This window comes from Aotus nancymaae, unplaced genomic scaffold (assembly GCF_030222135.1).
Source record: "Aotus nancymaae isolate 86718 unplaced genomic scaffold, 86718_ANA_hifiasm-v0.15.2.pri h1tg000027l, whole genome shotgun sequence".
Lineage (NCBI taxonomy): Eukaryota > Metazoa > Chordata > Mammalia > Primates > Aotidae > Aotus > Aotus nancymaae.
This window is the reverse complement of record NW_026988440.1, coordinates 1,953,381-2,019,530: the sequence shown is the minus strand read 5'-3', so window position 1 is coordinate 2,019,530 and position 66,150 is coordinate 1,953,381. Positions and strand designations below refer to the sequence as shown.

Below are 66,150 nucleotides of genomic sequence, written 5' to 3'. Positions count from 1 at the left end.
GACCTTGACTTCCAGTGTGACCTTGAGGTAAGTATTTACCATTTTTGGATCTCTGTATACACAAACAAGAATAATTTGGGCCATGAGTTTTCTTGGGAGACAAAAGAAGCTAGAGGAGTTAAAGACAATGTTCCAAGATATTCAAGGACTAGAGGGAAAGGATAGAATGTATTACAGACCTCTAGAGCTGGAAAAAGAATGGTGGCTGAGATCCTCCAGCCTAGCTTTGGCTCTGGAGTCAAAAAGACTCAGATTTGGGCCAAGCATTGTGGCACTTGCTTGTAACCTCACCACACTGGGAGGCTGTGGCAGAAGAATTGCTTGAGGCCAGAAGTTTGAGACTAGCCTAAGTAACATGGTGAGAGCCTATCCGGCTGTGGCAGAAGAATTGCTTGAGGCCAGAAGTTTGAGACTAGCCTAAGTAACATGGTGAGAGCCTATCATCTCTACCAAAAAAAAAAAAAGAAAGAAAGAAAAAGAAAATTGGCCAGGCACGGTGGCTCACGCCTGTAATTCCAACACTTTGGGAGGCTGAGGCTGGGTTATCATCTGGGGTCAGGAGTTTGAGACCAGCCTGGCCAACATAGTGAAACCCTGTCTCAGCCAAAAATTATCTGGGCGTGGTGGTGGGCACCTGTAACCCCAGCTACTTGGGAGGCTGAGGCAGGAGAATGGTTTGAACCTAGAAGGTGGAGGTTGCAGTGAGCCGAGATCGCATCATTGCACTCCAGCCTGGGCAATGGGGTGATACTCTGTTTCAAAAAAAAAAAAAAAAGAAAAGAAAATTACCAGGACATGATGGTGCCTGAGCCCCAGCTATTTGGGAGATGAGGTGGGAGGATGGTTTGAGAGGTTGCATTGAGTTATAATTGTATCCCTGCACTCCAGCCTGGGTGACAGAGTGAGATCTTGTCTCTATAAAACAAATAAACAAACAACTGAGGTCTGAATACCAGATCTGTCATTTGTGTGTATGTGGGGGATGGGGATGAGGAGCAACTCCTCTAACCGTTTCTACCCCTGTAAAGTGGGCATGTTTCAAAATGCCACATCACAGAGCTGCTGTGTGGGCCAAATGAGATGGCTCTGTAATGCGCTGAGAGCAGAGCCTGGCACACAGCAAGGCTTAGGGATCCTAACAGGCTGCTGAGAATTCCACAGGTTTTTTAGCAAAGGACAATAGAAAAGAGAAAGTGGGCTGGGTGCAGTGGCTCACACCTGTAATCCCAGCACTTTGGAAGGCCGAGGTGGGTGGATCTCGAGGTCAGGAATTCGAGACCAGCCTGGGCAACACGGTGAAACCCCGTCTCTACTAAAATACAAAAAATTAGCTGGATGTGGTGTCAGATGTCTGTAATCCTAACTACTTGGGAGGCTGAGGCAGGAGAATCATTTGAACCTGGGAGGCAGAGGTTGCAGTGAGCCGAGATTGTGCTATTGCACTCCAGCCTGGGCAACAGAGTGAGACTCCATCTCCAAAAAAAGAGAAAGTGAAGATTCTAAGATTCTGCCTACAAATGACAATATCTCTGATATGTGCAAATTAGGTTATTGCACCCTAAGCAGCCCCGCGGCTGCCCTAGGCTTCCAGTCAGCCTTTCTGACCTCTCTCTCTGTGGCTTTGGGGTTCTTCCTGCCATTCCCTGCCCAGGCAAGGAAAGCCGCTTTCACTTTCCTTCCACTTTCCAGTAATTGGAGTTGGTCGCCTGTGCAGCAAGCGCCCCCAAGTGCCCTTCCTGTTCACTGCTGGGACCATAAGGCCGAAAGAATACTCCTATAAGTTTACCAAGGTGGGGCTTCCCAGAGAGGCAGGAGTTAACAGTCCAGTCCAGAGTCCCAGCGAGCCTCTACATCCCCCTTTCCCTTTTGGAAGACTGAGATGGAGGAATGCAGGGGAAGTTCTGGGTAGGAAGCAGCCACTTGCCATTAAGTGGCAATTAAATTGCCGTTGCAATTTAAGGTAAATCGCAGCGCCTCTGCGCCTAGTTTTCTTTCCTCTCTGTCTTTTTTTAGTGATAGAGTCTTGCTCCATCACTTAGGCTGGCATGCAGTGGTGTGATCATAGTCACTGTTACCTCGAACTCTGGGGCTCAAGCCATCTTCCTGCCTCAGCCTCTGGGTAGCTGGGATTACAGGTTTTTTTTTTTCTTTCTTTCTTTTTTTTTTGAGATGGAGTTTTGCTCTTGTTGCCCAGGCTGGAGTGCAATGGCATGATTTTGGCTCACCGCAACCTCCGCCTCCCGGTTCAAGCAATTCTCCTGCCTCAGCCTCCTGAGTAGCTGGGACTACAGGCACGTGCCATCATGCCCAGCCAATTATTTTATTTTTAGTAGAGACGGGGTTTCACCATGTTGACCAGGATGGTCTCTATCCCCTGACCTTGTGATCCACCCACCCTGGCCTCCCAAAGTGCTGGGATTACAGGCGTGAGCCACTGCACCCGGCCAGGGTTTTCTTTTTATGAAGAGCCCTGCCCCATTCATGTCAGAGGGCCCCAAGGAGGCAAACACAGGGCGGTTGAAAATACTGGTAAAACACCTAGCATGTGCACTGCTGTCCCAGCTGGAGGCCAGGGGGAAGTACCACGGGACTGCACAGGATAAATCGGGATTAACTCCTCCCTCCCCTCAGCCATTACTCTGAACTCCGTATCCCACATGCTGCTGCCAAAAACAACTTTAACACAAATCTAAACATGTCATTTCCCAGCTCAAAACCCCAAGGTTCTTTCTCCTCACCTTCGGAATAAGCCAAACTACTCAACAATAGGTTCCAAATCTGCCTTTCTGGTTTCACTCATGGGGTGGACCCTTCTTCCAGGCGAGGCTGCATTTGGTCATAGCCACATTCACGACTCCCTGCCTTGGCTCCTCTGCTTCTCCAGCCAGGAATGACCTGACCTCATCTCTGCACATCTTAGCACGACTTAAGGCCCAGTTCAAGCTCCAACTCATCCCTGAGGTCTTCCTAAGTCTTGCCTCCCGAGTAGCTGGGACTACAGGCACGCGCCACCATGTAGGTCCCACTCAGTAGGACCTGGCCTGCTCCCTCCCTGGGTTCCCACAACCCTTTCCAGCTCTGCCTGTAGCACAGTGTTCTGTCTTCTGTGACTACATGCATATACATGCCTAACGCTCTCCAGATTGTAAAGGCCTGGAAGGTGGGGAGCGGGTCCGTTACTGAATGCATCTTTCATAACTCTCCCTATCAGGCCCCTGCCCTATGCAAACTTTTTTTTTTTTTGAGACGGAGTTTCACTCTTGTCGCCTAGGCTGGAGTGCAACGTTACGTTCTCAGCTCACTGCAACCTCTGCCTCTCAGGTTCAAGCGATTCTCCTGCCTTAGCCTCCTGAGTAGCTGGAATTACAGGTGCCTGCCACCGTGCCCAGTTGATTTTTTTGAATTTTTAATAGAGATGGGGTTTTACCACATTGGCCAGGCTGCTCTTGAACTCCTGACCTCATGATCCACCTGCCTTGGCCTCCCAAAGTGCTGGGATTACAGGTATGAGCCACCACACCTGGTGCCTATGCAAACTCTTTTTTTTTTTTTTTTTTTTGAGATGGAGTTTTGCTCTTGTTATCCAGGCTGGAGTGCAATGGTGCCATCTCGGCTCACTGCAACCTCTGTCTCCTGGGTTCAGGCAATTCTCCTGCCTCAGCCTCCTGAGTTGCTGGGATTACAGGCATGCGCCACCATGCCCAGCTAATTTTTTGTATTTTTAGTAGAGACGGGGTTTCACCATGTTGACCAGGATGGTTTTGATCTCTTGACCTCATGATCCACCCGCCTCGGCCTCCCAAAGTGCTGGGGCAAACTCTTAATAACAACTGTTTGTGGAATGACTTGGGAGGTGGCACTCAGAGATCCCAAGTGACACATGAGAAATCCAGAGAGAGATCATGTTCGTGGAGTCTGGATGGTTGATTCCATCAATGGGCCTGTACCTTGCAGATACTGTCTCATTATCTTCCAAACAGACTCTGGGTCAGTGATTATTATCTCTCTCTTATTGGTGTAGACTCAGCCAAGGGAAGCCAGATGGTGAGTTAGAATCTTAACCCTTCCTCTCAGATGCAGAGCCCTGCTTTCTCCCCTCCTGTTTGGTACTCTGCTTCCTCTTGCATGCTGTGAGAGGCCTCATTACTCCTCTTCTCTCCTCCAGCCCCTCCAAGCCTAATTCATCACCTTTGGCTTGGGGATCATAGTTTCCAAACCAAGGATTTCTAAACATTGTCTGACAATGCTATTTTTTTGAGGGGAGGGGCAGGGTCTTGCTCCATTGCCCAGGCTGGAGTACAGCTGTGCAATCAGGGCATACTGCAGACTCAGCCTCCTGCGCTCCGGTGATCCTCCCTCCCAGCCTCCTGGCTGGTACTACCGGTGTGCATCACCACACCCAGCTCATTTTTGTATTTTTTGTAGAGATGGGGTTTTGCCATGTTGCCCAGACTGGTCTCGAACTCCTTGGCTCAAGTGATCTGCCCTACTTGTCCTCCCAAAGTGCTGGGATTATAGGCATGAGCCATCTCAACTGGTGACATTGCCATTGGTCTTTAAGAAATGATGGTTTAGGCTTTGAAATTGGGGTTGTTTGTGAAAACTGAGAGTGTCTTTTGGTCTCAGATACTTCCTATGGCCATTGGTGTAATTGGAGGGAAGCCCTCGCCATATATAATATTTTTCAGGCAGCCAACTAAGAAACTGGGATTCTGGTTCCCTCCAGGGTGCAAAATCCTGGGAGAAGGAGGTGAATTCTCAGGGACTCAGAAGGAGTCTCTGTCCCTCTGCCAGTCAATTCTAATTTCCCTTCTCCCCCTCAAGTCAGCCCCCGCCCCCTGCTTCTGGCTCTTTCTCAGCTCTCCTGGATTTTCCCCCTCTGGAGGGCCTGAGCTCCTGGCCACCACCAGCCAACACCGCTTTCTGCTTCCTCTGCCTCCCTCCATCTCCCTTTGTCTGGGGTTTCTTTGTCTGGGGTCTCCGTTTGGTTCTGTTTCACAGTTCTCAGCCTCCCCTCCCTTTCTCCCCGGTCAGGCTGCTCCCTCCCTCTCTGCGGGGGCCTCAAGGCTTGGTGAGGGGAGCGGGACTTGGTTGCCATGGTCACATCGAAGCCAGCCGCAGCTGGCCCGGGCAGCTGCTCCTGGGCCCGGGGCCCCGGACTCTCGGACAAAGCCAGGCGGCTTTGGCAACCCCAGACCCGAAACCCCAAAGGCCTGAGACTGGGGGGACTTGGATCTAGGAGAATCCTGAGCTGGAGGTGAGAGGGAGGAAGCCAGAGCTGAACTGGGAGGGCAGGAGTGGGTGCTGGAGCTGGGCCCTCCCCTTGTGGGCAGGGACCAGGCTTCCTGGCTGGAGGTGTGGTGGGAGGAGGGGATCTGCCCAGAGCTCGGCAGGGAGGAGGGGAAGGACCGGGAATAGAGTTGGGGGTCATGGTGTGGCAAATGGGCTGAGGGGCTAGGGCTAGGGTGTCCCCAACGGGGGGCTGTTGTCCAGAAACAGATTTGATTCTCTCTTTGGGCCTCATGTCCCCATCTGTCCCGCAGGTGCCTCTTCCTTTCTCAGCCTTTTCTACTTCTCATCTCCCCATGTCCCTTAGCTTCACGCTCTGCGCCCCAGTCTCCTCCTCTTTCCTTCGACTTTGTTTCACTGCAGCCCCTTCTCTCCTCCTGCCCTTGCTTCTTGTCCTCTTGGTCTGTCTGCCCAGCTCCCAGCCTCCTCAGTTCCCTGCCTTCCTCCCTCTGAGACCTGTCTCCCCTCTGTCTCCCCTCTGAGGCCACTTCAGTTCCCTTATCCAGTTCAGCCCTTTTCTTCCCAAACTTTAGTCTCCTCCTCTGAGCCCCTGGGGCTTCCCACCTTTTGCTGTGTGTCCTGTCTCCATCCTCCTTTTTCTCTCTTGGAGCCGGTTTCTCCGCCTTGGCCTCAGTCCATCTCCCGTCTCTCTGGGAGTTCCCTCACCATCATCCCCATCTGACCATCAGCCTCCCCTCCCCCTTTCTTCCCCATCCCCCAGGCTATCCACAGCTGAGCTCTGTTTCATCTCTCTCCCAAAGCTACATCATCTCCATCTCCTCCTTCACTCCCTGGCCTCAGTTTCCAGTTTGTATTCAGTGGCATCAGGTCTGACTCACACCCAAGGCCCTGTCCACTCTTTCACCCTGCCCCCCACCCGTCACTTCTCACTCCCCCCAGCTGCTGACCTAGCCTGCTCCCCAGAGGCAGCTGCAGCTCCGGGAAGGGGACTGCGGTTAGTGTATGTGTGGCGGCCCATCTGGTCTATCATCTTGCTCACTGGTCCTCCTGGGCTTCCCTCCTGTGGCCAGGTGGCCTGCAGGCCTGAAGCTGCCCTCTCCCCTCTCCTACGTGCCTCTCCTCACATTTTTCAGCTATTTCCTGTCCTCTCCTTCCTGGGCAGGAGGATGCCATTGGCTTGAAGGGGAGGGAAGCCCAGAATGGGAGGGCATGGTAGAGGGTCATTCGGGGGTTCTGGAGGACATGGGGGGCCTCTGGGATTGGGAGTGATGCAGGAGATATAGGACGGGCTCTGGGGATCACGGATGGGGGATCAGGCCCTCGTGGTCTTTGGTGCCGCTCTCTGGGCCCCAGGATGGCTGGGATTTCCCTCTCAGGCCCCTGGGAATCTCGGCTCCGAGTCCTGCATTCCAGCTGGCTCCAGCTCCCTTTCTGTTGTCACTTGACTCCACTGGGCCCCAGCCCTGCATCCCTCCCACTCCTCCAGTCTGGAGCTGGGGCGAGGTGGGCATCACCACTAGGAATTTCTCCTGAGGCAGTGAGAAGAGGGGACAAAGGTTTCAGGACTCTCTATCTCCCTCTGCTCTCCCCAGTGGGCCCCTCTGTCTGGCACTGCCATGCCACTTAACCAGGGTCAGCGTGGGCCTGGGGTGTGGAATGTCCCACCAGGGTATGACGGGCTGTAGCTTGCCTGGCAGACCTGTCGGGGCTTTCCCAGAGCACAGCTCCTGGACGGAGGGGCTGCGGCTGCCAGGTGAGGTGACTTTGGAAGCCTTGGTCCCACCCCCAGCCTGGCCCCACCTCCAGCCCAGCGTCTCCTGGACCTAGATTCCCCAGCTGCTGTCTCCGGAGGGGTAGGTGCTCTGGGGGAATCCCTGGGGGCTTGGTGGGACCGGGAGGCGGGAAGAGGCTGCTCTCTGAGTGACCCTGGGGCTGCCTGTTAGCAGGTCCCTCAGCCGTTGGAACGTCCTTGGGCTTCTGAACTAGTGCCTATGTGTGCCAAAGGCCAGCTTCTTCCTGGCAGTGCTTTTGTGTACTTGTCTGGTTGGGACTTTGTGTTTCTTTCTTAGAACTGTTGTCTGGGACTGCAAGCAGGGTATGTTTTTATCTACTGTGAGGGGTATGGGGCGGAGATCTGCAGTGGAGAGGCCGTCCTGTGACCGTGACATTGCCTAGGTAGTGAGCAGGTGTAGGGGTTTGGAGAGAGGTGAGGGGCTGAGGTAGTGCTGAGTGGGGAGAAAGCACCTCTCACCACAAGCTGTTCTGTCCCATCCTTCCTCTGCCCAGCAGCTCTGCCATTTGCTTTGCCTACTCAGTCTCACTGTGTCATCTTCTCTGGGTCTCTTGGTCTCCTTCCTTTTTGACTGTGTCTGATTTTCCCTGTGCCTCCATCCTTCTCCTGCTCCTCTTCTTCCTCCTCCCCACCACCCAACTTGTCCTGGCCTCATTTTTGGCCTCTTCTGGTCAGTGATCAGACCCTCCAGCCCACCAGGGCCAGAGCTGGCTCGGGCTGAGGGAGGCTTGCTGTGAGGAGGACTCCTGACTCCCTTCCCCTCGCCACGCCATTGGGAGCCCAGGGGAATCAGAGCCTGGGAGCCTGGACCCCCGGGTCCCAGAGAAGCCCCTGCAGAGAGAGGAACTGGGAGGAGAGCGGAGAGAGGAAGGGGATAGAAGAGAGTGGGTCCGCCATCAGGCTCTGGGACCTTCCAGGTTGGGCCGTAGGGGCGGGAGCGCACAGGCTGCTGGAGAGGAGCAAAGGTTGGTGGAGTAAGAGCGCTCTGGGGCCTGGCTGGACAAGTGATCCCTGAGCCCGGCTCCCTTCTCCGGGCGAACTCCCGCAGCTGGGCTGGGCTGAGCCTGTGGGAACCTGTTTCTAACTCCATGCCCTGGGGCTGCTCCCCTTCGCCTCTCCCAACAGGAACCGAGCCCAGAAGTAGGAGGGGCGTCTTCCCCTCGTGGGCCCTGAGCCGGCCTGCAGCCGGCCCCCTACAGCGCCAGTTTGGGAGGTTCTCGTTTGGGGAGGCGGGCGGCTGGGCTGCCTGAGAGCGCCCGGGCGGGCTCGGCGGGCGGGTTACCTGGCGGACGCCGGGTGCGGGCGCGGGCGCGGGCGCGGGCGCGGGGTGGGCGTGGCGGGCGCGGGGCCAGGAGCGCGGCGCCGGGCGTGGGAGCCACCGGGACTACTCGGCCCGGGAGGGGGAAGGGAGGGCGGCGAGCCCGAACGCGCGGCGAGAAGGACGAAGGGAGGGAGCGGGGCGAGGAGCGGGCGGAGGAAGGGAGGGAGCCGAGGAGAGGGGGAGGCGGTGCCTGGGCCCGAGCCGCCCCAGCCCTGGCTCCTCTCCCCGGAACAGGCCCCCGACAGCTGCTCGCGGGAGCCGCCTCCCGACACCCGAGCCCCGCCGGCGCCTCCCGCTCCCGGCTCCCGGCTCCTGGCTCCCTCCGCCTCTCCCGCCCCTCGCCCCGCCGCCGAGGAGGCCCCGCTCCGGGGTCGGACGCCTGGGTCTACCGGGAAGAGCGATGAGAGGTAAGGAGAGCGGCGGGCGGACCCCGCGGGCGGAGGCCGGGGGCTCTCGGGGTGGGGGCGCGCGGTGGTGGCTGCAGGGCGAGGGGCGGGGGAGGCAGGACGACCCGGGCCGTGCTTGCTCGTCCAGCTCTTCCAAGCCTCCCTTGCCCGCCTTCCCGATGCTTGGCTTACAGTCTGAAAACTGGAGGCGGGGGCTGGGGGAGGTGAAGCCCCTGACCTCCCAGCATTGAGGGAAGTCCCCCTTCACTCAGTGTGGAGGAACTGAGCCCCAGGAGGTGCTCCCGTGCGGCCCCACTGAGTCAGCTCATCTGCCCCCTGGAGAGCTGGCCCTGCCCTCCACCTGGCCAGTCCCCGCGGGCATCTACTAACTGCTAAGCCTCCACTCAGCCAAGTTCCAGTGGGACAGCCTGGTCACAGTCCAGCAGAAAGAGGGACTGACACTCTAACCCACCAGTGACACCCCTCTTCCCGGCTGGATGGTCAGTTGGCTCTGCCATGAGAGAATATCACTGTCAGTGAGCGCCAGCCTCAGGGTCCCACCCCCCACGCCTGGCTCCTGGCTGGACATTCCTTCCCAGCACTTCCAGCAGCCAGAGGCTGGCGCCCAAGCCCCCCTGGCCGGTGCTGAGGGCCTGTAGGTGTGTGCAGGACTGAGTAATGTGGTGGAGAAGGTGAAAGGAGAGCGACTGGAAAGGCAGGGAAAGGCTATTGGACAATAGCCACTCTTCCCACCCAGCACCCACCTGTTCCCTGCCCCCTCCACGACCCTCTGGCTTGGTCACCCATGTGTGTTAGAGGCTGGGCCCCAGTTCTCTGGGGATCCTGTGCCCAAGGGCTGGGCATGTGAGTCTCACGCTGTTTTCTCGTCATGGAGCATGTGGTGTCTGTCATTTCATGTTCGCAGGTGTCTGAAGGTGGCTATTCACTGAGCGATGGGGTTGGACTTGAAGGAATGCCAAGGTGTGGACAGGCTGATGTGTGCATGAGCTTCTGTGTTTGCCGGGTCTCTGGAACTCTGTGAGGGTTGTCAGAGATACTGAGAGGGGGGTGTGTGCATGCCACATTTAGCCTCGCTGTTTAGAGCCAGCTCAGTAAATTTGTGTGTCTCACCGTGTGTGTGTGTGTGTGTGTGTGTGTGTGTGGTGTGTGGGGTGTGTGTGTGTGTGTGTGTGTGTGTGTTGTCTGAGTGGGACATGGGGGTTGGGAGAGGAGCATGAAGGGCTTGAGGCAGGGTGGGTGGCCTGGCCCCTGGTTTATCTTGGTTGTAATGGGGTGGGAGGGGGTGGGATTGGGGAAGGTCTTCTGGGCCTGTCCTCTCTTGCCCTCTGTGTGTCTGACTGTGGGCTGAAGGACCAGTGGAGAGAGAGGAGGTGATTGGGGGTATTAGAGAATGGAGAGCCCAGATGTCTCTGTGCTTCTCTGTGCTCCTCTGCTTGGCTTCGTGCCCCGTGTTTCTGAGCCTGCTCTATTTACCTCTTGCATTGTGGCTCTCGCTCTGTCTCCCCATGCCGCCTATCCTCTGCCTGCCTTTGTATCTCTGCCCCAGGCTCCTCTAGGCTCTGAGTGGCTCCGATGACTCATCTGGGATAGGCAAGAAGGTTACTCTGGGGAACAAGAGCCCCGCTGTTCCCGAGAGAGGTGGGGGTGGAGAGCGGCACCCAGGAATTCCGAGCCAGTCTCCTGGGACTCTGGGGGCCTGCTCCCTGGTGCTGGACCCTAAGGGACCACGCTTGATGCCTTCTGGTTCTAGCCTTTAGCAACTGAGTGCCCCCCACAACTCAGTCATCCCCCTCAGCTGCTGCTTCAGAGCTCTGGGGTCTCAGCTGCCTCTTACATTCCTGCCCTAGTGCATTGTGGGAGCAGCTGGAGGAGGACAAAGGGATGGGGGAGTATCCCCCCACTCCTCCTACCTCCTGGGGTGACCTGCCTTCCTTGTCTTTAGACCCGCCCTCATCTCCAAGGCAACTCAGCTTTTCCTCAGTCCCTCAGAGGCAGCCACCTTCTGAAAGGGGGAACTGGGGGGACAGGATGTCTAGGTCTCAGGAAGGCATAGCAGGAGTAACTGGGCCCAGGATGCCCTGGACCTGATAAGAGGTGGCAGTAGAGCCCCTCAGGCCTCTAGGGCCTGGAGACTTCAGTACAGGGCTCGGGGGCCAGTACAGGTTAGAATAACTTTTCCTGCAGCGAGGCAGGGGAGAGTAGGTACTTTCTAAGTTTGTAAGGAGATGCCATTTAGAATAGTTTTAGGTGGGATAAGCTTCCTGGGCCTGAGGAACAGAGTAGGGATTCCCAAACTTTAATGGGCACAGATCACCTGGGGATTGTGTTAAAATGTAGATAAATGCATTTATGTTACAGAATTTAGAAAAATAGTATAATCTACCTTTTCTCTTTTTATTTGCTTTTCTATTGCCCCATTCATGTTAACTCTTGTTACATTGTTATATTCTACTATATATTCTCTCTTTCTAAGCATACAAACAGGTATATATACAAACATGGTGCTTGTTTATTCTATTTTGAAGGGTGGGGCTGGGCAAGGTGGCTCATGCCTGTAATCCCAGCACTTTGGGAGGCTGAGGCGGGCAGATCACCTGAGGTCAGGAGTTTGAGACCAAAAACCCGGCTCTACTAAAAGTACAAAAATTAGCCGGGCATGGTGGTGGATGCCTGTAATCCCAGCTACTCAGGAGGCTGAGGCAGGAGAATCGCTTGATCCTGGGAGGCGGAGGTTGTAGTGAGCCGAGATCGCGTCATTGCATTTCAGTCTGGGAGACAAGAGCAAGACTCTGTCTCAAAAAAAAAAAAAAAAAAAAGGTGGGATAATTTTTTAGACTTCTGTAGCTTGCTTTTCATATTCAACAGATGCATGGGCGGGCGCGGTGGCTCATGCCTGTAATCCCAGCACCTTGGGAAGCCAAGGCAGGTGGATCACGAGGTCAGGAGCTCAAGACCAGCCTGGCCAACATGGTGAAACCCGTCTTTACTAAAAATACAAAAATTAGCTGGGCGTGGTGATGCGTGCCTGTAATCCCAGCTACTCCAGAGGCTGAGGCAGGAGTATTGCTTAAACCTGGGAGGCAGATGTTGCAATGAGCTGAGATCATGCCATTGCACTCCAGCCTGGACGACAGAGCAAGACTCTGTCTTGGAAAACAAACAAACAAACAAACAAATGCACAAGGAAATTACACTGTTAGGAGTTTATTACCTCTTTGTTACTTTTCATAGCTGCGTAGTAGTCCATAAACTTATTTTTTAAAAAAATTCCAGACTGTCCCCTGTGGGCATTCACGTATCTTGCAGATTTATGTCCTTACAAAAGGTGCCATAATAAACATCTTTGAACATATCTTTTTTTTCTTTCTTTTTTATTTTTTATTTTATTTATTTATTTTGAGATGGAGCTTTGCTCTTCTTGCCCAGGCTGGAGTGCAATGATGCAATCTCGGCTCACTACAACCTCTGCCTCCTGGGTTCAAGTGATTTTCCTACCTCATCCTCCTGAGTAGCTGGAATTACAGGCATGCGCCACCATGCCTGGCTAATTTTTTTGTATTTTTAATAGAGACGGGGTTTCTCCATGTTGGTCAGGCTGGGCTTAAACTTCTACCTCAGGTGATCTGCCCACCTAAGCCTTCCAAAATGCTGGGATTACAGGCGTGAGCCACTGTGCCTGGCTATTTTTTACTTTTTTAAAGAGATGGGGTCTCACTATGTTGACCAGGCTGGTCTTTAACTCCTGGCCTCAAGTGATCCTTCCATCTTGGGCTCCCAAAGTGCTGGGGTTACAGGCATGAGCCACCAGACCCAGACCTGCACATATGTTCTTACTTCCTGGTGCTTCTCTCACCCCACTTGGGTAGATCACAAGGAGAGGGAATGCTGGGATGAAGAGGATGTGCATTTTTTTTTTTTTTTTGGAGACAGAGTTTCGCTCTTGTTACCCAGGCTGGAGTGCAATGGCGCGATCTCGGCTCACCACAACCTCCGCCTCCTGGGTTCAAGCAATTCTCCTGCCTCAGCCTCCTGAGTAGCTGGGATTATAGGCACGTGCCACAATGCCCAGCTAATTTTTTGTATTAGTAGAGACGAGGTTTCACCATGTTGACCAGGATGGTCTCGATCTCTTGACCTCGTGATCCACCCGTCTCGGCCTCCCAAAGTGTTGGGATTACAGGCGTGAGCCACCGCGCCTGGCCGAGGATGTGCATTTTTAATTGTAATAGACATTGCTAGATCACTTTCCAAATAGAGGGTAACACTACATTTCTGCCGTCGAGCATGTTGCCTCCCTTTTCATCACTCTCCACCACTTGTATATGTTACAGCCTTAAAAAATATCTTGTCAGTCTGCTTGGTATTTCCCTGATGCTCGTGAATTTGATCATTAAAAAAAATGTTTGTTGGCAATTTGGCTTTGCTTTTCTATGAAATGGCTATTCACATTCTTTGGCTGTTTCTTTGTTGGGTTGCTTATATATTTTTTCTTGTCAGTTCCTAAGGGACCTTAGCTTATTGTACTTATTAAACATTTTCCTGCTGTGTGTGTTATAAAGATTTTTCACACACTTGTTTGTTCTAAGCCATTGTTTATGGGGGTATTTTGCCTGTTTTTGATTGGAGAAATGGGGCTTTAGGAAGGTATCTAACTGATTTCTGCCCCAGTTTCTTCGTGTGTTAAATATGGAGAGTAATAGTATCTACCTTATGAAGTGACTGTGAAGATAAAATTATGGATTCTGTTTAAGGGTTTAGGCCAGTGTCTGGCACAGGGGAAGCATTCTAAAAATACAGCTGATGCTGTTAAACAATGACTGTTGTTGTCGTTTTACTGTTGTTATCCCCAAAGTGGCCCATTCTGTCTATTGCTGTCAGTTATGACTCAATCCCCCTGATTAACTTACCCACCACCCGTTTTATCCCCTGCAGAGATGCTGCCCCCACCCCCTTAGACCTGTGGGATCAGGAGCTATGGGGCCAGGGGCCCTCTTATCTTTACTGCTGCTGCTGTTGGTGGCAACTGGAGATGCTGACATGAAGGGACATTTTGATCCTGGTGAGGAGACTGAATCATGGGTCCCTGAGGGACAGGGCTTGGAGGGTAGAGAGTTGGGGGCCTTGACCTGTCATATGCCTGTTTTTTACTCAGCCAAGTGCCGCTATGCCCTGGGCATGCAGGACCGGACCATCCCAGACAGTGACATCTCTGCTTCCAGCTCCTGGTCAGACTCCACTGCCGCCCGCCACAGCAGGTACTTGGCACACCTGGCACAGCTGCAGCCACCCCGAGGGGAGCTCCTGGGGCCTCTACTTCTCCTCCGACCCCTCTGCCCATGCCAATGAAACCCCTGCAGTCTGAGGGGCTAATGAAGTGGGGTTTAAGTACTGGAGACAGAGGCAGACCTGGGGCCAGATGTTCTCTGTGCCCCCTTTCACCCTCCCAGGTTGGAGAGCAGTGACGGGGATGGGGCGTGGTGCCCCGCAGGGTCGGTGTTTCCCAAGGAGGAGGAGTACTTGCAGGTGGATCTACAACGGCTGCACCTGGTGGCTCTGGTGGGCACCCAGGGACGGCATGCGGGGGGCCTGGGCAAGGAGTTCTCCCGGAGCTACCGGCTGCGTTACTCCCGGGATGGTCGCCGCTGGATGGACTGGAAGGACCGCTGGGGTCAGGAGGTGAGGCTGGCACGGGCAGCACCCAGAGGAGGTTGTCTCTCCTCACTTCCAGCTGTACTTTAAACACCACCTGTACACTGATGACTCTCCAGTATATTATCTCCAGCCCAAGACTCTCACCTGACCTCCAAACAGTATTGTAAACCTGGCCACCTTTTGGACTTCTCCGCCTAGATGTCCGTTTTTTTTTTTTAACAGATGGGATCTTGCTATGTTGCCCAGGCTGGTCTTCAACTCCTGGGCTCAGTGATCCTCTCACCTTAGCCTCCCAAAGTGCTGGGATTACAAGCACTTGTAGCCAGCCACCTAGATGTCTAATAGGCATCTCAAATATACCTTTAACTTCCCAAGCTGAATCTGATTCCCATTCACACCCTAACCCTGCTCCTCCCCCAGCATTCTCCAGCTCAGGAAGTGGTATCACCATTGCCTGGTTGCCCAGCTGTATGCTGAGATGATGTCCTTGATTCCTCTTTTTCTCTCACCTCCTTCCAAAGCAGCAGCCCAGTCTGTTCTACCTCCATGGTGTTCCTGAGTCTAGTCACTCCTCATCACCCCACCTCTACTGCCCTAGGCCACCTGCCCGCCATCTCCAGCTTAGATGAGTGCAGTAGATGCCAGATGGGTCTCCCTGCTTCTGCCTTTTCTGCCTGGAGTCAAATCTCCACCTGGGGGCTGCATCCAGTTGGCCTTAGAGCATGTAAATCAGATACATCACCCCTAGCTTACACTCCCGTGCTGGCTTTCCACTCTGCCAGAACAAAAGCTGAGCCCATAGCTGGGTGCAGGGTGCTCAGCCCGACCTGGCTCCCGCCTGCCTCGCTTGCTCCGTGCGCCACCTTGACCACACTGCCTTCCTTCTTGTTGCTGGAAGAAGCCAGGGCTCATTCCCACAGCTTCTGGACATTTTCTGTTTTCTCTGTGCCTGCAAAGCTCCTCCCCCAGATAACCACAGGCTCTCCCTCACTCCATTCAGTTCCCCGCCAGCTGTCACCTCCTACATACACCCTGCCTCCTGTTCTTCACAGCATTTCCCCTGCTGGGATCTCAGTCCTGCAATGGCAGGGACTGACGTTCACCACTGAGAACGTGCCTGGCACAGAGCGGGCACTCAGCCAACTTCTGCTGAATGGACAGAGGGAATGGGCTAAATTGAAGGGGAAGCTGAGGCAGGGGTGCAGCACTGGGAGGATTGGGGAGAATCTGGGCACAATGGGAGACAGGCTTGGAGACAAATGGATGGAGCCAGGCAGGGAGAAGAGGGCAGCTGAGCCTGGAGTCTGAGGACGGACCATCAGAGCTGCGAGAGGGTCAGAGGTCTCAGCTGCAGACCTTTGGTTTCACCCATGCCTGGCTGCACCTCACAGTGCTGTGTGCTCGGCACCACCCCTCACGGGTCTCCAAGTGGCCACTGTGTGGGCTGGGCCAGGGAGCAGCTAGTGGCTGGGAAGTTAGATCTGACCTGGACCCTATCCCACCCACCCCGTTTTCTGGCCCACAGGTGATCTCAGGCAATGAGGACCCCGAGAGAGTGGTGCTGAAGGACCTTGGGCCCCCCATGGTTGCCCGACTGGTTCGCTTCTACCCCCGGGCTGACCGGGTCATGAGCGTCTGTCTGCGGGTGGAGCTTTATGGCTGCCTCTGGAGGGGTGAGTGGCTCAGCTCCCTGGGAATCTGTTTCCTGTGCGGGGGACTGGACGGTGGGGAGTGTGGAGAATGGGCATCCAGGATCCCCTTTCTCCTGCTGGGAAGCTGTCACTACAGGGAGGGGGCTGGCCAGCATTATCTCCTCTGTGCCAGTGAGCCAGTGGAGAGATACGAGAAGGGGCCTGAAACCTGCCCAGGCCTGATGCAGGGATGGGGACGGCTCCTTCGTGCCTCTGACCCTCATCCTCTCACCCTGCCCCAGATGGACTCCTGTCTTACACCGCCCCTGTGGGGCAGACAATGTACTTATCTGAGGCCGTGTACCTCAACGACTCCACCTACGATGGACATACCGTGGGCGGGTGAGAAAGGCCCCTGCAGGACATGGAGTTTGGGATGGGAGGGAGGACTCTGTGTGTGTGTGTGTGTGTGTAGTGGGGCTGGTAAGTAGGCTGAGGAGTGAGATGGAAGAACTGAGAAGAAAGATGGGTTAGGTGAGGCCTCAAAGGGTGGGACTAGGGTGACCACTAGCCCATGTGACAGTGTACGAAAAAGGCACCGCTTTGCTAACACACATTGTTGGAAATTGTCACAATAAATATGCACATCATAGATTGAAATGGTGCCCTTTAGAGGTGGTGCCTTTGTGCTGGATGTGACCTGCAGAGTACCTGTGATAGTGCTGGGGCAGGGGTGGATAGAAGAGAAGGGCCAGCTGCATGACCATGGGGTAGAGTGGGAGTGGGATGGGTGGATGGGAGCCGGGCTGGCCAGGCCACTGTGCATGGGGGCGGTGGGGGCGCAGAGTGCTGGATGTCAAGACCCTCTTCCCTTCCAACCTCCTCTTCCTTGGTCCCTTCTTCTGCAGACTGCAGTATGGGGGTCTGGGCCAGCTGGCAGACGGCGTGGTGGGGCTGGATGACTTTAGGAAGAATCAGGAGTTACGGGTCTGGCCAGGCTATGACTATGTGGGATGGAGCAACCACAGCTTCCCCAATGGCTACGTGGAGATGGAGTTTGAGTTTGATCGGCTGAGGGCCTTCCAGGCCATGCAGGTGAGTGAGTCCGGCTCTCGAGGAGGGCTCTGAAGCCATGGTGGGTGCTGCTGGGGTGCCCCCAGCACTCTCCTAGCCTTGACCCTGTGCCCTGTTCCCTTCTGCCCAGGTCCATTGTAACAACATGCACACGCTGGGAGCCCGCCTGCCTGGCGGGGTGGAATGCCGCTTCCGGCGGGGCCCTGCCATGGCCTGGGAGGGGGAGCCCATGCGCCACAACCTGGGGGGCAACCTGGGGGACCCCAGAGCCCGGGCTGTCTCAGTGCCCCTGGGTGGCCGTGTGGCTCGCTTTCTGCAGTGCCGCTTCCTCTTTGCCGGGCCCTGGTTACTCTTCAGTGAAATCTCCTTCATCTCTGGTAAGCCCTGGAGTAGCCCCGTCCCCAGCCCCTGAGATTGACAACTGATTTCATTCCTAACCCTCCAGTGCCCCCAAAATAGTCATTGCTCGCATAATATTTACCCATCATCTACAATGCTTCTCAATTAGGGAGGCCCCAAATAGCTTGTGCCCCTTTCTGCCTCTTGCTCTCTGCATATCTGTCTTTCCTTTGTAAGCCCCTTCCATGACTGTTACTGAGCCAGTGTGATAGTACTGGTTGTCAAAATATTGAAATACTTCTGTATTACTTGAGAAATAGCCTCTTCTCTAAGCCTCCAGATACCCGCTCTCTGCTTCCCCACAATCCAGCAACTATAGGGTTAACACTCACCACAGCTGGGGACTTCCAGGACCCTGCTTCCCCAGCTGCCACTGGTCAGTGCTTGCCTATTGAGAATCAAATTTGTGAAGTGGACCATATTAAAAAAAAAAAAAAAGAATCACCCCTGCTTCTGCCCCTTTGTACAGCAATCCACTGCCTCCCTTGGCTTTCCCCCTCATTTACCTTCCTGCTTTCTTCTGCTCTTTCTCCCAGATGTGGTGAACAACTCCTCTCCAGCGCTGGGAGGCACCTTCCCGCCAGCCCCCTGGTGGCCGCCTGGCCCACCTCCCACCAACTTCAGCAGCTTGGGTGAGCAGCCTTAGGTGGGAGTGTGGACCCTCTGCACCCTTCTCCCTGGGCCTCCCCCTCGGCTGGGGTGGGAGCCCCCTGTGGTGCTGACCCTGCTGCCTCCTCCAGAACTGGAGCCCAGGGGCCAGCAGCCCGTGGCCAAGGCGGAGGGGAGCCCGACTGCCATCCTCATCGGCTGCCTGGTGGCCATCATCCTGCTACTGTTGCTCATCATTGCCCTCATGCTCTGGCGGCTGCACTGGCGCAGGCTCCTCAGCAAGGTGGGCATAGCCGCAGCATGTGGGGTGGCAGGGGGGAGGCCAGGCCCCAGCATGAGCCAGGGTCCAGTGGGGCCTGCAGGGCACAGCCCACTAACATCCCAAGAGGAGGGCTTAGTAAAGAGACCACTTACACCATGTCGAAGGGGGTGTGGGGCTCACAAGGAGGGCTGCTCCCCAGCCCCAGGCTGGCTAAGTGGAGAGGAGCTGGCAAATACCAGGACCCGGAGGAGAGGGTCTGTGGAGAGGGCACCCTGACAGGGGCAGTAGACTTTGGTTCTGGGATGCAGCTGGCTCGCGTCTACCTCTCAGGGAGGGCCTGGGAGAATAGATACCCTGATCTCACTTTCTGCCCCAAACTCCTGCCGGGCTCCTCTCTGGCCACCCCAAACCAGGTCTGTTGGTGCAGTCTACAGTGCTCAGCCTTGGGGCAGAAGCAGGGTGGAGACAGGTGGAGAGTGGGGCTGGAGGGGCAAAGGGACGGCGTCTGGCACACCCCAAGCCACATCTTCTGGCTGAAGTCCAGTGGCAGTGATATATATTAAGGTTTATGGCTGGGCACAGTGGCTCACTCCTGTAATCTTAGCACTTTGGGAGGCCAAGGCAGGAGGATCACCTGAGGTCAAGAGTTCGAGACCAGCCTGGCCAACATGGTAAAATCCCATCTCTTCTAAGAACACAAAATTAGTCAGGCATGGTAGCTCATGCCTGTACTTTCAGCTACTCGGGAGGCTGAGGCATGAATCTCTTGAACCTGGGAGGCGAAGGTTACAGTGGGCCGAGATCACACCATTGCACTTCAGCGTGGGCAACAAGAGTGAAATTCCATCTCAAAAAAAATAAAAGGTTGATAGTTATGGACTGGGCAGATTAGGGTTAGAATCCCATTGTGGGACATCAGGGAAGGTACCTCCATGCTCTTGAGCCTCACTTTCTCTACCTGTGAGATGGTGCTGATGGTATCTACAGCTGTAGGGCTCCTGTGAGGGCCGAGGGAGGGAACGCAGGGATGCACGCAGCGGAGTGCCAGGCTGTGTGTGCTGAGCAGTACGGGTGATGCCTCCCATCCCCATGACAAGGCTGAGCGGCGGGTGTTGGAAGAGGAGCTGACAGTTCACCTCTCTGTACCTGGGGACACTATCCTCATCAACAACCGCCCAGGTCCTAGAGAGCCACCCCCGTACCAGGAGCCCCGGCCTCGTGGGAATCCACCGCACTCTGCTCCCTGTGTCCCGAATGGCTCTGGTGAGACCTGCCCTGTTCCAATTGCATCTCTGTTCTCTCTGTTTTCTTATTGTATCCCTGTCCCATTCTTTTTTTTTTTCTTGTCTTCTCCAGTTTCTACTTGTTTTCTTCTATATCACTGTCTATATCACTCCTTGTCCCTATCACATAGTCTCTCTCCAGAGTTCCCCATGTATTACCCATAATCCCCCGTGGTCCCATCCTGTCTGTGTCCCACAGACATCTTTGTTGTACCCTCTCATTGTGTCTCCCTGGCCCCTCTGCTTTGTATTAGACTCACCATGTTCCTTCTATCCAACCATCCTCCATCATCCATCCTTCCATCCATGGTCATACATCCTTGCATCCATCCGTCAATCCTCCATCATCTTTCATTCTGTCTAAATTCATAAATCTATTCGTCCATCCATCCATCCACACATATCCATCATCCATCTACCCATCTATATTCACACATCTGTTTGTCCGTCTATTGTCCATCCATCCAACAAAACATCTGTTTACCATCCATCCATCTATTCATATGTCCCATCTGTCCATCCATTCATTATCCAGCCAGCTGTCCGTCACTCTGCAGGTCCTTGTTTTATCTTGTCTGTCTCTTAATGCAGTCATCCCATCAGCCCTGGTCTTGCCCTATTCAAGGTCTCCCTGTCTGTCTAGCCTTGAGTCTCATCCCTTCCCCGTGTTTCCCCTCCTCCTTCTCCCGACAGCGTTGCTGCTCTCCAATCCAGCCTACCGCCTCCTTCTGGCCACTTACGCCCGTCCCCCTCGAGGCCCGGGCCCCCCCACACCCGCCTGGGCCAAACCCACCAACACCCAGGGTAAGCCCCTCTGCCCCTGGGCTCTGCCAGGCTCCCCATACCTCTACTGGGGAAAAGCCCTCACACCTTGCACTTCCTCCTCTCCCCACTGTGGCCTGTTCTGCTCTCCTGAGCTCCCAAGGAGGAAGCTCTTGTGCCCTTAGCTCATCTCTGCTGCAGCTTGCTCTTTTTTAACCTCACCCTTGAGCTGAGGAGTAGAAAGCTTACTGGTCCCAGCTCTTCTCCCTCCTCCTCTTCCGCACCATCTCTTCAGCTCTCCAGAGCTAGACAGGAGGTTGTAACTCCTCCTTTATTCTCCCCTCTCTCTAGAGCTGTGAGGAGGAGGGCTCTCACGCTGGGCGCTTGCCCTCTCCCCCACGTGTCCTCTCTCTGCAGTCCCAGAGGTGAAGGCTCATGCCCTGACCCTTTCCGTCTGCCCCTCCTCTCCTCGGTGTTGCCTTCTCATTGTGGCCCCTTCCCCAGGGCTGAGGGGACAGCTCTGCTTCCTCTCTTGTCTGTAGACAACTCGTGTCGGGGCTGTGAGCAGCTGTTACCCTCCCGCTCTCTGTGTGCCTCTGTCTCTGCTTGTTGTTGAGCTTGGTGTGTTGGGTTGAAAGGGTTGGGAGGGCTTGGCTGGGAGGAGCCAGGCTGAAAGCTTCAGGAGAGAAGCTAAGTGAAGGGGAGGGAGCTGGTGGTGAGCGGGACCAGGGTTTGGAAGGTGGAGGGTGCCTGGATGCTGGGACCGTCCTGAGGTGGGTGAATGAATTTTTCCAGCCAAGACTTATCTCATGGTCTTTTGAGAGACCCTAGGGAGGCCCTACAGAGTAATAGTTTATGACAGGTTTGCTCAGCCATATTCATTGCCTTGAAAACCTCTAGAATAGCTAACTCTCATCCCATGCCAGTGTCTTCCTGGTTTGAGGTCGGTGCATGGAATACTGGGAAGATACGGCACAGACCCAGTCTCTCACTTGACTGGGAGACTCGGGGCCCTCCAGGAGGCCGAGGCGGGGAGAACTACAGCTCTTGGGCTGTTCCTGACGCCTCGTCCTGTCTTCTTTCCCCTCATCCCTGCAGCCTGCAGTGGGGACTATATGGAGCCTGAGAAGCCAGGTGCCCCGCTTCTGCCCCCACCTCCCCAGAACAGCGTCCCCCATTATGCCGAGGCTGACATTGTCACCCTGCAGGGCGTCACCGGGGGCAACACCTATGCTGTGCCCGCGCTGCCCCCAGGGGCAGTTGGGGATGGGCCACCCAGAGTGGATTTCCCTCGATCACGGCTCCGCTTCAAGGAGAAGCTTGGCGAGGGCCAGTTTGGGGAGGTAAGGAGGGTGCCTACCCAGCCATCAGTCATGTCTGGCCCTAGTGGGTGCTCTGATGCCATGCCTGCACATCCCCGCCCAGGAACCTTCGTCATTTGTGACCGTGTTAACCTGTTTGACCCTGTGACTACCTAGTAAATGAGCTTCTTTCTCCAGGTGCACCTGTGTGAGGTCGACAGCCCTCAGGATCTGGTCAGTCTTGATTTCCCCCTGAACGTGCGTAAGGGACAGCCCTTGCTGGTAGCTGTCAAGATCTTACGGCCAGATGCCACCAAGAATGCCAGGTGAGGACCAGGGATGGCATCTAGAAGAAGGGAGGGGAGGCCATGAAGAGTGGGGAGCCACCTAGAGAGAATAATAGCAGAGCCCAACAGGGGTGGCATCTGGGGGAGGGGATTTGTGTGTACGCTGCGGGTGGGAGCGCCTGATCCACCTGAGTAGGAGGGGAGGTGCAGGCCACCCACTTGGCTCTCCTCGTCACCTCCCTGTTCTCCAGGAATGATTTCCTGAAGGAGGTGAAGATCATGTCAAGGCTCAAGGACCCAAACATCATCCGGCTGCTGGGCGTGTGTGTGCAGGACGACCCCCTCTGCATGATTACCGACTACATGGAGAACGGCGACCTCAACCAGTTCCTCAGTGCCCACCAGCTGGAGGACAAGGCAGCCGAGGGGGCCCCCGGGGATGGGCAGGCTGCGCAGGGGCCCACCATCAGGTACCTGCCTACCCAGGCTGGGCCTTGCTGAGAATTCCCCAAGGAGGTCTTCTCCTCTCCCCTCACTCTAGCCTGGAAGAAAAGGGGAGTGTGGGGTGGGGAAGGCAGGGAGAGGTTCCAGGAAGGCCTGGGATGAGGAACATGTGACAAGTTAATCCAGGAACATGGACAGAAAGGCGGGAGGTGACTACTAGAGAGTGGTGAAGGGACTTGGGCCCTGTTGTGAAGTCCTTTTTGCTTTCTCTCACCCTTACTTCCCTGAGTCTAGACTGGGGAATAAAATAAAAGAAGAGCCCCCTAGGGTTGGATAGGCCTGGGAGACTGAGAGGGAACTGATCCCTGGCCTCACGTGGGCATTCCACCTCCGCATGGGGAGCCAGAGTGACCTGGCCTGGGGAGTGGGCTCTCTTTCCTCTCCTGGGTGGGAATCTGTGAAGCTGCCCCCAGTGACCCTCTGTCGGCTCCCTTCTCAGCTACCCGATGCTGTTGCACGTGGCAGCCCAGATCGCTTCGGGCATGCGCTATCTGGCCACACTTAACTTTGTACATCGGGACCTGGCCACGCGGAACTGCCTGGTTGGGGAAAATTTCACCATCAAAATTGCAGACTTTGGCATGAGCCGGAACCTCTACGCTGGGGACTATTACCGTGTGCAGGGCCGGGCGGTGCTGCCCATCCGCTGGATGGCCTGGGAGTGCATCCTCATGGTGAGCAGCCTGAGGACAGGCAGGCGGGGGCAGGGCAGGTGAGAAAACAGTGGCTGCCACTCACAGCCAGCCCTGGTCTCCGTCAGTCACATACTTTCTCTGGACTGCATTTTACAGAACCTCTTCTGTAAAATGAGGTTCTCCTGGCCAAAGGGACTGGGGAAAGCAGGAGCTGCAGTGTGATGGGGCAAGGGTCCAGGAGCCAAGAGTGGGTACTGGGGATGGAGACACAGGGTGGCAGAGAGCTGGAGAGATGAGGAGAGGGAGGAAGCTGGAGATAGAAGGGGTTGGGTAGGGAGACTGAGGGTCAGGACCAGAAAGTAGGGGTGGATGGAGAGGAAAGAGGAGCAGAAGGAAGAGGTGGGCCAGGGCCCTGGAGAGAGGACCAGAGCATGGAGAGGAAAGGCACAGCCTGAGGGAGAGGAGGTGGAAAAGGTGGCCAGCAGAGGAGAGTGGAGAGCCTGGTGTGGGGAGGGATCAGGCCTGAGTGGAGCCCAGAGTGGACGTGGGGCTTCTGACAGGAAGGAGGAGGGTCTTGGTTGCCTGATGTCCCTGTCTGCTTTTGCTGCCTTATCTGCATCCCAGGGGAAGTTCACAACTGCGAGTGATGTGTGGGCCTTTGGAGTGACCCTGTGGGAGGTGCTGATGCTTTGCAGGGCCCAGCCCTTTGGGCAACTCACCGATGAGCAGGTCATCGAGAACGCGGGGGAGTTCTTCCGGGACCAGGGCCGGCAGGTCAGAGTGGAGGAGAGGGAATATGGGTCTGAGGTGGGGGATGGAAGGGGCAGAGCTCGTCACCTTGGGACTAAAGAATATTTGTTCCCTGCCTCTCATCCACACTTCCACAATGCAGGTGTACCTGTCTCGGCCGCCTGCCTGCCCGCAGGGCCTATATGAGCTGATGCTTCGGTGCTGGAGCCGGGAGTCTGAGCAGCGACCACCCTTTTCCCAGCTGCATCGGTTCCTGGCAGAGGATGCTCTCAACACCGTGTGAATCACACATCCAGCTGCCTCTCCCTCAGGGAGGATCCAGAGGAAGCCAGTGACACTAAAACAAGAGGAGCCAATGGCACCCCTGCCCTTCTCCTCCTGAGGGCCTATCACCTCTAATAGAGGCAGTGAGACTGCAGGTGGGCTGGCCCACCCAGGGAGCTGATGCCCCTTCTCCCCTTCCCAGACACACTCTCATGTCCCCTTCCTGTTCTTCTTTCCCAGAAGCCCCTGTTGCCCACCCAGCTGGCCCTGTGGATGGGATCCTCTCCAACCTCCTCTAGCCATCCCTTGGGGAAGGGTGGGGGGAAATACAGGACAGACACTGGACATGGCCCATCGGAGCACCTGGGCCCCACTGGACAACACTGGTTCCTGGAGAGGTGGCTGCACCCCCAGCTTCTCTCTCCCTGTCACACACTGGACCCCACTGGCTGAGAACATGGGGACTGAGGAGAACAAGGAGGAGAGGAAAACCTTCCCTTGTGCCTGCTCCTGGACTTGTCCTCAGCTTGGGCTTCTTCCTCCTCCATCACCTGAAACACTGGACCTGGGGGTGGCCCCGCCCCAGCCCTCAGTCACCCCACTTCCCACCTGCGGTCTTGTAGCTAGAACTTCTCTAAGCCTGTACGTTTCTGTGGAGTAAATATTGGGATTAGGGGGAAAGAGGGAGCGACAGTCTGTAGCCTTGGGGTTGGACATCTGTATTGTAGCTGCCACATTGATTTTTCTATAATCACTTGGGGTTTGTACATTTTTGGGGGGAGAGACACAGATTTTTACACTAATATATGGACCTAGCTGGAGGCAATTTTAATCCCCTGCAGTAGGCAGGTAATAATAAAGGTTGAGTTTTCCACAACTGTGAGTGGGTTTCTTGGGGATTTGGTAGCTCTGCCCCCTGCACCTATCTCTTAAACCACTTCCTGTCTTCCTTTTTTCCTCCCTTTCCCCATTCCATATCCCATCACCTATTTTGCCCAGCATTGTGTTCTGTTTCTGCGTAATCCGGGCCTTTGCCTGTGGGACCTCAAGAGATGCATGAATGTCTTAGCGCCTGAACCTTCTCAACTCAGAGGGGTGCTCTGCTGGAGGCCCAGCAGGAATGCAGTCAGGCCAGGGCTTCTGAACCTTTTTTGTGCCATAAAGCTCTTTGGCAGGCTGTAGAGTTCTACTGAGTCCTCAGAATTAGGTTTTAAAACCTATAAAATGGGCCGGGCACAGTGGCTCATCCGCATAATCCCAGCACTTTGGGAGACTGAGGCGGGTAGATCACTTGAGGCCAGGAGTTTGAGACCAACCTGGCCAACATAGCGAAACCCCATCTCTACTGAAGGTACAAAAATTAGTAGGATGTGGTGGCGTGCACGTGTAATCTCAGCAACTCACGAGGCTAAGGCAGGAGAATTGCTTAGAACCCAGGAGGTGGAGGTTGCAGTGAACCGAGATCCCACCACTGTGCTCCAGCCTAGGCAACAGAGTGAGACTGTCACAAAAACAAAAACAACAAAACCCATCAAATTACAGGATTATAAAGGAAACCAATAGGAACAGTTTACCAAAATGCTAAAAAATTATGAAAGTAATGTGCTTCTTTTTCATGTATTTAATAAGATCTAGAAACATGTGTAATAACCTACTGACATTTTCCAAATACTAATGAGCATAAGCCATACTTGAGATTTCCACAACAATCACAGTGAGACATAAAAGTAGCTGTGGTGTCAATTAGTGACAAGTCAAAGGTACTGCTAATAGTACTGGAGGTTTTACCCATATTCATAATTGAAGGAAATGCTAAATTTCAATTAGAGGTTAGTAAAAATAAAGGTGTAATTTCTTTTTCTTGTCCAAATTCTAGAACCCATCTGGCTTCCAGGGTCTGGAAATCCTGGGGTGGAATCCCTGGGTTAGGCCAGTCAAGTGTGCAAATGCCCCAGTGGAGGTGGGGGATGGGTTGTGGGGATGGAAACCAGAATCAAGAGCCTCAGTTATCTCAGGCTTGGAAGGATGAGCTGCAACCACCAAGAGAGCAACTAACAGAAGGGTTTAAATTTGGTTGGAAAGAAAAAATCGGCTGTCGTAATCCCAACACTATGAAAAGCAGAGGTGGGAGGATTTCTTGAGCCCAGGAGTTCAGAACCAGCCTGGGTGGAACATTGCGAGCCCACTCTGGCCCCCATTTCTATTAACAACAACAACAAAACAATTAGCTAGGCTTGGTGCACACCAGCAACTTAGGAGGCGGAGGTGGGAGTATAACTTGAGCCCAGGAGGTTAAGGCTGCAGTGAGCCATGATTGCATCACTTTACTCCAGCCTGGGTGACAGAGCAAGACCCTATCTCAAAAAAAAAAAAAAAAAAAAAAAAAGGGCCGGGCGCGGTGGCTCACACCTGTAATCCCAGCACTTTGGGAGGCCGAGACGGGTGGATCACGAGGTCAAGAGATCAAGACCATCCTGGTCAACACGGTGAAACCCCGTTTCTACTAAAAATACAAAAATTAGCTGGGCACGGTGGCGCGTGCCTGTAATCCCAGCTACTCAGGAGGCTGAGGCAGGAGAATTGCCTGAATCCAGGAGGCGGAGGTTGCGGTGAGCCGAGATCGCGCCATTGCACTCCAGCCTGGGTAACAAGAGCGAAACTCCGTCTCAAAAAAAAAAAAAAAAAAAAAAAAAAAAATGTCAGTTGCAGGGATTGGACAAGGCAGTCTGATCTTGATGGCCATTCATGTGAAATAAAGACCCTGGGGTTTTGGTTGATGATATTCACAAAATGAGCCAATTGGATAATGAGGATCACAATAAAGATAATTCAATGTGAAGCTAAATTAATAGGCTCTTGGGGCCTAGGTCACGGATCTAATAGTCCTGCTAAAACCTCCACGGGTCAAACCACTGTGCACTATGATTTAAATTGTGCACCGATAGGTTAGATCCCAGAATAATGAGCGATGGAAGCCACGGCAGTGAGCCTAATGACCCAAATCTCTCAGCCCAGAACTGTCTTTCAAGCTCTAGACCTACAGAACCACCTGGAGTTAATTTTTTTTTCTTCCTTGAGATGGAGTCTCACTATTGCCCAGGCTGGAGTGCAGTGGCACGATCTTGGCTCACTGAAACCTCTGCCTCCTGGGTTCAAGTGATTCTTCAGCCTGAGCCTTCCAAGTAGCTGGGACTACAGGCATGCACCACCACGCCTGGCTAATTTTTGTATTTTTAGTAGAGACGGGGTTTTACCATATTGGTCAGGCTGGTCTCAATATCCTGACCTCGTGATCCGCCCGCCTGGATCTCCCAAAGTGCTGGGATTACAGGTGTGAGTCAATGTGTCCGGCCTCACCTGGAGTTAATTTAAATGTCAGGCCCAGCTTGTCCAGATCTGCTCCTCCTCCACAGTCTCCTGACTCAGTGAGTGGCGGCATCATCCACTTAGCTGCACGAGCTGCACAAGGTGGCATCCCCGACGCTCCTTCTCCCTTACCTTCCACCTCCCAAGTCCAGCCCAGCACAAAGCACTGCTGACTGTGCCTCCCACATCTCCCTGGAACTCGTCATCTCTATCTCTCCATCGCCTTCCTGCCACACACTGCCTCCATCTCGCCTGGACTCCTACAGTGGTCTCCTAGCTGGTCACCCAGATCTGCCTCTGCTCCTTTCTGGGTTGTTTTCAGCTCTGCAACCACAGTTATCTTTAAAACACATAAATCTGACCCTACTCCTTTCTTTCAAACCCAGCAGTGGCTTTTCATACATCTTAAAGAACAAAATCCTCCTGGCCAAGATTGGCCCCCACATGCCTCTCCAGCATCCTCTCCCACCCGCTTGCTCTCCTCTGTGGGCCACTGGCCTTCTTTCAGATTCGCCCAATGGGCCACACTCCTTCCTGCCACGTGGCCTTCGGAGCATGCTGTTCCCTTACCTGGAACAACGTTCCCTGCAGTCTGTGCCTTGTTAACTCCTGCTTGCCCTCCAGCAGTCTTTCCTGACTTCCCCAACCGGGTCAAATCCCCTACTGATAATCTTAGAGCATTGAATCTCTTCTTTGCAGCACACATAATTACACAATTACATGTGTAATTTTACATGTATTTGTGCATGTATATATATTTTTTATATCTGTCCCTCCCACTAAACTATAAGGTACACGAGGGCAAATTCCTGGAATGCAGGGCTCAATACTGGTTGAAAGAAAGAACTGTATCAAATACCTGATGGACTAACACAGATTCTATGTAGTTACAGAACTAGAACTAGGATTAATAAGCGAAAGTTACAATAAGAATGATGATGATATATTACTGAGCACCCACTGTATGCCAGGTATTGAAATTACTACATATTATATCTTAATACAAAAATAAATGAAGTAGTTAAAATTACTTCACAGAGAAAAGAATTCTGTTAGGTTAAGCAATTTGCCCAAAATAAAACAGTTAACAGTGAAGCCTGTGGGAAGTGGGCCTGTGGGCTCCTGGCTCTCTGTTCTTTTTTTTTTTTTTTCTGAGATGGAGTCTTGCTCGGTTGCCCAGGCTGGAGTGCAGTGGCACGATCTCAGCTCACTGCAACCTCTGCCTCCAGGGTTCAAGTGATTCTCCTGCCTCAGGCTCCTGAATAGCTGGGATTACAGACCCCTGCCACCACGCCTGGCTAATTTTTGTATTTTTAGTAAAGACGGGGTTTCACCATGTTGGCCAGGCTGGTCTTGAACTCCTGACCTCGTGATCCGCCCGCCTCAGCCTACCAAAGTGCTGGCATTACAGGTGTGAGTCACGGTGCCCGGCCTATTTATTTATTTATAAGAGACAGAGTCTAACTCTGCGGCCAAGTTGGAGTGCAGCGGTGTAACTGTAGCTCACTGCAGCCTTGAACTCCTGGACTCAGGCAATTTTCCTACCTCAGCCTCCTGACTAGCTAGGACTACAGGTGTATGTACACCCAGCTAATTTCTTTTTCTTTCTCTTTTCTTTACTGTTTTTTTTTTTTTTTTTTTTTTTTTGGAGATAGGGTCTCACTCTATAGCCCAGGCTGGAGTGCAGTGGCATGATCACAGCTTACTGTAGCCTGGACCTCTTGGGTCCAAACAATCCCCCTGCCTCAGCCTCCTGAGTAGCTGGGACCACAGCACCAGGCCTGGCTAATTTTTAAAAATTTCTGATATTTTGTTTAAACTTTCTTTTTGCTTTGGCCAATCTTTCTTTCTTTCTCTTTCCTTCTCTCCTGCTCCCTACCCGTTGCCAGTTCTCCCCTCCCTAATTCCCCCCTGTCCTCTCCTCTCTTTCTCTCTCCTTTTGAGACAGGGTCTCACACTGTTGCTCAGGCTGGAGTGCAGTGGTGCTCTCACTGCTCACTGCAGCCTCAATCTTCTGGGCCCAAGTGATCCTCCCACCACAGCCTCTGGAGTAGCTGGGACTGCAGGAGCACACCAGTACACCCAGCTAATTTTTTTTTTTTTTTTTTTTTTTTAAGAGATGGGGTTTCTGCATGATGCCCAGGCTGGTCTGGAACTCCTCAGCTCAAGTGATCCACCTGCTTTGGCCTCCCAAAGTGTTGGGATTACAGGCTGGAGCCACCGCCCAGGTCTCTCTTCTTTTCTCTTTCTCCCTTTCCTTCCTTCTTTTCTTCTTTCTTTCCTTTCTCTCTCTCTCCTCTTTCTTTCCTCTTTCTTTCTGTCTCTCTTTTTTTTAGCTGCTGCTTGCTGAGCAAGGCTAATTAGTAAGCAGTGGTCAGCCCCAATCTTTCTATTATGTTTCTTTTTCTTATTGCTTTGTAATAGCTTTTTGTATTTTGCTTATTTCAACAACCATTTATTCCTAGATTGTAAATTGTCTTTCAACCTTACCATAAAGAAGTTTTGTCAATTTTTAGCTGTTCTTTGAAGATTTTAAAACATTGCTGACTGGGCATGGTGGCTCACGCCTGTAATCCCAGCACTTTGGGAGGCCGAGGCGGGTGGATTACCTGAATGGGAGTTCGAGATCAGCCTGACCAACATGTAGAAACCCCAACTCTACTAAAAGTACAAAATTAGCTGGGCATAGTGGCACATGCCTGTAATCCCAGCTACTTGGGAGGCTGAGGCAGGAGAATCGCTTGAACCTGGGAGGTGGTAGTTGCTGTGAACTCAGATCGCGCCATTGCACTCCAGCCTGGGCAACAAGAGTGAAACTCTGTCTCAAAAAACAAAACAAAAAACATACAAACAACCCAAAATATTGATTGCTAAGGAAACAGGGACAAGAGAAAATATGGGTAGGCTACAAAGTATAACAAAGTCGTACATAGTCATTACCATTTTGATCCCCGGTCTCTTGCAAATGTGCTTCAAATCCCAGCTTGGGCACTTTCTGTCTGATTGTAGGCATTTTTTTTTAAGAGATGGGGGTCTCAGGCTGGGCACAGTGGCTGAGGCAGGTGGATCACATGAGGTCAGGAGTTTGAGACCAGTCTGGCCAACATGGTGAAAACCCATCTTTACTAAAAATATGAGAAACAGCTGGGCATGGTGGTGCGCGCCTGTAGTCCCAGCTACTCAGGAGACTGAGGCAGGAGAATGGCGTGCGCGCAAGAGAGAGGAAGAGAGGGGGAGAAAGGGGGTGGGGAGAGAGAGAGAGAGAGAGGAGAGAGAGAGAGAGAGTCTTGCTCTGTCGCCTAGGCTGGTAGCTGGGGTCATGACTCTGAGCCACCTTGCCAGGCTGCAGGCCAATTTCTTAATCTTGCCAGGCTCCAGTCTTCCAGTCTATAAAGTGGGAATAACAGAATTTGCTTATAGGAATTTGGGGAAATGTGTAGTTCTGGCTTTGGGTGAAGACCTCTGTCTTTCTCTGTAGCAGGTTCATAAATCGAATCAGAGCAAACAGCTGGTCTCTTAAAGAAGACCCTGGTATTTATCAGGGTCTTCTAAGAAAACGGTTTGAGGCGTGGTGGAGGCAGAAATGAAGATTTATTGAGTATTTAGGGCCAAGTAAGGCGCACTGGATGGTGTTAATCGTTAACTTGTGGAAACCGTCCGGAATGTGTATACTTTCTTTCTTTCTTTTTTTTTTTTTGAGACAGTTTCGCTTTTGTCGGCCAGACTGGAGTGCAATGGCACGATTTCGGCTCACTGCAACCTCCGCCTCTAAGGTTCAAGCGATTCTCCTGCCTCAGCTTCCTGAGTAGCTGGGATTAAAGGCGCCCGCCACCACACCCGGCTAATTTTTGTATATTTAGTAAAGACAGAGTTTCACCACGTTGGACAGGTTGGTCTCGAACTCCTGACCTCAGGTTATTCGCCTGCCTCGGCCTCCCAAAGTGCTGGGATTACAGGCTTGAGTCACCGCGCCCGTCCCGGAGTGTGTATTATCTAAATTTTACTGGGAGTAATTGTGCTCACGGAATCCAGTTTTGTGGCCTCTACCCCTAAATGGCTCACCACCAAGTCGCCATGGCGCGCCTCCGCCAAGAAGTCCTCCAGGCACTTCTACTTTCCCGGACCCGCCTCCTGCTCAGGCCGGTTAGAAGCGCCGTTAGCAGCGTGGGCGGAGTTGCTTCTGCCTTCGCGGAACCAACTGGCCTGACTTCTGGTGCCTCCCGCTCTCTAAATTAAAAGCCAGCTCTTCTCCTTTTGGCTTCCCGACGGTGCCTTTCGGGATTTGTAGTCAGACGCGCTTCAGCCGGCTCCAAGGAGAGCAAAGACAAGACTCCAATTCCCAGCATCCCCCGCGCCGGGAGAGTGCAGCGCCTATTCTCACCCTCTTCATTTTTCCACTCCTTTCCTTACCTCCCTTCTCTTCTGAATTCTCCTTTCTGGGCTCTTGTCTGTGAAATCTTTCGTCGCTTTTCCCATCTTTCCTGGCATTTTTTTTTTTTTTTAACCATCTTTCCCTCAGTCTCCGGGAGCCAATGCGATACTTTGGCTCCGATTAAGCTACTGCCCGAGACTCGGGGTGCACGAGGAGGATCAACAGAAGTGGTGAGGGGACCTAGGAGGGTAAGTGGCATAGGTATGAGAGAGAGAGGTGAGTGAGAGGCGAGGTGTGGGAGGAAGGCAGGGAGAAGCTAGGAGATCGGAAGGCGTGGGTCAGGGTGAATGGGAAGGGAAAAAAGGTGACTTCAGAATTGGGAAGCGTGAAGGGGAGAGGTTATCGCCATACTTAGCAGAAGTGGGCTAAGAGATAGAAGATAGGAAGGACGGGCAGATCTGGAGCTTATTGACTGATCTGGACCAGGAGGGATGGAAGAGAAAGGTGTGGGCTCAATTTTCTTTGTCCCTGTTTAGCCAAAGATGAGACAAGTCGTTGAATACAAAATGATCTTGCAAACATAGGACAGTTAACAATTCTGTCACTTGGTGGAGATGAGTGACATGGGAAAGGAAGCCACAGAAAAGGTTATTGTGGAGGCTCATGGATCTGGAATCAGAGTTAGAAAGGTCGGGGTGACACTGGCATGGATGGTAGGGGTGCATCTCTGACGTTTGCATTCCTCAGGTGATGGAGAGCACCCCTTCAAGGGGACTGAACCGAGTACACCTACAATGCAGGAATTTGCAAGAATTCTTAGGGGGCCTGAGCCCTGGGGTATTGGACCGATTGTATGGGCACCCTGCCACTTGTCTGGCTGTCTTCAGGTGAGGAGCCCTTCATGGCAGGGAAATGTAATGGGGTCTGCGGATTGGAATAAAATATCATGAGTTAAAGCATAGCAGTCTGGATTGGGGGTGGGGACTGGGGGTGAGGGTTGAAAATTACTCCAAAGTGTGGGAGGCCAAAACAGCAGGACTGGTAAAGCTGTGGTGGAGTGAGATGAGATGTTTGAGAGGTAATTGAGGGCAGAGATGCAGATACAATGCAGCTTCTGAAATTAACCTTTGACCTCTATCCATATACAGGGAGCTCCCATCCTTGGCTAAGAACTGGGTGATGCGGATGCTCTTTCTGGAGCAGCCTTTGCCACAAGCTGCTGTAGCCCTGTGGGTGAAGAAGGAATTCAGCAAGTAAGTCTCAGCCAGATACAGATTTCTCAACAGCAACATTTCCCAAACTGCTGTTTCTTGGAGCACTTCCAGGAAATATTAATATATCACAAAATTTAAAAATAAATACATTTAGGAAATGCTGCATACTGTGTTTTCCCTTTTATTTATTTCCCAGCTGACTTCTTGCTTTCAAATGTATCTTCCCTCTTAGAGAGTTATGTGTGTTATCTGCAGTGAGGCTCTGATAGGTAATGCAGTAAAGACATTTGTCTTAAGAAGATACTGATTTCACTCTGTGGAACAGTAGTTCAAAGATCAGCAAGTTCAGAACAGGCAGGAATGGTAACTTTTATGGGCCTTCTCTTTGTTCTCCAGACACCCCCATTCGCCTCTTTGCTTCTGTTCCAGGGCTCAGGAGGAAAGTACAGGGCTGCTGAGTGGCCTCCGGATCTGGCACACCCAGCTGCTCCCAGGCGGGCTCCAGGGTCTCATCCTCAACCCCATTTTCCGCCAGAACCTCCGCATTGCCCTTCTGGGTGGGTATGTCACTTCTGTCTCTTCCTAAGCTAGTCCAGGGGAACTGCTGCTAATTAAACTGCTATTAAACTTTGCGAGGGGGAGCTTATGGGGGCCTCCCTGGAACCTTGTGGTCTCCACCTTGGGGAGCTCCTTTAGGAATAAGTTAGACAGATGTAGCTGTGTGGTGTAGGAAATGTCCCCCAGTCATGGCCCCTGAGGATAAGGGTGGAAAGATGGCAGAAGGGCGGCAAGGAACACAGACAGAGTTCCTTACTCTTTTTTTGTTTTGTTTTGTTTTGTTTTTTGAGACAGAGTCTTGCTCTGTCACCCAGGCTGGAGTGCAGTGTCACAATCTTGGCTCACTGCAGTTTCCACCTCCTGGGTTCAAGCGATTCTCCTGCCTCAGCCTCCTGAGTAGCTGGGATTACAGGCACCCACCACCACGCCTGGCTAATTTTTTGTATTTTTAGTAGAGATGGGGCTTCACCATGTTGGCCAGGCTGGTCTCGAACTCCTGACCTCAAGTGATCTGCCTCCTCGGCCTCCCAAAGTACATGGATTACAGGTGTGAACCACAGTGCCTGGCCAGGGTTCCTTACTCTTGGCCCATCCTGGATGTAGGGGGAAGGCCTGGTCTGATGACACAAGTCAGCTGGGACCAGACAAGCATGCCCGGGATGTTCCCTCCCTTGACAAGTACGCTGAGGAGCGATGGGAGGTAAGCACTTGGGACTTTGCTTCTACCTCCTATGGCCCTTGGGGCATGGTCTCCCTGTTCTTTCTGTTCTTCAGGTGGTCTTGCACTTCATGGTGGGCTCCCCCAGTGCAGCTGTCAGCCAGGACTTGGCTCAGCTCCTCAGCCAGGCTGGGCTCATGAAGAGGTAAGGAAGTTAGAGGTACAGCAGCTTGCTGCTGTGCTATCACCTTGAGTCTCTGAAAAATGGTATCTGGGGCTAGTCAAGATCAGAGGACATTGTCTGGAAAAGGCAAGCTGAGTAGAATATAGCCAGAGATACCCAAAAAAAACATGAGTGGACAAGTGGGCATAGTAGCCTTTCTCTGCATATCACCATCATTGTCCCGATCTTTGTCCTTAGTACTGAACCTGGAGAGCCGCCCTGCATTACTTCTGCTGGCTTCCAGTTCCTGTTGCTGGACACCCCAGCCCAGCTCTGGTACTTTATGTTGCAGTATTTGCAGACAGCCCAGGTGAGGAGGTGGGGGCCACTTGCCAGCATGCTCTGCTCCTCTCAGGTCTCTCTGAGAGACTCCTGCCTATGGACTGTTCTCTAATTTTCTCTTCTTTGTCCCTTTCTTCCCATTGTCTCCCTCCCATCTCTCCTTTGTCTCTGCCTCTTTCTCCCTAGAGCCGGGGCATGGACCTAGTAGAGATTCTTTCCTTCCTCTTCCAGCTCAGCTTCTCTACTCTGGGCAAGGTAAGCAGGGGGCTGACGGGTATGGAGATGCAAAGGGGAAAGCAAGTTGTGGGGCAGTAGAGCGAGAAGATAAGAATGAACACAGAACAAGCAGAGATGGACGGAGAAAGGATGAATGTGGCCGGGTGCGGTGGCTCAAGCCTGTAATCCTAGCACTTTGGGAGGCTGAGGCGGGTGGATCACGAGATCAAGAGATCGAGACCATCCTGGTCAACATGATGAAACCCCGTCTCTACTAAAAATACAAAAAATTAGCTGGGCATAGTGGCGCATGCCTGTAATCCCAGCTACTCAGGAGGCTGAGGCAGGAGAATTGCCTGAACCCAGGAGGCGGAGGTTGCGGTGAGCCGAGACCGCGCCATTGCACTCCAGCCTGGGTAACAAGAGCGAAACTCCGTCTCAAAAAAAAAAAAAAGAATGAATGTGTGGGGTTGGGGGTGGGTGGGTTGTGTTTTGGACCCCAGCTGGTCACCTCTCATCCCCAGGATTACTCTGTGGAAGGTATGAGTGATTCTCTGTTGAATTTCCTGCAACATCTGCGTGAGTTTGGGCTTGTTTTCCAGAGGAAGGTATGAGCGCCTAAATAAGTGGCTTCCAGGGAAGAAACAGGGTGGTGTGTTGCCTTCATCATTAAAAAAGAGTGGGGTCTTGGAGCAGTAGCAGGACTGAATATGTGGGTCTCTCGGGGGAGAGAAGTTGGGGGTTGAGGTTCTGTGTCTTGGGAGGGGTCTGATATTTCAGATAGAAAGATGTAAGGCAGTGACTTCTGAGACAAGGCATCTGCCTTTCTATCCTTTCCAGAGGAAGTCTCGGCGTTACTACCCCACACGCCTGGCCATCAATCTCTCATCAGGTGTCTCTGGAGCTGGGGGCACTGTGCATCAGCCAGGCTTCATTGTTGTGGAAACCAATTGCCGACTGTATGCCTACACGGGTGAGGCGGGACAGAGGGCCCCTGGGAGAGCAGGTTGGGGGAGAGGGAATGCCAGTTTATGTTACATTTACCTGGCAGTTTACAGAGCTCTCTGACACCTCTCATGACACTTGAAAGAAGGGCTTGAGGGAGTCTGGGTGTGGGGGTGGCCTCCTCATCCTCTTTCTATCCCTGGCTCAGAGTCGGAGCTGCAGATTGCTCTCATTGCCCTCTTCTCTGAGATGCTCTATCGGTTCCCCAACATGGTGGTGGCGCAGGTGACCCGGGAGAGTGTGCAGCAGGCAATCGCCAGTGGCATCACAGCCCAGCAGGTATTCCCACTTGGGAGAGGTGGAGCAGGAAGACAGGCTGCACTTGGGCTATGGGGTACAGGGTGCTCACATTATGGAAGGCTAGCTCTGAGTCTGTTATAATAGGTGGTGGTGAGTTGTCTGTGTTTGAAGAGAAATCAAGGCTTTGGGTGTCAGAATAGGCAGACCCTTGAGGGGGAGAAAATGGAAGGCGGAGGTATAGCTCTGGATTTGTGCCTCGGCACCACCACATCCTAACTGCATAAACTAGACCTAGTTGTTTTGCCCCTGTGAGCCTCAGTTTCCTCATCTAGTAAATAACAGTTCTCACCTCAGGGTTGTTGGGATAATTCATTGGAAGAATTGGGGTAAAGCATTGAGCTCAGCACCTGCCATGCAATAAGTGCTAAAAAAAACAGTAGCTGTTGCTATTTTAAAGAAAGAAAAACAAAACATTACTGGAAAGGGCGAATGTGCCAGAGAAGGAATAGCAGACGTGACCACTGGGAGCAGCAACTTGGGATAACAGCTGAACTGGGATGGGTGGAATTGATGACAGCAGTTACGAGTTTTTAAAGCTGATGTTCCAGTGACATTAGGTGACAGCTCAGATGGCTTTCCTGCCCTCTTGCTGGAGCCCTCATGCCATTCTTATCTGTTTTCCTAGATAATCCATTTCCTAAGGACAAGGGCCCATCCAGTGATGCTCAAACAGGTACAGACAGGCTGCAATATGTGAGAGGCTGGCAGCTGGCGATGAGAAAGATTATGGAAAAGAAAAAGGGGCATCCAAATCTGGGGAAGGAGCGGAGGGCTGGGTAGTCTGGGGCAGTATTCCTGAGTCCCTACAGCCAACCCTTGCTCCTTGCAGACACCTGTGCTGCCCCCCACCATCACTGACCAGATCCGGCTCTGGGAGCTGGAAAGGGACAGACTCCGGTTCACCGAGGGTGAGTCGCTTTTGGTGGCCAAGTCTTGGTCATTGGTCAGAGGATGGGCAGACAATTCAGTGTTGATAAGCTGTAAAAGCTTTCCCTGCATTTTAATTTTTACTTCATGAAATAGGAGAAAAAAGCTGGCAGGAGAGTTTTTTGTTTTGGGGTGAGTCGGTGGTAAACAAATCATCCCAAATCAATGCACTTTGGATTTGGCTAGGGGAGGGAATAATTCACAGTAATTTCTATTGGGCCTTTATGAATATGACCGATCACACTGGTATTAAGATAAACCCCTGAGCAGACTAGCATAGATAATTAGTTTCTAAAATTGCAGTGGGGGAAAGCCCAGACGCTCTCCAGGGCTGCCACGAAGGAGCTGGGGGGATTTCCAGCAGGAGCTCCGAGCCTCACTTTCTCATCTTCTCCCCGTGCCCCTCCCGTTCTGCCGACCCCAGGCGTCCTGTATAACCAGTTCCTGTCGCAAGTGGACTTTGAGCTGCTGCTGGCCCACGCGCGGGAGTTAGGCGTGCTCGTGTTCGAGAACTCGGCCAAGAGGCTCATGGTGGTGACCCCAGCCGGGCACAGCGACGTCAAGCGCTTTTGGAAGCGGCAGAAACACAGCTCCTGAGCATGCAGGACCTGGACCCGGGCGGGGTCGGGCGGGGCGGGGCTTCAGAACTCAGGTGTTTTTTATTTACGCGTCGGGACTTCTCTTGTCTAATAAAGTTGTGATAGTGAGCAGTGCGGTCCCGGGCGCCTCCCTGTGGGGTGTGCCTTCGCTGCGAACGCCGTCCTCTCTGCGTTGACTACCGTTGGACCGGGAGGGAGAGGGTGGGGCCCGAAGCCAGCTGCTGCGCATGCGCCAGCCTGGGCTCCGCCCCTATGCGCCGTGCGGCTCCCGGGCCAAGTTCCAGGGTGGGGGTAGGTGGAGTCCCCAGTACCTGCCACCGCGGCGCGCCCTGGGATTGCGGCGGGGTCTCCCGGTGAGCGCACGCCGGCGCGGCCTCCGGGAAGTGGGAAGCGCTGCGGGGCCTGGGTCCACGCGTTGGGATGGGCGGGAAGGCCAGGCCGCGCCGGGCTGTGGGCGCTGCAGGAGGCCCCCAGGCGGGAGAAGATCGCAGCGGCCCTGCCAGGACTCCTTGCCTGCTCCTGGGCGCGCTGATGCCCATCATCTCCCTGAATTTCTGTGCCCTCTTCCTCTCGTGTCAGTAGTTACGGCCAAGTTCAGACACTCCGGCCCTGCTCCGGAAGAGTCCTGGTCTCCGTGGCTCCACGGCACTGTCTGTCGACACTTTGCCACTCTAGCCCTCCAGGAGGAAACGTGGTGTGGGAGGGATTAACAGACCTGTGCTAATCAGAGCCGGGAAAGATGGAACAAGGAGAGTGAGCCTCCTCCACCCCAGTATCCTAATGTGCTCTCTCTCTCTATCCAGAACAGATCTCGGCCTCTTTCCAAATACTCCTGATGCCTCATTTGCCTCTATCCTCTTTTCGACCACCTTTTTTGTGGCTGAGGCCCTCACGGGGCCTCCCCAGGTTCCATCCCGTTTCTACACAGTCGGAACCCCATGGATCTCCCATTTCCCGGAGGAACCGTGAAGCCAAACAGAAGCGCCTGCGAGAGAAGCAGGCGACTCTGGAGGCTGGGATAGCAGGGGAGAGCAAGGTTAGGGGTCAGACAGCTTGTCCTTGGGTTTCTGAGATTTGGGAGGGTCTGGACGAGATGGGCTGAAATGCAGATGTCTGGGGTATACTGGATCGCAGCCTCTTCTGCTTTCTCTTCTCAGTCGCCTGCAGAATCCATTAAGGCCTGGAGTCCTAAGGAGGTAGTATTGTATGAAATCCCTACGAAACCCGGTGAAAAGAAAGGTAAGTAGAATAAGTAAGAAGGCCTTTTCTTTCCTATTTGTGTTACCCATTTGGCCTGCCGAAATGCAGCTTGGGAACAAGTTCAGTGGTTAGTGGAGCTCTCCTTGCCTCCACAGATGTCTCGGGGCCCCTGCCTCCTGCATACAGCCCCCGATATGTTGAGGCTGCCTGGTACCCCTGGTGGGTACGAGAGGGCTTCTTCAAACCGGAATATCAGGTTAGTATCTGGCGGGGAGAGGTCCTAAATGGTCTCCAGGACAGAGTGGCCCTTGAATACAACTGGAACCTCAGAGTTGAGCTCACACTGTAGACCTTGCCTTCTTTCTGGCCCTGGTGTCTCCAGAGATTTCTCTTGGCAGGTTCACCCTGGGCGATTCCCTCCTCTCCACTCTCCTGTTATTTGCAGGACAGTTCTTCCCTGAAGTTTTTTTCTGCTTTGGAGACAGCAGAGGGTGCTATTTCCTCAATCCAATTCTCTCTTGCCCTTCGACTTTTTTTCTTCCTCTAGGCCCAGCTGCCCCAAGCTACAGGGGAGACCTTTTCCATGTGTATCCCACCTCCCAATGTCACTGGCTCCCTGCACATCGGCCACGCGCTCACCGTGGCCATACAGGATGCCCTCGTGCGCTGGTGAGAGGGGAGTGGAGGCTGCTTGAGTTCTTGGAAGGGAAGTAGGAAGGGTAGGAATGAGTGAGGATAAACATTTAAGCACAAGTGCTCAGGGGAGGGCATTTCTGTTGCAGGCATCGAATGCGTGGGGATCAAGTGCTGTGGGTCCCTGGTTCCGATCACGCAGGAATCGCTACACAAGTATGTCTTCTGTTATATGTTCCTTTTCTTGGGTGAAAGCAGTTTCTTCCCTGAAACCAGCCTGACTGTTCATTTCCCCTGAATCCAACTGCAGGCTATAGTGGAAAAACAACTGTGGAAGGAACGGGGAGTGAGGAGACATGAGCTGAGCCGGGAGGACTTCCTTAGGGAGGTGTGGCAGTGGAAGGAGGCGTGAGTATGATGGACAAGGGTAGGGGGACCCAAATGGCAGATTTGGGTTCTTACCTCCCACCACTATCACTCCTGACTTGTAGTCCCTGGCTCTTCCCAACCCAGAGATGGAAGCTCTGGAGCCCCTTAACGTTTGGTCGCATTTCCAAGCCTTATTTGTGTGTGTGTGTGTGTGTGTGTGTGTGTGTGTGTGTGTGTATTATATATGTATTTGAATATTCCTGTGTGTGTGTGCATTTTTTCTTTCTCTCTACTTACCCTACTTTCTCTTGTGTAAATCTCAACTTCTTCCACTCACCCATTCCCACCTTCCAATTCCCATGAAATTACCCTCATTCTTCCGGGTCTGTTATCTCATGTTACCTTCTCTGTGAAGCATCCTTGGATATCCCACAATGTGGCTGTCCCTCCTCTCTTCCTATAGAATCTGCCTCTTTTAATGTCTTAGAAAACTCCATACTGGGTTTGTGAGTCTGTTTCTATTAGCCTCTAGAGGCTGGATCAATGCCATCCTCACTTGATCTTCTTCCAGCACCTGGCATTGCTGGAGGCATTGCTGGGCCTGGTATATGGGAAGTGCTTGGGAAGCATTTGCTGACAAGGGTCTCTTTGGGTACAGGAAAGGTGGAGAGATCTGTGAGCAGCTGCGAGCTCTGGGTGCCTCCCTGGACTGGGATCGAGAGTGTTTTACCATGGATGCTGTGAGTGTTCCGTGCCTTGGTCGCTGTGAGCGTTGGAGAATGTTTAGAAATCTGTGTGGGACAGGGAGGTGGCAATGCTTGGGTCCCTAAATAGGGAGATGGGCTGAGAAGCGGCTGTTAGAGGTGGACACTCAGGTCATTCCAGGGCTCCTCAGCGGCTGTGACTGAAGCTTTTGTGCGACTCTACAAGGCAGGGTTGCTGTACCGGAACCGTCAGCTTGTCAACTGGTCATGTGCTTTAAGATCAGCCATCTCGGACATTGAGGTGAGGTGGAGAGAGAGAAGCAGGTTTGGGAGAGCTCTGAGGCAGAGTGGTCAATGGTTAAGAGCTCAGACTCTGGAGCTAGGGTGCCTGTATTCAAATCTAAGGCCTGCCTGTGAGGGCTTTGTGGCTTTTGGCAGGCTATTTGGTCTCTTTAAGCCTCAGCTTCCTCAGTCTGTAAATTAGAGATGATGGAATGCTTGCATCGTGGGGTGTTGTAAAAATTAAATGAAATTCACGTAGGTGCTTGGCAAGATAACCTGGCCGTGGCTTAAGTGCTCAGTGAACATTTATTAGAAGTGTGACTGCACAAGCATTGGGTGAAGGCAGACGGAGGTGGCTCCTGAATCCTCCAGATGGCTTTTAGATGGATTGCAGGGAGGCTGGGCAGGTGGATGAGTGGCAGAGTGAAACCTAGGTATGAGCCTTGCAGAAAGGCTGCCCTCTGACCCAGCCTTCTCGGTGCCTCCAGGTGGAGAACCGGCTGCTGCCTGGCCACACAGAGCTTCGACTGCCTGGCTGCCCCACCCCTGTGTCTTTTGGCCTCCTATTTTCTGTTGCTTTCCCCGTGGATGGAGAGCCTGGTGAGCAAAGTCCTCTGCAGGGTCACCCATTTACCTCTATTTTCCCTGCTTTCTGGAGCCCATGTTTTGTCTCCCATAGGAACCTTGGTAGTGTTCACCTCAGTGTGGGCACTTACCCTGCCTGGGTCTTCTGGGGGATGTGCAAAAGTGCATGTGGTCACTGCCCTTCGAGAGCTTGGTGTGATTCTGCAGGAGTGCGCTACCCAGGAAAGAGACATAAGATCAGTTTTAAGGTGTGGTTTTTAGGGTAAATGTTCTGAAGAGCTCAGAGAAAGGGAAGACAGATGAGCTAGAATCGTTAGAGGAAGCTTCTTTTAAGAGGAGCTGAGTGTAGGTGGCGGCAGCACTGGGTGTCCTGCCCCTGCACAGGTGCTTACCCTGAAGAATGTACAGCATTTGTGAATAGGACACTGAGAATCCCCAGTGTCCTCTGGGTACTCAGCAAGAATTCTACTTTAGTTGATTTAATTAATGCTGCCCCCATTTCTTCCATGCAAATTCCTTAGCACCAGACACCCTCTCAGGACTCTGGTCATCAGCTTACGGGAAACCCTGGGTTCCTATAAACACTGCTCCTACTTTTTTCCAGTCACTCCCGGGGTCCTCTTCCATGTTGACTACGCCCTGCCCCTTCCCCTTTCCAGTTCTACTGCTTTTAGCTATGCTGGCAGTGAGGGGTGAGGATGATGACCAGCTGTAAGTGCTTAAATGTTTGTCTCCAGACACAGAGGTTGTGGTAGGAACCACGAGGCCAGAGACACTGCCTGGGGACGTGGCTGTGGCTGTTCATCCGGATGACTCCCGTTACACGGTAATACCCAGTGCACTACTGCACTCTGGCCTGCCCACCCCCATGGCCTTCTCTTCTCTTGGGTTTTGTTTATTATTACTATTTTATTTTTATTTATTTATTTATTTTGAGACAGAGTCTCACTCTTTCACCCAGGCTGGAGTGCAGTGGTGCGATCTCGGCTCACTGCAACCTCTGCCTCCTGGGTTCAAGCAGTTCTTCTGCCTCAGCCTCCTGAGTAGCTGGGATTACAGGCACTTGTCACCACGCCTGGCTAATTTTTGTATTTTTAGTAGAGGTGGGGTTTCACCATCTTGGCCAGGCTGATCTTGAACTCCTGACTTCATGATCTACCCGCCCTGGCCTCCCAAAGAGCGGGGATTACAGGCGTGAGCCACCGTACCTGGCCTTCTCTTGGGCTTTCAATGGTGGCTCCTTCTCTCTTGCTTCTACTTCCTTTTCCTGAGACTTCTCTCAGACTTGCAGGGGCTCTGATTTGACTCCCTCACCTTCTTATACTTTTTCTCTAGCTCAGGGGTGACAGACTGGCCTATGGTCCTAATCCAGCGTGCGGCCTTTTATATTATTTATGGCTATTATATACCCTCTCCAGCTCTGCTGCAGTGGCAGAATAGAGTAATTGTGCAGAGACTGAATTTGTCTCTAGGCCAAAAGCTTAAAATATCTATATTCTGGCCCCTTAAGAGTTTGTTGACTTTGCTGTAGCTCGCTACCTTCCGTTTTCTGTTCTCTTATTCCTGAGGTTCTCATGCCCCAACCCAGACCCTTCCACCCCACACAGGTGCCTGTCCCTGATCCCTCTCCCTTCCCTTCAGCATCTACATGGGCGACAGCTTCGTCACCCCTTGATGGGGCAGCCTCTCCCCCTCATCACAGACTATGCTGTTCAGCCACATGTGGGCACAGGTGAGTGAAGGGCAGAGGAGAGAGAGAAAGTTGGGGATCCTGGAGGAGAGGGGAGGGAACCAGGAGGAGGAGGAAGGTGGGGGTGGGAGAGCCTCACATAGGGTGGTCTGAGTGGAGAATGGGACGGAGGCACAGACAGAAAGTCGCGGGGGCTGGGGCGGTGCGGGTGATGGGGCAGTGCGGGTGACGATGATACATCTGGAAAAGCAAAAGCCAAGGTCAGGTTCAGGACTCACCATGGCTGTGCTCCCCCAGGGGCCGTGAAGGTGACTCCAGCTCACAGTCCTGCTGATGCTGAGATGGGGGCCCGACATGGCTTGAGCCCCCTGAACGTCATTGCGGAGGATGGGACCATGACCTCCCTCTGTGGGGACTGGCTGCAGGTGGTACCAGCCTGTGTTACCCCATCCTTTGGGGGCACCTGTCTGCCTACTCCTCCCCCCAGTTTCCTATTTCTCTAGAGGACTTTCAGCTTTACTTTTGCTACTTTTTCTCTAGGGTCTTCAACGGTTTGTGGCCCGGGAAAAGATAATGTCTGTGCTGAGTGAACGGGGCCTGTTCCGGGGCCTCCAGAACCACCCCATGGTACTACCCATCTGCAGGTAACCTCATTTTAGCTCCTTTACTAAGGGCTACCCCCAAAAGGAAATGCATGAAGCTTAAGAGTGACAATAGGATGGGCTCTGCACCCCTCCATTAGAATACAAGCTCCGTGTTCGTTCACTATTTTATCCTCAGTACCAAGGGCCTGGCATGGCATAGGGTCTTGTGCCCCTGCGAGAAGTCACAGGGCCAGAGGAGCAGTGGACTCACCCTGTCTTCCTTTCAGTCGTTCTGGGGACGTGATAGAATACCTGCTGAAGAGCCAGTGGTTTGTCCGCTGCCGGGAAATGGGGGCCCGAGCTGCTCAGGTGAGGCTGCAGTGTAGGAAGGACCGGGCCAGGGGTTGGGGGAGCTTCCTGAGAACTGAAATGAAGAAGTGGGAAGCAGAAGGACCTCTGCCCTGAAGGCCTCTCCAGCTGTGGTAATTGAGAGGATGTGTGGGAGGGAGGCCGGGCAGCCCAGAAAGGGCTGGCTCATATCCTTACTCAAGCCCAGAATCTTTGCAGGAGGCTTGAGAGGTTCTTTCTGAATTTTAAAATGACCTCAGAGGCTGCTTGTTGTATCCATGGAGGTGCAGCTGTGCAGGAAGGGAAACATTGTCTAAAGGCCCCATTCCCTCCAGGCTGTGGAGTCGGGGGCCCTGGAGCTCAGTCCCTCCTTCCACCAGAAGAGCTGGCAGCACTGGTTTGCCCACATCGGGTAAGGGTGGGTAAGGGGAACTCTTGTGGAGATGGGGAGGAGGGACCGACTGGGTATTCTAAGACTTCACGGATCTCCTCCCGGCAGGGACTGGTGTGTCTCCCGGCAGCTGTGGTGGGGCCATCAGATTCCAGCCTACCTGGTTGTAGAGGACCGCGCCCAGGTGGGTAGGAAGAAGCCCTGGGAGGGCTGAGTGTGGCGCAGAGTACCTGGCCCAGGAGTCAGAGCACCGCAGTGCCAGGCCCGCTCCTGCCTGTTCAGGTGCTTCATGCTCGTAGTCACTTAACCTTCTGTGCCATCAAGGCTCCCTGAACTAGGGTTTCTTTATCTCACCCTGGAGGAACCTGGCCACTCTAAGACTGCATGAGAGGACATGAAAATGAAGTGACATTTATACCTATCAGCTGTTCTTCCTCACTCTCCCCGACTCCTTCCTACTTTTGCAGGGCGAAGAAGACTGTTGGGTGGTTGGACGGTCAGAGGCTGAGGCCAGAGAGGCAGCAGCAGAACTGACAGGAAGGCCAGGGGAAGAGCTGGCCCTGAAGAGGGGTGAGTGCCTGAGCTGGAGAGGGATGTACAGGGGAGAGGGGAACTGGGCATCTGGGCCTTTGAGGGGAACAGATACCGAGGTGGAGAAGGTAGGGTCAGGAAAGCTAGGAATGGAGCCAAAGGGGACAGTCCTGGTCTCTGGGGGTGGGAGTTGGCCTAGAATGGTGGCAGCAGTGGTCTGAGGTCCTGGAAGCCGAGATTCCAACTGTCCCCCTTCCTTTTCTGTTTCCCAGACCCTGATGTCCTGGACACATGGTTCTCTTCTGCCCTGTTCCCCTTTTCTGCCCTGGGCTGGCCCCAAGAGGTGAGGTGGGTTGAGAGGGCGAGAATGAAGGGGAAACTATGAGGAAGGGATGGCTAGGCCCTTTCATTGGCTTGAGGGGGGCCTGGGGTCTGGACCTCTTACTGCTGTCTTCCCTCTAGACTGCAGACCTTGCTCATTTCTACCCGCTGTCACTTTTGGAAACGGGCAGTGACCTCCTGCTGTTCTGGGTGGGCCGCATGGTCATGTTGGGGACCCAGCTCACGGGGCAGCTGCCCTTCAGCAAGGTAACAGCCCGTCAGTGCCCTATCCCTTTCTGTGACCCCAGTGTTCCCCAAACCTTGTCCTCCCTTATTCTAATTCCTAACGTGGTTGTTTCCATGTTCCCAATTCCTTTTTCCCGATTCACCTCCAAAAGTATGGAGGCCAGAGATCCCAAGGGACCCCCAAGGAAAGGCTTGTGGAGCCCCCCTCTGCTGACTCCTCCCTGCCCCCAGGTGCTTCTTCATCCCATGGTTCGGGACAGGCAGGGCCGGAAAATGAGCAAGTCCCTGGGGAATGTGCTGGACCCAAGAGACATCATCAGTGGGGTGGAGATGCAGGTGAGGACGAAGCGCCCACAGGAGGGACAGGGTTGGTGGGGTTCGCAGGAGAGAGGAAGGGAGACTGAGGGAGGAGTGAGGCCCATGAGTGTGACCCTTGTAGAGGAGGCCTTTGACCTGGGCCATGAATTACCGCCTCCCCAGGTGCTGCAGGAAAAGCTGAGAAGTGGAAATTTGGACCCTGCAGAGCTGGCCATTGCGGCTGCGGCACAGGTAAGTGGGTGCTGCCTGCGCACTCCCAGCTCTAGCTCACCGCCTCTGGCTTCCTCCGCAGCCCGGGTCCTGGCTCTGCAGCCGCAAAGGCATCTGCCACCTTTCCTCTGGTTGCAGAAAAAGGACTTTCCTCATGGGATCCCTGAGTGTGGGACAGATGCCCTGAGATTCACACTCTGCTCCCACGGAGTTCAGGGTAAGCCTGCACAAGAGGGCAGCGGGCACCTGTGCGGGGGCAGGACACCAGTGCTGCCGCCACCTACACGCAGACTACCTCCATTCTCTTCTTCCAGGGGGTGACTTGCGCCTGTCCGTCTCTGAGGTCCAGAGCTGCCGACATTTCTGCAACAAGATCTGGAATGCCTTTCGCTTTATCCTCAATGCCTTAGGGGAGAAATTTGTGCCACAGGCTGCTGAGGAGGTAAGAGAAAGCAGAGGTGCTTGGGAGTGGGGGTAGTCAGGTGTCAGAGGGCTGAGGTGGCATCTAGAAGGAAAGAAGGCAGGGGAGGGGGAGTCAGGCCGTCCTGGACCTGAAGCCCCGTCTGCCTGCAGCTGTCTCCCTCCTCCCCCATGGACGCCTGGATCCTGAGCCGCCTTGCCCTGGCCGCCCGGGAGTGTGAGCGGGGCTTCCTCAACCGAGAGCTCTCACTTGTCACTCACGCCCTGCACCACTTCTGGCTCCGTAACCTCTGTGACGTCTACCTAGTGAGTGAGGCTCGGGGAAGCTCGGCATTCCCACCCCTGCAGACCTGCCTCTAATTCCTCTGGAAATCTGATTCCATTTCGTAGAGCTCTGGAGTTAATAAGTTCCCAATTGTCCCTTCAGGAGATGGGAGGAGAGGAGATGAAGGAGTAGTCTCAGTTCCCCTCTTCCTGGGACTGCTTTCAGCAGTGCAGCCAGGCACTGTTGCCTGCCTGTCACCTGGGGAGAGGATGAGGAGGGAGACTTCTAGAAGTGTCTGACAAGTCCGGGTCAGAAGGCAGAGGAGCATTTTTTCAGTCCCAGTAGTTGCTGAGTTTGGCCCGTGGGCAGGCTGCGTGCAGAGAGAGGCCTGGGAGCGGGTAGCAGTGGTCTTTAGACCAGGGGTTCTCACGCTGTCCTACACCCAAAGCACCCGCGGGGCTTGTTTGTTGACCATGGATCCCCTAGCTGCCCCAGAGCGGCTCCTACGTTGGGGTGGGGGTGGGTGGGTGTTAAGAATATTCATTTCTTGTCCCAGGTGGTGCTGCTGCTGGCTGAGAAGCACTGCCCTAGCTCAGCCTTTTAAAAACCTTTGTCCCCTTTTGATAAGCAAAAAACCAAAAAAAAAAAAAATCAAAAACTCAATGATTTTTTTCCCTATACACATTTCCCTGGAATCTTATCCCCACGTACTTCTGAGAATTGCTGCCCTGGGTTTCCCTTCTTTGCGCCGAGTGTGTCCTGGGACTGCGGATCATATCGGACGTGCTAAGTGCTTCTGCCTTCCTCTCTCCCAGGACCCATGGCCTGTCCCGCTGGCGGGTAGGGCGCTGGCTGTGGGGTGGAAGGCTCTGGCCCTGGCCTGTCTTCTGACCATCGGCTTCCTCTCCAGGAGGCTGTGAAGCCTGTGCTGCGGCACTCGCCCTGCCCCCTGGGGCCCCCTCAGGTCCTGTTCTCCTGCGCTGACCTTGGCCTCCGCCTCCTGGCCCCACTGATGCCCTTCCTGGCTGAAGAGCTCTGGCAGAGGCTGCCCCCCAGGCCTGGTTGCACCCCTGCCCCCAGCATCTCGGTTGCCCCCTACCCCAGCGCCCGCAGCTTGGTGAGTCCCAGGTACATGACACCTCTGAGTGGGCTCTCTGGTGAAGGGTGGGGAGCGCCTTCTGAAAGCGTTCGCTGCAGGGGGCTCATCTGCAGGAATGGCTTATACTGTACTGTGGATCCCTGGGGAGGATGGACTGTTCCTGCACGGTGGCTGTGGTGACCCTAGGGTCTTGAGGGACAGTATTAGCATAGTGCTCAAAAGCAGGACTCTGTTGCTAGACTGCTATTTTTGAGCTGTTGTGATCGAGCCTCAGTTTCCCCCATGTTTAAACTAGGAAGAGTAATAGTATATATCATGGTTGTGATGAGGGTTGGTGTCCCCAGAATCTCAGTGCAGCTTTAATAACTTCAGAAGGATAACGCTATGAATGCACTCAAAAATTATTTTAAAATTTAACTATTTAAATATCTTTTATACTTATTTGTTTTTGAGTTTTGACTAATTCATTTTAAATTCTAATTTATTTTTGGTTGGCCATTTCAATCAGAGCGACTAAACTGACTGATCTAACACTGATCATCTAGAACCTCTAGATGTCACCTCACTTTTTGTCATGTTCCTTGAGATAGTGGATTTTCTGTGGTGTTGAGGACGGATCTCCTTGCCCTAAGGAGATGGGGTAGATGGGTCGAGGACAGAGCCAGAGGGTTGGTACTGAGTCTCCCAGGAGCCCCTTTGCTAACTCTGAGTCCTTCATCTCCAGGAGCACTGGCGCCAGCTGGAGCTGGAGCAGCTCTTCTCCCGGGTCCAGGAGGCGGTGCAGGTGCTGAGGGCTCTCCGAGCCACGTACCAGCTCACCAAAGCCCGGCCCAGAGGTGAGGCAAGGCGGGTCCTGGGCTCGGTTCTTTGCAGGAAGAGGGAGCTGGTGGGGAAAAGACGAGAGCCTGAATAGACCCCCTCATTAGAAGGCAGGCAGGAGCTGAGGCCTTGCTCCTGATGGTTTCTGTCTTTCCAGTGCTGCTGCAGAGCTCAGAGCCTGGGGAGCAGGGCCCCTTTGAGAACTTCTTGGAGCCCCTGGCCACCCTGGCCCACTGTGGGGCTGTGGGCCTGTTACCCCCAGGTGCAGCAGCTCCCTCTGGCTGGGCCCAGGCTTCACTCAGTGACACGGTTCAGGTCTACATGGAGCTGCAGGTGACCAGAGGGGATGGGGAGGCTTAGGGCAGGCTTGGGAAGCATGCTGGGAGGGAGGGGCTGGGCTCTATAAAGCGGGGGAAGGGACCTTCTAATGGAGGATGGAGGCCTGGCAGCATGCGGATGTCTGAGCCTTTTCTCCCTGTTCTTCCCCAGGGCCTGGTGGACCCCCAGATCCAGCTATCTCTGTTAGCTGCCCGAAGGCACAAGTTGCAGAAGCAGCTTGATGGCCTCATAACCAGAACCCCATCAGAAGGGGAGGCAGAGACTCAGAGGCAACAAAAGGTAAGGTTAGGGGAGGCCCCCAGAAGGCCCGACCCCAGAGGGAATGTGGGCCAGGAGTGGTGGGCCTCATGCCTGGATCCTTACCTCATTTTCTCCTGGTCCAGCTTTCTTCCCTCCAGCTGGAATTGTCAAAATTGGACAAGGCAGTTTCTCACCTCCGGCAGCTGATGGATAAGCCTCCAACCCCAGGGAGCCTGGAGCTCTAACTCATCATCCCCATCAGTTTTCCTCCCTCTCAGACCTGTCTTTGAGGACAAACAGATTTGTCAGCTGTCAGGATGCAGTGGGACGTCAGAGACTATGTGGTCCATCGCCTTCATTTCGTAAATGAGGAAACAGACTGGCTTGGTTGCAGTGACTGTGGTGTCCTTGAGATGCTCACGTTACTGCCTGGCCTGCCTCCCACCTGGAAGTTTGGGAATGAGGAGATTCAGATAAACTTTTAAAATCCCAAACATGTCTGCTTATGTCTCTTTGGTCCCCTTTGCTCTTAGTGGTGACTTCTGTGCTTCTGAGTTGTCCCCTGATAATTTGGTCTGGGTAAAGAGGAGGGGGGCTTCCTCGCTGGAGGAAGAGGGGCTTTCTGGTCACGGGGTAGAGCATGGGCATGGTGGTCCCGGTTCTACCTACCTTCTGGACTGACCTCTTTCTCCTTTACTTCTCACTGAATGGAAGCTTCCTTGTTCCTTGGCCCTATCCCTAGAGGTGCTGAGAGAAGCAGGACTTCCTCCAGACCTGATGGGCTGCAGGCTGTGCTGCAGACGGCGTGCCCCCACCTTCAGTGCTCTTGACACCTGAGTGCCAGAGACACTGCCCAGCCTCTGAGTTCACATTCACAGGAGCACAGCCAGCCACCCTACCCACCTCAAACACTGTCTCATCTCCATGGAATTCAGGGGCCTGGCCCTTCCACGCCCAGAGTACATTCTGTCCAGCAGCTCTGAGTAGCCTGTCCTGGGCTGGGTCCTCTATGGTGCTAGATATGCAATGCCATTTAATCCTACTGAAAACCTCACGAGGCAGGTGTTAGCTCCATTTTGGAGATGTTTAGTTTTACTTTATTTTTGAGACAGGGTTTCGCTCTGTTGTTCAGGCTGGAGTGCAGCGGCACAGTTGTGGCTCATGGTAGCCTCAACCTTCTGCCTTCCGTGTAGCTGGGACCACAAGTGTGTGACGCTGTGCCCTGCTAATTTTTTTTTTTTTTTTTTTTTTTGAGACAGAGTCTCACTTTATCACCTTGGCTGGAGTGCAGTGGTGAGATCTCGGCTCACTGTGACCTCTGCCTCCTGGGTTCAAGTGATTCTCCTGCCTTAGCCTCCTGAGTAGCTGGGATTACAGGTATCTGCCACCATGCCCAGCTTTTTTTTTTTTTTTTTTTTTGTATTTTTAGTAGAGACAAGGTTTCACCATGTTGGCAAGGCTGGTTTCAAACTCCTGACCTCAAGTGATCTGCCAGCCTCAGCCTCCTAAAGTGCTCAGATTACAGGTGTGAGCCACCATGCCCAGCCCTGCACTGCTAATTTTAAAAATTTTTGGAGAGACAGGGTTTTGCCATGCTGGCCAGGGTGGTCTTGAACTTCTGGGCTCAAGTGATCCACCTGCCTCGGCCTCCCAAAGTGTTGGGATTACCAGCTTAAGCCACTGCGCCCAGCCCCCATTTTGGAGATGAAGACACGTGCTCAGAGAAGTTTTCACTGGGACCTAACCCAATAAATTAGGTGCAGATTCTTTCTGGCTGCTATAACTAAACTTCAAATATAATGGTGGCTTAGATGAGGGGATGTTTCTTTTGCTGGGCATAAGTAGTGCAGAGCTCTGCAATAATGGGGGCCCACACCTCCTTTAATCTTATTTTCCTGCCATTCTGATACATTGTCAAACTGCACACCCAAGGTCTGCACCAGCTCCCATCACCGTGTCTGTGTTTCCACCCAGAGGGAAGAGGGAAAGAAGGGGATGGGCAGTTTCCTTTTTTTTTCACTGTTTCAATAATGTTTTTTTTTTTTTCTTTTTTCTTTTTTCTTTTGAGTACCTACTATGGGCTGGGCCTTATTCTGGACACTTAGATTCATCAGTGAATGAAACAAAGTTCTGTGCCTTTGTAGTAGTTTCCTTCTAGCAGGACAGTCAGAAATAACATGCAAATAAGTGAACTATATACTATGTTTGAATGTTATGAATGCAGGGGAGAGAAAGGATAGAACAAGGTAAGGCAACTCGAATGTGTTTGTGTGGGGGCGCAGGTTGTAGTTTTAAATAGTGGGTCAGGTGAGGTTTAAGCAAAGGCTTGTAGGAGGTATAGGAAGAGTGTTTCAGACAAAGGGAAGGGCCAGAGGAAAATGAGATGGAGGCACACTTGGACAGCTTGGAGAGCAGCTGGAGACCACTGTGGTGGGGCAGAGTGAGAAGGGGAGGATGGCGGGAGGTGGAGTCAGGGAGGTGAAGGTGGGGAATTGGTGGGGGGTAGGGAAGACTCAAGGTGGACAATCTGGGGCTTGTGTCCAAAATGGTAGCCAGTTGGCTATCTAAAGTAAATACAATTAAACATTCAGTCTCTCAGTCATACTGGCCACATTTCAAGTGTTCTGGTAGTTGCATGTGGCCAGTGGCTACTATGTTGGTCAACACAGTTACAAAACATTTCCATCACCACAGAATTGGAAAGTGCTGATCTAAGACCTTATAGGCTGTTTTAAGAACTTTGCTTTTCCTACTCTGAAATGGAAGCTCCTTTCTTTTCAAGGTTATTACCAGGAAGTTGCCCCCCTCCTTTCTACTTGCATCCTGTTGGACAGAAGCTGATCACATGGCCATACCTGGCTGCAAGGGAGGCTGGGAAATGTAATGAGCCACATGCTGAGTTTAAATCTATATGACTATCCAAAAGGAGGAGGATGGCTATTAGGGGCCAGTTAGCAGTCTCTGCCACCCACAGGTCTGGTGGATCCCAAAGCACCCTTCACTGCACTGTTTTGAGCCTTGGGAGACAGTTCTTTGAGAAAAATAATCTGGAAATCACATCGTGGTGCTCTCAGGCCCTGAGATCTAGGAACCAGGTTGAGGTGCATTTAGCTGTCTGCTCCACCAACCTCTTGGACATTCAGATATCCAGTCCCCAACTTGTTTGGGGATCCTCACAGCCGCCCCATGGGCATCACCTGCCCACTGGTGCAGGCTGGGGCAATTCATAAAATACTAGTTTCCTTTGGAGCCCCTTACTCCCTCTCCTTGGGGGCTGACTGTCCCAGGACAGTTGTGAAGGAAGGTAGACCAATTTTCAGTGTTTGTTTCCACTCTCCCACTTTCTATGCTCCCCTCGTCTTCGGTGATGCTCCATACTGAACTCTTGTCTTCTCTCTCCAAAGGAGTCAGTCTCCAATTTCATATGGTGATAACAGAGAGTTGGGTAGGTGTGGGGGGTGGGTGGGTGCCGCAGAAGACAGCAATCCTATCAGTACCGCCCCCAACCGTGTTCAAGTCTGAGCTGCAAGTTTGTGTTTTGAGAGCCGGTGAGAAGTCAAGATAATTTTTTTTTTTTTGAGACAGTCTTGCTCTGTAGTCCAGGCTGGAGTGTATGATCTCAGCTCACTGCAACCTCCACCTCCTGGGTTCAAGCAGTTCTCCTGCCTCAGCCTCCTGAGTAGCTGGGACTACAGGTGCACACCACCATGCCCAGCTAATTTTTATTTATTTAGTAGAGATGCAGCTTCACCATGTTGGCCAGTATGGTCTCGATCTCCCGACCTTGTGATCCACCTGCCTCGGCCTCCGAAAGTGCTGGGATTACAGGCATGAGCCACTGCGTCTGGCCAAGATAATCTTGAGAAGGTGGTTGGGAGTGCCTGCCTCAGAAATCAGGATAAGGAGGACCCTGAACACCAGGGGACTAGGACTTATGTGTTGAGACCAGGTTTCCATCCTAACAGCAATGCCTACCATCCTGCCAACATCCTATAAGACAGGCTGTGGTACGTTCCTAAGTAGCTTACCCCTGTGATCCTCACAACAATCTGATTGTGCAAGTATAATGAGAAAAACTCAGAATTGTGTTAAAAAAAACACCAAAAAACAAAACAAAAGAAAAACTTTCCCCTAAACTGGGAGGGAGCTCAGAGGCCCAAAAGTGGCTCAGACAAGTCCAGCTTGGTGAGTAGATGAGTATTTTAGGACTTACATATGGGCACTCCTGGACGGCAGCAGGACAGCTTTAGAGATCTGTGCTGCCTCCCACCCCGAAGCTGCTTTCAAGCTTATTTTCTGACTCTTTGCCTACTGTGTGTGCGCGATGAGACTGTTTTCCTTGGTGGGTTCCCAGGTACTCTCCAGGATGTTTGGGTTCTCAGGGACACCTGCTCCTTGGCTGGGCACCATGACCTTGGCTCATCACCCAGCCTTCAGGAGTCAGGCAGCAGCAGCATACACCCTTAAGTAACCTGGAGGAAGACCTGTCACTGAAGCAGGTACCATCCTTGTCCCCATTTTGCGAGTGAAGAAATGGAGACTCCAAGAGGATAAGAAACATGCCCAGGATTCACGCGTGGCCAGTGTGGCCTCATGCTCATGTGGTCCAGCACGGGCTCAGCTTGCACCTGGCCACCACTTGCACTTCCCCACCACTTGGCGCCTGGCTGGCCATCCTCTTAAAAGCCGAACTCCTCATCTCTCACCTGAGTGCCCCCCACACCTCCCACCCTGATTACCTGTGTGGATCCTTGGGTCGGGGGGACCATATTCTGGGGGTGTTCTGCCTATATCTCTGTTTGGTTTTGAACCTCTCAGCCCCAAAGCTTAAGTAAAGGGAGATGAAATTAAAATCTTGCTTAAACCAAGACATCTGTCTGGTACTGACTTCTCCACTGCTGTTAGACCTCAGGAGAGTGACTTGCCCTCTCTGAGCTTCAATTTCCTTATCTGTAGAGTAGGATAATGATACCTTTGCCACATTCAAGACTGCTGCAATCATCAAAATAGGGAAGCAGGAGAAAAGCAGGACTTCAGTAAATGCTGCTTCTCTTTATTTCCAGGTGCTCTGAAGATCTCAACTCAGTGTGTGTTTGTGTGCATGCGTATATGTATGTGGTGTGTGAGTGTCCCCAAACAACTCCCCAGATACCTTCTAGGCCTGTGACACTGGTGTTGAGGAGGACAGCGTCCATCCCTGGAACCCTCTGCTCAGCAGGGGACAGTCAGAGACTTGAGCACCTAGCCCCCTCTTCCTGCCAGCTTTGTGCTCAGGGACCCACAGAGTCAAGCAAGTTACTGAATTCGGCATACTGAATTTTATTTATTGCCACTCAGCAGGGTGGGGGCCTGCTGAAAGACGGGGTCAGGGCCTGTCCCCCTGCACCCCTGGCCCAAAAGCCCAGGCCAAGAAGGACACAGGCTTCAATGGCTCTCATGTGTCGCAGATAACATGGTGTTGGGATCTTGCATGGTGGAGGGTGACGTTGGTCCCTGAAGGGAGATGGAGGAGGAGGCAAAGCTGGGAACAAAGGGTTAAAGGGCGAGATGTAAGATAGCTCTCTTGACCTGGCTGGGTGGCTCATGCCTGTAATCCCAGCACTTCGGAAGTCCAAGGCTGGCAGATCACGAGGTCAAGAGATCAAGACCATTCTGGTCAATGTGGTGAAACCCCGTCTCTATTAAAAATACAAAAATTGGCTGGGTGTGGTGGTGGCCCCTGTAGTCCCAGCTACTTGGGAGGCTGAGGCAGGAGAATTGCTTGAGCTCAGGAGGCAGAGGTTGCAGTGAGCTGAGATCATGCCACTGCACTCCAGCCTGGCGACAGACCGAGACTGTGTCAAAAAAAAAAAAAACCTCTCCACTCCCACCATGGAGGTGGCCAGACCCCAGCAGAGAGGCTCAAACTGACTCACAAACACACAGCCCCATCATTTCCCCTCCCAAAGAATTACCTTTTCAAGCAATTCCAGGAAGCTGGACTCATAGGAGGAATTTCTCAGAAAAGACTCCTTCAGCTTCAGTTGCAAAGTCATACCTGGCCCTGCAGATCCAGAAGTACCGCTTAGGACCCAGCCGTCAGAGGTGATTCCCCTGAGACCAGCACGGTCCTGCCCATGCTCCCTGCCACAGTTCCTCTTCCCCAACAGTGCCCCCCAAGAGCCTCTTGGAAGCTCAGGACTGGGGTGCCTCTGTCTCTTTCAGGGACCTTGGAGTCCCACTCCCTTTCTCTGGCCTCTTCTTGCCACAGGGACCCGGGAGTCCTGCCCTCTAGCCCTTACCTGTTCCATGTGAGCTACCAAGGAGGGTCCAGAGGAGGACAAGGGGCAGCCCAGACCCCATAGTGGCCACCGCGCTCCTGGGATGGAGGAGACACTGAAGTCCCCGTGGCCTCTCCTTATCAGGCCTGCTTTCCACACCCCACTCAAGCCTTAGCATAAGTGTCTGGGGGGAAATGGGAGGGGGAATGTGGTCAACTGGATTTTCCAGTTCTCCCAGCAAGAGAGGACCCAGGAGAGGACCATTCACTATGCTCTTGGGGAAAATAGAGGGAGGTCCCCTCTCCTCAGCTCTGTCTCCCACCCCTCCCTTGTGTCTCTAGGTTCGAGGGAGTGAGTGTTGGTCCCACAGAGAGGGAAATCGAGAGGGAAGCGGGGACCAGGGAGGCGTCCCTCCTGCTGGTGTCTGGGCCCCACCCATGCCTGGGCCTCCCAAGGCTCTTTAGATATTAATTATTAACTGCAGTTAATTTTCATCATTCTTGACACCGAAGGGCTCAGGAATGTGGGCCCAAAAGGGAGGGGATGGAGATTAAGCCAAGTGGATTAAGCCAAGTTTCTTCCCGAACCCAGGTGTTCCTGCTCCCTCAGCTTTTTTATTTTATTTTAAGACTAGTCAAGTGCAGTAATGAAAAGAGGAGAAAGCGCAGAACAGGAGTCGGGTCTATAATGGACTGCGAACACTGCTCCCCCGGGCTTGGTGGCTTTCTAGATGAGAAATCTGGTAACGGGAACTTCCATTGCTGAACATTCTGTTTTACTTGCTCTAACGCATCCTAGATTGTCAGGTGGAGACACGAGTTTCATCAGACATCCTCCCACCCCGGCCTTGTGCACCCACGGAAAAGGGACGCCCACCTACTCCCGGCTGAGACCCCCACAGGCAAGCGTTGGGACAGTCAAGCACAGGAGAGAGGGAGGCACTGACCCTCTTTATAAACTAGGAAAGTAAGGTACAGAGAGGGTCAGTGACCTGCTAAGGCCACCCAGTCAACCAGTAGCAGAGAGATTAGAACCCATCCCTCATGCCAGACACAGGGACGCACCAGCCACGAAACTCGATTGAACACACAAGGGCACAGGCCTGCATCTTCCTATCTGCCTCTTCCCTATGCAGCCTCACCACCTTCCCCGAAGCCAGTGGGACTGAGCACAGAGAGTGCTGCGCAGAGGCAGGGAGAGAGCCAAAAGCAAGACGGGGAAGCAGAGATAGGGCCTGGTCTGCACTGAAAATGTAAAGGCAGCCAGTGACTCCCGGACTTGCACAGGGGCACAGGAAGACCTTAGTGGGAGGAAAGCGTGGAGGAGAAGAGCAGGCGCAGGACGAGTGAGCAGGAGGTAGAATTTGGGAATACAGAGAGATCTTCCTCGGAGAAGAGTAGGAGCACCCCCTCACTTTCTTCTTCTTCTTCTTTTTTTTTTTTTTTTGAGACAGGGTCTCGCTCTGTCCCCCAGGCTGGAGTGCAGTGGTGTGATCTTGGCTCACTGCAACCTCTGCCTTCCAGGTTCAAGTGATTCTCTTGCCTCAGCCTCCCAAGTAGCTAGGACTATAGGCACGCACCACCACACCTGGCTAATTTTTGTATTTTTAGTAGAAATGGAGTTTCACCATGTTGGCCAGGCTGGTCTTGAACTCCTGACCTCAGGTGATTCACCTGCCTTGGCCTCCCAAAGTGTTGGGATTACAGGCATGAGCCACTGTGCTCAGCCCACCCCTACACTTTCTATAGGCATGTGCTAGGCTCATCACAAACTATTTCTTGATAGTTCATAACGACCTGTGAAGTAGGTATTAGATTTTAGAGGTGAAGAAATTAAGACTTAGGCCTCGTGACTTGCCAGAGGGCACACAGCTCAGCAGCGGTGGATTCCAGCGCAGTGGACTCAGCCCTGGTGTTGAGCTTCCGGGGATTCAGGGCTCTCTGGCTCCAGAGTCGGGTTCTGACCATATTTCACTGTCCCCAAACATGACACGTATCTTTCTTGGTGCCCCTTGTCTCCCCTTTCCCCTTCCCTGTCAAAGGAACAGAAAACTCTGTGAGTTGCAGTAATCTAGGTGACAGACGGCTCGGGTATTGACCTTCTCAGCCTACCCTTAGGTTTCCAGAAGGTCAGCTGCACAGTCCCAGACCCTCATGGTCTCCCTACAACCCCAGCTTCCAAATCCTGCTTCCCTGAGGGACTCGTACATCCTGACTTCGAAAGGTTGTACTTCTAGGAGCAAGAAACGACCTTGGGATAGGATACTTGGGTCTTCCCTTTTAAGGGAGGGTCTGGGCTGTGGATTGACTCAGACCTGGGGGACAGATCCCTAGTCTGGGAAGAGCCCAAGGGCCAGGTGGGGGAGCCTGCAGGTGCTTCCTGGGATCAGGCTGGGACAGGTTAATCCCCTGTCACAGCTTGGTGACCTCTCCCTGGGGATGGAGATTCTGGTGTTGATGGAGGCCCTGTACACCTGGCTCTCCTGAGACTCATAATAGTCCCCAGAGCCTTTAAAAAAAGCCTGGGAGATGGGCCTGGCCAACACTCTTCGACTGGGGCCGTGGACATTGTGCTGGTGCTGCTCCTGAGCCTGCAGGCCTTGACCAGACCCGGTGAGCACTGGGGCCCAGACAGGGGATCTTGCGGGAGGACATGGACTTGGGACCCAGGGGGATGGCCAACTCTTCTAACTCCGTTCTATGGCTTATTTTTTTTCCAACAGCTCAGCTGACCCTACTGGGGACTTCTGACACAGTATCCACAGGTCCCCCTCTGTCTCTGGAGCTCTCCCTTCTGTCTCTGGAGCTCTCCCCTCTGTCTCTGGAGCTCTCCCTTCTGTCTCTGGAGCTCTCCCTTTTGTCTCTGGAGCTCTCCCCTCTGTCTCTGGAGCTCTCCCTTCTGTCTCTGGAGCTCTCCCTTCTGTCTCTGGAGCTCTCCCCTCTGTCTCTGGAGTTCTCCCTTCTGTCTCTGGAGCTCTCCCCTCTGTCTCTGGAGCTCTCTCCTCTGTCTCTGGAGCTCTCCCTTTTGTCTCTGGAGCTCTCCCCTCTGTCTCTGCAGTTCTCCCTTCTGTCTCTGGAGCTCTCCCCATCTCTGGAGCTCTCCCCACTGTCTCCGGAGTTCTCCCTTCTGTCTCTGGAGCTCTCCCCTCTGTCTCTGGAGCTCTCCCTTCTGTCTCTGGAGCTCTCCCCTCTGTCTCTGGAGCTCTCCCTTCTGTCTCTGAAGCTCTCCCCTCTGTCTCTGGAGTTCTCCCTTCCGTCTCTGGAGCTCTCCCTTTTGTCTCTGGAGTGCTCCCTTTTGTCTCTGGAGCTCTCCCCTGTGTCTCTGGAGCTCTCCCCACTGTCTCTGGAGTTCTCCCTTCTGTCTCTGGAGCTCTCCCTTCTGTCTCTGGAGCTCTCCCTTCTGTCTCTGGAGCTCTCCCTTCTGTCTCTGGAGCTCTCCCCTCTGTCTCTGGAGCTCTCCCCCTGTCTCTGGAGCTCTCCCCTCTGTCTCTGGAGCTCTCCCTTCTGTCTCTGGAGCTCTCCCTTCTGTCTCTGGAGCTCTCCCTTCTGTCTCTGAAGCTCTCCCCTCTGTCTCTGGAGGTCTTCCCTCTGTCTCTGGAGGTCTCCCCTCTGTCTCTGGAGCTCTCCCCTCTGTCTCTGGAGCTTTCCCCTGTCTCTGGAGCTCTCCCTTCTGTCTCTGGAGCTCTCCCCTCTGTCTCTGGAGGTCTCCCCTCTGTCTCTGGAGGTCTCCCCTCTGTCTCTGGAGGTCTCCCCTCTGTCTCTGGAGCTCTCCCTTCTGTCTCTGGAGCTCTCCCCTGTCTCTGGAGCTCTCCCTTCTGTCTCTGGAGCCCTCCCCTCTGACTCTGGAGGTCTCCCCTCTGTCTCTGGAGCTCTCCCCACTGTTTCTATAAGTCTTCCCACTGTCTCTGGAGGTTTCCCCACTGTTTCTGCGACTGTCCCCACTATTTCCAGAAGTCTCCCCACTGTCTCTGGAAATCTCCCCTCTGTCTCTGCAGGTCTCCCCACTATTTCTGCAACTGTCCCCACTATCTCTGGAAGTCTCCCACTGTCTCTGGGAGTGTCTCAGCAGCTTCTTCAACCTCTGGGAGTTTTCCCAGCCTTCAGCTCCAGCCATTTCTGGGAGCACTTCAGGAACAGTCTCCACATCAGCAGGTCATATTTCTGTTGCTCAGCCCTTCTCTGGAGAACTCTTCAGTTCAGCTCCATAGCTCTGGGGTGGGGCTTCCTGCAAGCCTGGCAGTTTCCCAGCCCTCACTGGAAGCAGCTCCCTTGCCTTTGTGGCTATGCAAGGGCCCCTCTTTCTGCTTTCCAATTCATCACCTTTTCCTGTCAAGATTAGTGCTTTTTGTATCCTAGGACTTTTTTTGCTTACTTCAAGGTCATATTCTCCTCTGCATTCTTCTAGAAATGTTATTTTAGCTTTCAAATTTAAGCCTGTTATCCATCTCAAATTGATTTCTGTGTGTGGAGTGAGGTGGAAGTCAAGATTCATTTTTTCTTATGAATATCCAGAACCATTATTTCCAAGAACCCTCCCCTGCCCCCGCCCCTGTCATTGAACTGTGAGCACCTATCCTGACAGTCAACCCACTATATTTGTGTTGGTCTATTGGTCAGCTTTTTTTTTTTTTGAGATGGAGTTTCATTCTTGTTGCCCAGGCTGGAGTGCAGTGGTGCAATCTTGGCTCACTGCAGCCTCCACCTCCAAGGTTCAAGTGATTCTCCTGCCTCAGCCTCCCCAGTAGCTGGAATTACAGGTGCCTGCCACCATGCCCGGCTAATGTTTTGGTATTTTTAGTAGAGACAGGGTTTCACCGTGTTGGACAGGCTAGTCTCAAACTCCTGACCTCAGGTGATCACCTGCCTCAGCCTCCCAAAGTGTTGGGATGACAGGCGTGACCCACGGCGCCCAGCCTATCGGTCAGTTCTTACTCCAGGGCCACAGTGCTTAAGGACTGCAGCTTTGCAGCAAGTCCTGAGATCTGATAGTGTAAGTTCTCTCTCTCTCTCTCTCTTTTTTTTTTTTTTAAGAGACTGTCTTGGTTATTCTCAAGTCTTGATTTTTATAATCTCAGTTCATCAATTTATTCCAAAAACTTGCTAGGGTCTTGCCTGTGGGTGCATTCGATGTGACTTCTGCTTTGCTCTTGCTTGGATCTCTTCTAGCTGTTTTTGCCCTCTACCCTCTTAGGACCCGCCTCCTCCGGTGCTCCTGGAACTGCTCCAATTGTGCCGGGGTCTTCAGCACTGAGTGTGGCTGTCTCAGGAGGTTCCACTGCCGCAATGGCTGGAGTGGCCACCATGCCCCTGGGCTCAGCATCCTGACCACTAAGGCAATCTTTTTGGCAATGGGTCACTTACAGCAAAAAGTTGGTGGGCCCATTTTCTCTCCATCCCCTGCCCATGGCTCCTCAGGAGGAGTTCGGTGATTGTCATTAGCACCTGCTTTCAACTGCGTTTTAGGTCTGTCTGAGGATGTGTCTGCAGCTCAAAGGAGTTTTGGGGCCTCTGGTCAGACCAATTGCCAGATGTCTGTTACCTGGCTGCTTTCTTCTTTTCTTTTCTTTTTTTTTCCTTACTTCCTTCCCTCCCTCCCTCCCTCCTTCCTTTTTCTTCTTTCTTTCTTTCTCTCTCTTTCTTCTTTATTTTTCTTCCTTCTTTCTTTCTTCTCTTTATTGATGTAGTCTTGCTCTGTCACCCAGGCTGAAGTGCAGTGACTCTATCTCGGTTCACTGCAACCTCTGCCTCCCGGGTTCTAGCAATTCTCCTGCCTCAGCCTCCCTAGTGGCTGGGACTATAGGCGCATGCTGCCACGCCCCGCTAATTTTTTGTATTTTAGTAGAGATGAGGATTCACTGTGTTGCCCAGACTGGTCTTGAACTCCTGAACTCAGGCAATCCACCTGCCTCGGCCTCCCAAAGTGCTAGGATGACAGGTGTGAGCCACTGCATCCAACACCTGGCTTTCTCGAAAGTTTTCTTCTTTCTTCCTCATGATCTACTCTCTCTGTACAGGGCAAGAGGCATTCCCTCCAGAGATCACCCCTTCTTCCTCCATCTTCCTCCTCCTGTCCATTTCGTTCCTAGAAGGGGAGCTTGGGGAACACCCCACAAGAAGTTTGAGGGCAGGAAAAGAATGGAAAGAGGGCAGGAGAGCAGGCTTTCATTCCCCTTAAGGACTGGAATCAGGGTGGAGTGGTGAAGAGAACTGGGGCCCAAAAGAAGGAGAGTGCCTACTGAGGGCCCTCCCAGTGCAGAGGCATCACAGACCCAGGGATGCGGCCAATAGGGCCCGAGAAAGACGGTGAGGTGTGGACGTCAGTGATGAGTCTGGGACCAACAGACGTGTCCATAGGGAAGAGGCAACTGGGACTTGAATAAGCCCTTTAACTCCCCACTCCCACCCCTGCTGAGATTCTGCTCCCAAGGTGATACGAGAAAACGCCACAGAGAGATGGGGTCTCAGAGTCAGAGACATCACAGTCACGGGAAGAAAGATGGAAAGTCAGAGGGCAGTGGGGATCTGGGGGTCTGGAGGCACCACCTGCCTCAGTCGCTGGCCCTCTCTTTGTGCCCCAGGTCCGAAGTCCCAGAAGGGTTCTGTCCTGGACTGGGCCATTGTGTTGATCACTCTCACTTTGGTGGCAGCAATTATCAGCCTAACGTATGGTATCAAGAGGGTGAGCAACGCTATGGTCCAAATGTGTGGGTCCCCTATGCCAGTGGGGCTGGGAACCTGGTGCCCTAGGACTCAGAGGAGAACGGGGCTTTGGGGAGGGGATGACAGCTTGCAGGGCTTGTTTCGGGGAGGGGGAAGGGAGCCCTGGTCTGAGTGGCCGAGAGAAACACTGGCTGGGCAGGGACGGGGTGTTGGGGCCACTGAAAGAGGTGGGGGAATGCTGGAAACCGGCCGGCGCGTGGAAGCACTCACTCAGCTCTAGGCAGTAAGGGACCAGTTCTGTGGAGCCACATTCACTCGGGTTTGAATCCTTGTTCAAGATACTTGACCTCTCTGTGCTACAGATTCTTCATTAATAATAATTGCACTGATTATGTGCTAGGTGCTGTACATATTTTAGTTCACAGCAACTCAGTGATATAGGAAATATGACTCCTCATTTTACAGATGAGCTAATTGAGTCCTGGAGAAAATGAGAATGATGGCATCCATCTCAAAGGGTGGTTGGGAGGATCAAATAAGCTTATGCAGAGAGAGCACTAATGGTGCTTGGCATGTATTATAGTAAGTGCTCAGTGTACAGCCTTATTTACTGTAACAGCTGTTTTTGCTCAAAGAGCAACGCTGAGTGCCTGGGCTGCCAAGAGGAAGCAGCGGTTCCCAGGGGAGAGCTGCGCTGGGCAGCAGGGTCCCGGGCCCCTCAGTTAACCCATCGTACCCACCCTCCTCTCACAGGTCTGCCAATTCCGGAGGGAGACGAATCTGGGGGGTGGCTGTGACTTCGCGACCCCTGACAGCTGCCGCCACCACCAGACGGGGGCCCCCGCCAGCCAGGGCTACTCTGTCAAATGAAAGGCGGGGCCGGAGCAGCTAAGCGCCTCCCCTTTGGCCTTCCTCCTTCTCCCAAATCATCTTAGACTCCCCTATCCTTTTCACCCTAGCAGGGACCATTTCCTGCAGGTAGATTCCTGGGGTCACTGGCCCCCCCAAGGTCTCTTCCACCAAGAGCGTAAGGGGGAGTCCACTGTCAGTCACAAGATTCTGCTCTCTGTCCTGCCACCGGTGCTGTGGACTGTGGGAAGGTGCCTAACTTCTCCGAGGGCAGCTTTCTCACCTGTGGAAGGAAGGACCAGGGCTAGGTGGCCTGTAGGCACCTTCCAGACTCATGGAGCCTGGGTCAGGACAGCTGCAACCCCCGACCCACACCCTTTCTTCCCAGTCCCACCCTCCTTCCCGACATCTGAGAAGCTCCTTAGCTGAGGACAGTCTGCTCCCGGCTCCCCTTCTCACCTCCCCCCATAGGCAGCCCCTCAGGCTGGCTCTTGAGCCCCCGAGGTCCCTCCGATTATCTCCCCTCAGGGCAGGCACAGAACCCTCCTCTGTGGTGTCCCCTTAGTCTGCTCTGGGAGGGTGGTGAACACAGTTATTCTAAATAAAATGGCACTTCCTCCACTTGTCTACTAGATGCTGTGGGTTTGCCCAAGTGCATGGGCTTTTGTGTCGTGCAGGCCCAGAAGGGCCGAGTCTGGTCTCTGCCACCTACTATGGCAAGTCATTCCCTGATCCGAGGCTCATTTGTCCTCATCTGTAAAGTGAGGGTGACAGGTGATAACTCATAGGTAAGTGCTTAGTACATTCTTCGGTACATAGAAATGCCCAAACATTGGTAGTTGGCAGGGTTGTTTTGTGACCGGCCCCTCAGTCTCCAGTTCAGACGAAACAGCATAGACCTACTGTAAGAGACTTTTTTGGGCCTCCACCCACCTCCCGGTTTCTCTAGCCCAGACCCTGGGTCCTTGGGGTGGAGTTGTAGCTAAGAGAAAAGGGAAGGGGCTGTTCATTCACAAACACTGATTAATGCTTATTCTAAAGCAGAGATCCTCAGCTTCAGCACAGTTGACGTCCTGGGCTGGATGATTCTTTGTTGTGGAGACTGCTCCGGGCATTATCAGATGTTCTACAGCATCTCTGGCCTCTACCTCCTAGATGCCAGGAGCACCCCACTCCAAATTGTGATAAAAATGTCTCCAGAAATTGCCAAACGTTCCTTGGTGGGGGCAAAATTGCTCCTCCCTGTACAGAACCACTGTCCTAGAGGCTTGGGTCCCTGGGAAAGGGCGGGGAAGGATACCAGTGAAAAGGGGACTGTCAGTCACCCCTGAGTCCAGATGGAGTTGCAGATGACAGCCTGTCTCTGCCTCAGTTTCTCCATCCTGTAGGATGTATTGCCTGGGAGGCAGGCTGCCCAGTTCTGAGTAGTCAGTCTTTGGCCTGACTCCATGGAGTCTCATTAATCTGCCATTAATCACATTAATAAGCAGTTGGCCTCCTCTTCTCTTCCCACCTATTCCAGCCCTGCCCAGGGCTCAGGGACAAGTCACGCCAAGTAAGGAGAGGAACCCACGTGTCCAGTTCTCTAGTCCTCTCATGCGCCCAACTGCCCGAAGGGTCTGGCCTCCTGCCCTCAGGTCCTGGCCCTCTCTATGGCCTTTGCCTGTCCCACTTCCCTCAGAAAGGCCTCCTCCGGCCCTGGCTTCCACTTCATCCAGGCAGGTAAACATTTTTTGATTGCCTACTGTGTGCCAGACACTGTCCCAGGCTCTGACGACAAAGCAGGGATCCAAGGTGCTTACTTTCCATCCATGGAGACCCACAGTGGGCAGAGAGGGGTGATGACTTCTCTGTGTTAGAGACCCGGGGAGTCTGTCCCCGCCTACTCCTGCCCCTGGCACTGTCACTGGAGAGACAAATGAGTCTCTGAGCTAATGCTTGCTTTAGGCAGGAACTGAGGAAGGGAAGGGGAGCTCCGGGAGTGGGAGGGAAGGGGTAGAGTGAAGGCAGAAGCCCCTGTACGCCGAGTATCTCTTGGCCAAAGATCTTGGCCTCAGTCTCTCTGGGTGGCCTGACCTGTCTGTGTCCCTGGTGAGGGGTGTGACATCTGTCCCTGCGGGTCTGTGTCTTGTCTCTGTCACTACCTCTGCACTCTCCACATCTTGTTGTATGACCTCTGAACATCACAAAGCACCTGTCTCTGTAGCGAGGGTCATTCGAGGGCTTTCTCTCACCTTTGCTCTTTCACCTGATCCTTGCAGACAGCTCCGCCCAAGGTGGAAAGAGTGACCATGTGTGACTAAGGGGTGTGGAAGCTGGGCTGACTCGGGAGAGGCAGGAGGGTGCGCGTGAAGCTGGACACAGATCAGAAAATGAACCCCACCCCGTCCTGCCCCCAACCAGAGCTTAATCCTTCTAGAACCCAGCCATCTGCTCCCCACCTCCCCAGAGCCCTGGAGGCCACCTGAGGCCACCCCCACTTCCCTCCACTGGGGCTGGCTCAGGCGCCTGCCCCTTTCTGGTTCCTATGCCCTGCCCACCCCTCGGCAGGCACCCAGGTACCTGGCTCCATGACGCAGCAGCTGTGGTCTCCTCTTATCAGGGTTCCCCTTTGGGTTGGGGCGGCTCCATTTGTTTAAGACTTAGTCCTGAGGAGCCCCAGCCCCAATGACGTCAAGATTGGCTTCATATAAGGTGAGGGGTCCGCAGCCCATGGTCCCCAAGCAGCCACCCAGCTCCGACATGGCCCAGCCGGTCCACAGCCTCTTCTCTGCCTTTGGCCTCCAGTGCTGCCTCCTCTTCCTTCTAGCTGCTTGGGAGGCAGGTAAGATGCCTACAGAGGGTACGGATGACAGAAATGGCTTGCTTCTTAGTGTTCATAGGTT

The 66,150-nt window shown here is 53.3% G+C and overlaps 5 protein-coding genes across 12 annotated transcripts in view; 4 read left to right on the top strand and 1 right to left on the bottom strand.

Annotated features, from left to right (window-relative positions):
• Window positions 1–6,777: 6,777 nt before the first annotated feature.
• Window positions 6,778–25,060, top strand: DDR1 (discoidin domain receptor tyrosine kinase 1). 4 transcript variants are annotated; one of them, XM_021668134.2, is made up of 20 exons: window positions 6,778–7,103; window positions 8,598–8,770; window positions 9,675–9,730; window positions 13,703–13,829; window positions 13,923–14,025; window positions 14,218–14,446; window positions 15,948–16,095; window positions 16,356–16,455; window positions 16,962–17,148; window positions 17,258–17,504; window positions 18,063–18,158; window positions 18,267–18,418; window positions 19,495–19,660; window positions 20,374–20,484; window positions 21,541–21,785; window positions 21,942–22,069; window positions 22,282–22,500; window positions 22,974–23,208; window positions 23,794–23,943; window positions 24,062–25,060. In XM_021668134.2, the coding sequence occupies exons 4-20, from the start codon at window positions 13,745–13,747 to the stop codon at window positions 24,200–24,202; spliced, it is 2,742 nt and encodes a 913-aa protein (XP_021523809.1). In that variant the 5' UTR covers window positions 6,778–7,103; window positions 8,598–8,770; window positions 9,675–9,730; window positions 13,703–13,744; the 3' UTR covers window positions 24,203–25,060. The 4 variants fall into 4 exon arrangements, with proteins under 4 accessions (XP_021523809.1, XP_021523810.1, XP_021523811.1 ...); XM_021668135.2 differs by lacking the exon at window positions 9,675–9,730; XM_021668136.2 differs by lacking the exon at window positions 20,374–20,484.
• A 6,863-nt stretch (window positions 25,061–31,923) lies between these two features.
• Window positions 31,924–38,012, top strand: GTF2H4 (general transcription factor IIH subunit 4). Of its 2 annotated transcripts, XM_012433910.3 has the most exons (14): window positions 31,924–32,169; window positions 32,669–32,808; window positions 33,070–33,174; window positions 33,565–33,696; window positions 34,297–34,393; window positions 34,468–34,556; window positions 34,773–34,884; window positions 35,043–35,111; window positions 35,597–35,680; window positions 35,913–36,045; window positions 36,226–36,356; window positions 37,003–37,050; window positions 37,207–37,285; window positions 37,729–38,012. In XM_012433910.3, exons 2-14 carry the CDS (start codon window positions 32,672–32,674, stop codon window positions 37,899–37,901), a joined length of 1,389 nt encoding a protein of 462 aa, XP_012289333.1. In that variant the 5' UTR covers window positions 31,924–32,169; window positions 32,669–32,671; the 3' UTR covers window positions 37,902–38,012. The 2 variants fall into 2 exon arrangements, with proteins under 2 accessions (XP_012289333.1, XP_064236690.1); XM_064380620.1 differs by lacking the exons at window positions 34,297–34,393; window positions 34,468–34,556.
• A 137-nt stretch (window positions 38,013–38,149) lies between these two features.
• VARS2 (valyl-tRNA synthetase 2, mitochondrial) lies at window positions 38,150–49,991 on the top strand. Of its 4 annotated transcripts, XM_012433908.2 has the most exons (30): window positions 38,190–38,256; window positions 38,707–38,939; window positions 39,061–39,142; window positions 39,259–39,359; window positions 39,651–39,772; window positions 39,886–39,952; window positions 40,047–40,144; window positions 40,764–40,845; window positions 40,991–41,110; window positions 41,580–41,691; window positions 42,414–42,502; window positions 43,318–43,408; window positions 43,664–43,791; window positions 43,907–44,010; window positions 44,238–44,319; window positions 44,634–44,710; window positions 44,798–44,873; window positions 45,157–45,259; window positions 45,493–45,563; window positions 45,683–45,808; window positions 46,019–46,123; window positions 46,268–46,336; window positions 46,454–46,532; window positions 46,630–46,757; window positions 46,889–47,041; window positions 47,911–48,117; window positions 48,824–48,935; window positions 49,076–49,251; window positions 49,408–49,536; window positions 49,641–49,991. In XM_012433908.2, the coding sequence occupies exons 2-30, from the start codon at window positions 38,739–38,741 to the stop codon at window positions 49,740–49,742; spliced, it is 3,192 nt and encodes a 1,063-aa protein (XP_012289331.2). In that variant the 5' UTR covers window positions 38,190–38,256; window positions 38,707–38,738; the 3' UTR covers window positions 49,743–49,991. The 4 variants fall into 4 exon arrangements, with proteins under 4 accessions (XP_012289332.2, XP_012289331.2, XP_064236688.1 ...); XM_012433909.2 differs by lacking the exon at window positions 38,707–38,939 and having other exon boundaries at window positions 38,150–38,256; XM_064380618.1 differs by lacking the exon at window positions 38,190–38,256 and having other exon boundaries at window positions 38,424–38,939.
• Window positions 49,992–54,796: 4,805 nt separating this feature from the next.
• SFTA2 (surfactant associated 2) lies at window positions 54,797–55,914 on the bottom strand. The gene is made up of 3 exons (XM_012433912.2): window positions 55,779–55,914; window positions 55,452–55,540; window positions 54,797–55,018 (listed from the first exon to the last, which is right to left on the bottom strand). Exons 1-3 carry the CDS (start codon window positions 55,837–55,839, stop codon window positions 54,932–54,934), a joined length of 237 nt encoding a protein of 78 aa, XP_012289335.2. The 5' UTR covers window positions 55,840–55,914; the 3' UTR covers window positions 54,797–54,931.
• A 10,093-nt stretch (window positions 55,915–66,007) lies between these two features.
• Window positions 66,008–66,150, top strand: part of MUCL3 (mucin like 3) — a 10,164-nt gene continuing 10,021 nt past the window's right edge. Inside the window, exon 1 of the mRNA XM_012433913.3 lies at window positions 66,008–66,089. Coding sequence (XP_012289336.3) covers window positions 66,008–66,089 — 82 coding nt within the window. The remainder of the gene's footprint in view (window positions 66,090–66,150) is intronic.

What these genes read in the sequence shown, in the direction of transcription:
- SFTA2 (XM_012433912.2), bottom strand. Translation starts at nt 55,839, where the DNA reads ATGGGGTCTGGGCTGCCCCTTGTCCTCCTCTGGACCCTCCTTGGTAGC. An exon ending in TGGTAGCTCACATGGAACAG is followed by an intron (nt 55,541 to 55,778) that starts GTAAGGGCTAGA and finishes CTGGATCTGCAG; the next exon opens with GGCCAGGTATGACTTTGCAA. An exon ending in TCCTGGAATTGCTTGAAAAG is followed by an intron (nt 55,019 to 55,451) that starts GTAATTCTTTGG and finishes CTTTGTTCCCAG; the next exon opens with CTTTGCCTCCTCCTCCATCT.
- GTF2H4 (XM_012433910.3), top strand. Translation starts at nt 32,672, where the DNA reads ATGGAGAGCACCCCTTCAAGGGGACTGAACCGAGTACACCTACAATGC. An exon ending in ACTTGTCTGGCTGTCTTCAG is followed by an intron (nt 32,809 to 33,069) that starts GTGAGGAGCCCT and finishes ATCCATATACAG; the next exon opens with GGAGCTCCCATCCTTGGCTA. An exon ending in CAGGCTGGGCTCATGAAGAG is followed by an intron (nt 34,557 to 34,772) that starts GTAAGGAAGTTA and finishes CTTTGTCCTTAG; the next exon opens with TACTGAACCTGGAGAGCCGC.
- VARS2 (XM_012433908.2), top strand. Translation starts at nt 38,739, where the DNA reads ATGCCTCATTTGCCTCTATCCTCTTTTCGACCACCTTTTTTGTGGCTG. An exon ending in GGCAGCTGCCCTTCAGCAAG is followed by an intron (nt 45,809 to 46,018) that starts GTAACAGCCCGT and finishes CCCTGCCCCCAG; the next exon opens with GTGCTTCTTCATCCCATGGT. An exon ending in ACCCCAGCGCCCGCAGCTTG is followed by an intron (nt 48,118 to 48,823) that starts GTGAGTCCCAGG and finishes CTTCATCTCCAG; the next exon opens with GAGCACTGGCGCCAGCTGGA.
- DDR1 (XM_021668135.2), top strand. Translation starts at nt 13,745, where the DNA reads ATGGGGCCAGGGGCCCTCTTATCTTTACTGCTGCTGCTGTTGGTGGCA. An exon ending in GAAGGGACATTTTGATCCTG is followed by an intron (nt 13,830 to 13,922) that starts GTGAGGAGACTG and finishes TTTTTTACTCAG; the next exon opens with CCAAGTGCCGCTATGCCCTG. An exon ending in CACCAACTTCAGCAGCTTGG is followed by an intron (nt 18,159 to 18,266) that starts GTGAGCAGCCTT and finishes TGCCTCCTCCAG; the next exon opens with AACTGGAGCCCAGGGGCCAG.